General features: G+C 42.3%; 3 protein-coding genes across 6 annotated transcripts; 1 reads left to right on the forward strand and 2 right to left on the reverse strand.

The window, feature by feature from the left end:
- Positions 1-17,233: 17,233 nt before the first annotated feature.
- Positions 17,234-24,838, forward strand: LOC120036164 (gamma-aminobutyric acid type B receptor subunit 2-like). Its single transcript, XM_038982638.1, has 14 exons — positions 17,234-17,341; positions 18,023-18,211; positions 18,409-18,651; positions 18,767-18,827; positions 18,909-18,983; positions 19,090-19,234; positions 19,414-19,546; positions 19,647-19,754; positions 19,872-19,991; positions 22,901-23,011; positions 23,104-23,325; positions 23,512-23,682; positions 23,832-23,992; positions 24,464-24,838. Exons 1-14 carry the CDS (start codon positions 17,234-17,236, stop codon positions 24,630-24,632), a joined length of 2,016 nt encoding a protein of 671 aa, XP_038838566.1. The 3' UTR covers positions 24,633-24,838.
- Positions 24,839-26,446: 1,608 nt separating this feature from the next.
- LOC120036163 (transmembrane protein 116-like) lies at positions 26,447-30,949 on the reverse strand. 4 transcript variants are annotated; one of them, XM_038982636.1, is made up of 11 exons: positions 30,666-30,949; positions 30,319-30,365; positions 30,149-30,212; positions 29,808-29,936; positions 29,292-29,396; positions 29,135-29,184; positions 28,846-28,929; positions 28,009-28,150; positions 27,779-27,923; positions 27,573-27,652; positions 26,447-27,482 (listed from the first exon to the last, which is right to left on the reverse strand). In XM_038982636.1, the coding sequence occupies exons 1-11, from the start codon at positions 30,738-30,740 to the stop codon at positions 27,267-27,269; spliced, it is 1,137 nt and encodes a 378-aa protein (XP_038838564.1). In that variant the 5' UTR covers positions 30,741-30,949; the 3' UTR covers positions 26,447-27,266. The 4 variants fall into 4 exon arrangements, with proteins under 4 accessions (XP_038838564.1, XP_038838562.1, XP_038838563.1 ...); XM_038982634.1 differs by having other exon boundaries at positions 26,447-27,652; XM_038982635.1 differs by lacking the exon at positions 30,319-30,365 and having other exon boundaries at positions 26,447-27,652.
- Positions 30,950-33,304: 2,355 nt separating this feature from the next.
- LOC120036162 (ectonucleotide pyrophosphatase/phosphodiesterase family member 7-like) lies at positions 33,305-36,604 on the reverse strand. The gene is made up of 4 exons (XM_038982633.1): positions 36,367-36,604; positions 35,193-35,338; positions 33,674-34,297; positions 33,305-33,550 (listed from the first exon to the last, which is right to left on the reverse strand). Exons 1-4 carry the CDS (start codon positions 36,602-36,604, stop codon positions 33,305-33,307), a joined length of 1,254 nt encoding a protein of 417 aa, XP_038838561.1.
- Between the last annotated feature and the right edge of the window lie 35,485 nt (positions 36,605-72,089).

Below are 72,089 nucleotides of genomic sequence, written 5' to 3' on the forward strand. Positions count from 1 at the left end.
CTGAAGAACCATATATATCACAACTGTATTGTAGGCACGTAGAATCGTTTACTACACTGTAATTGTAGGCACGAAGCACCGTTTTTAACAACACTGTATTGTATGGCCACAAGCAAACCATTTAGAGTTCACTGTATTGTAGCACTGAGCAAACCATTTTACCATCGCACCAAGAAACCATTTACATACACTGTATTGTCGGAACACGCAAACCATTTTACATCACACTGTATTCTGTAGGCACCCAAAGCAACCATTTACATACAACCGTTATGAAAGCATGAGCAACCATTTTATCATCGCACGAGCAACATTTTACCACGCAACCAAGCAAACCTTACCATCACACTGTATTTTAAAGCACTGAGCAACCAATTTTACATAAACATTGGATGTAGGCACGAGCAACCATTTTGATATCACACGATGTAAGGGACCAAGCAACATTTACATTCGGCACTGACTGTAGGCACCAAAGCAACCATTTAACATCGTCACCAAGCAACCCTTTTACCACCACACTGTATTGTAGGCACCAAGCAACCATTACATCACACTGTACTGTAGCACCAAGCAAAACCATTTAATCGCACGTATGGTTAGGCAACAAAGCAACATTTGCACATCGCAATGTATTGTAGGCAACAAGCACCCATTTTAACATCCACCCTGTATGTAGGCACCAAGCAAAACCATTTTACATCGCATGTATTGTAGGCCTGAGGTAACATTCTTACATCCACTGATTGTAGGCACGAGCAACCGTTTTTACACACATGTAGTGTAGGCACAAAAGCAAACATTTTAATCGACATGTCTTGTAGGCACCAAGAACCATTTAAATCAACTGTAGTAGGCACCAAGCACAACCATTTAATCACACTTATGTAGGCACTGAGCACAATCTTACATCACACTGATTTAGGGCACTGAGAAAAATTACAATCGCACCAAAGCAAACCATTTTACACAACACATATATTGTAGGCTCAGCAAACATTTTTTACATCGACCAAGGCAAACCGTTTTACATTCACACTGTATTGTAGGCGCAACGAGCAACGTTTTACTCCACAGTATTGTCGGCACAAGCCACATTACATCACACCTGTATTTAAGGATGAGGAACCATTTACATCACATATATGTAGGGCACTGAGCAACCATTTTATACACATGTATTGTAGGCACCAATAACCATTGACCAATCACATTGATGTGGCACCAAGCACCACTCTTAATCCACAACGTATGTAGGCACCAAGAACCATATACATCGCACTGTTATTGTAGGCACCAGCAGCCATTTTACATGCCACCAAGCACCATTTTACCACCTCACTGTATTGGCTAGGCACCCAAGGCAACATTTTTACAACACACTGTCACTGTTAGGCACCAAAAGCAACCATTTAACGCACTGTATGTAGGCACCAAGCAACCATTTATCATCGCACTGTATTGTAGGACTTGAGCAAAACCGTGTACATACATGTATTGTAGGCACCGAGAACCATTTTACTATCACACGTATTGTAGGGCACCGAGCAACCGTTTTACATCACACTGTATTGTAGGCACCAAAGCCAACCGTTTTACATCACACTGTATTGTAAAGGCACCGAGCAAACGTTTAATCACCTGATTGTAGGCACCAAGCAACCATTTACATCCACACGTATTGTAGGCACCAAGCAACAATTTTACATCACACTGGTATTGTTAGGCACCAAGCAACCATTTTTACACTACACTGTTTGTACGGCAACAAGCAACCATATAGCATCGCACTCTGTTATTGTAGGCACCGAGCAACCGTTTTACATCCCACTGTCTTGTGGCACAAGCAAACCATTTACATCACATGTTTGGAGGCACTGAGCAACCATGTACATCACACTGTATGTAGCACCAAGCAACCATTTTAGATCATGTATTGTAGGCATGAGCAACCATTACATGCACAATGCAACCATTTTACATCACACTGTATTGTAAGGCACCTAATCAACATTTGACATCACATGTATTATGTAGGCACCAAGCCACCATTTTACATAACAACGTATTGTAAGCACGAGCAAACCATTTAATCGCACCGAGCAACCATTTACAAATCGCACAAAGCAAACCATTTGTACATCCTGTATTTTAGGCAAAGAGCAACCATTTACATCACATGAATTGTAGCGCACTGAGCAACATTTCATATCCCACTGTAGTTAGGGCAACAAGCAACCATTTTACACCCACTGGATGTAGCACCAAAGCACCATTTTACATCACACTTTACTGTCGGCACAAGCAACATTGTAAATCGACATTGATCTGTAGCACTGGCAACAACTTTACATCACACATGTACGTATGCACCGAGCACCGTTTACATCCACTGATTGTAGGCACTGAGCCAACCATTTAACTCACACTGATTGAGGCCTGAGCAACATTTACATCACACTGTATTTCGTAAGCACCAAGCAAACCGTTTTCATAACACTTGTAGTAGCACCAAGCAAACCATTTAACATCACACTGTATTGTAGGCACGACGCAAAAAACGTTTACATCACACTGTATGTAGGCCACCAAGCAAACCATTTACATCAACACTGTATTGTAGGCATGAGAACATTTTACATCACACTGTATGTAGGAACCGAGAAACCGTTTTAATCACATGTATTGTTAGGCAACACGAGCAACCGTTTTGACATCAACTTATTTGTAGGCACAAGAACCATTTTAGATCAACGGTCATGTAGGCATCTGAGCAAACCATTTACATCGCACAAGCAACCATTTACATCACACTGTATTGTAGGCACCAGCAACCATTTACACACCTGTATGTTAGGCACCAAGCAAAATTTTACAATCACACTGTATTGTAGAGCACTGAGCACCATTTTACATCGCAACCGAGCAAACACATTTTTTGACATAGAAAACAAGGCAAACCATTTTACATCACAACTGTATTTTCGGCCATGAGCAACCTGTACTACCAATCACATGATTGTAAGGCACTGAGCAACATCTATCACCACGGATTGTATGCACCAAGAACCAGTTAAACGCAATGTATGGTAGGCACAGCAACCATTTTACATCGCAAACAAGCAACCATTTACACCAACACTGTAGTGTTAGGCACCCAAGAAAAACCAATTACACACACTGTAGGGACAAGCAACCATTTTACATAAGCAAACTGTCTTGTAGGCACAAGCAAACCATTTACATCGCACTTGTATTGTAGGCACCAAGAAACATTTTACTCACACTGTATCGTAGGCACCAAGCAACCATTTTACATCGCACGTATGTAGGACACCGAGGCAACCATTTTTACATCACCCTGTATGGTAGGGCACCGAGCAACCGTTTACATCACACGGTATCGTAGGAACCAAGCAACCATTTACATCGCACTGTATTGTAGGCACAAGCAATCCATTTTACATCAAACTGATTGTACGGCTACAAGCAAACCCATTTTACATCACACTGTATTCTTAGGCACGAGCAACATTCTTACATCCACCACGTATGTAGGCCACAAGCAACCAGTTTAGATGCAATGATTGTAGGCACTGAGCAAACATTTACATGCCACAAGCAACCATATTGACATCTACACTGTATTGTAGGCACCAAAGCAAACCATTTTACATCACACTGTATTGTATAGCAACCAGGCAAACCATTTTACATCAACAATGATTGTAAGCACTGCGCAACCATTTACATCGCACGAGCAAAAACCATTTTACATCGGCACAAGCAACCATTTTACATACACACTGTATTTAGGGGCACTGAGAAACCACTTTTACATCACATTGTATTGTAGGCAACTGAGCACCATTATAAAACTGTATGTAGGCACACAAGACAACCCTTTTCACGCACTGGTATTGTAGGCCCAAGGCCAACCATTTTAAGCGCACCAAAGCAACCATTTTACCACCAAACTGATGTGGCACCAAAAGCAAACCATTTTACATCACACGTACTGTCAGGCACCAAGCAAACATTTTACAATCGCCACTGATTGTAGGGCACCAAGCAAACCATTTACATGCACTGTTGTAAGGCAACCAAGCAAACCATTTACATCACACTGTAGTGTATGCACCAATGAAAACCATTGTACATCGCACTGTATTGGCAACTGAGCAAAACCATTTGACATCCCACTGTATTTAGACAGAGCAGACCGTTTACATCACAGTATTGTAGCCAAGCAACATTTAACATCGGCACCTGTTTGTAGGCACCAAAGCAACCATCTTTACATCTACACTGTATGTAGGGCACAAGCAACCATGTTACATCCACCCACTGTATGTAGGCACTGAGCAAATGTTCATCAACATGTTATTGTAGGGGCCTGAGAAACATTTTCACGCACCACGCAAACATTACACCACACTATATGTAGGGCACCGGGCAAACCATTTACACGCAACAAGCAAACCGTTTTAATCACACTGTATTGTAGGCACGAGCAAACGTTTTACATACAACACTGTAGTGTAGGCACCAAGCAACCTTTACATCACACTGTATTTTTTAAGCATGAAGAACATTTACATCCACATTATATTGTATAGGCAATGAGCAACCATTGTATATACACACTGTATGGTAGGCCACCAAACTTAACCATTACATCACAACTGTTTATTGTAGCACCAAGCAACCATTTCACACACTGTATGTAGGCACCCAAGCAACCATATACAGCGCACTGTTGTAGGCACCAAGAGCAGCCATTTTACATCGCACTCCAAGCAACCATTTTACATGACCACACTGTATGTAGGCACCAAGACAACCCTTTTACATCCACTGTACTGTTAGGCACCAAGCAACCATAAAATCGCACCGTATTGAAGGCACAAGCAACCATTTTAATCGCACTTGATTGTAGGCACTGAGCAAAAAAACCGTTTGACAATCCACATGTATTGTAGGCCACCGAGCAAAACCATTTACATACCACTGTATTGGTAGCACGAGCAAACCGTTTACATCACAATGTATTGTAGGCACCAAGCAAAACCGTTTTACATCACACTGTATTGTAGGAACAGCGCAAACGTTTAACATCACACTGTATTGTAGGGGCAACCAAGCAAACCATTTTACATCACCACTGGTATTGTAGGCACCAAGAACATTTTAAATCACACTGATGTAGGCATAAGCAACCATTTACATACACGTATGTAGCACAAGCAACCATATTATACAAAGCACACTGTATTGTAGTGCCACCGAGCAACGTAGTACATCAACGTCTTGTAGGCACCAAGCAACCCATTTGAACTCACCACTGTATTGTAGGCACTGAGCAACCAGCACAGCCACATCGATGGGGCACTAAGCAAAACCATTTTAGCATATCACTGGTATGTGCACTGAGCAACCATTTTACATCGACCAAGCAAACCATTTTACATCACACTGTATTGTAGCGGCACCAAGCCAAACCATTTTACATCACAACTGTATGTAGGCCCGAAGAAAACCCATTTTACATCCACTGTATTGTAAGCATGAGCAAACATTTTACATCGAACCGTAGCACCAATTTAGACGCACAAGCAAAACCATTACATCACATGTATTTTTTAGGCAGCTGAGCAACCTTTTACATCACATGAAGTGTAGGCACTGAGGCAAACCATTTTATATACATGTATTGTAGGCACCAAGCAACCATATTACACCACACTGTATTGTAGACACACGCAACCATTTACATCACACTGCTAACTGTAGGCACCAAGCACCCATTTTGACATCGCACTGTATTGTAGGCACCAAGAACCATTTTTACATCGACACTGTATTGTAGGCACTGAGGCAAAACCGTTTACATCAAACTGGATTGTAGGACCAGAGCAAAAACCATTTATCATCAACTGTAGTGTAGGCACTACGAGACAGCACCGTTACATCACACTGCTACTGATATAGGCAACGAGCAAAACCGTTACATCGACACGATGAGGAACCAAGCAAAAAACGTTTTAACATCACATGTATTGTAGGCACCGAGGCAAACCAGTTTACATCCCACTGTATTGTAGGCACCAAGCAACCATTGACATCAATGTATTGTAGGCACTGAGCAACCCAATTGTTACACAAACTGTATTGTAGGACCGACAACCGTTACATCCCAACTGTATTGTAGGGCCACGATGCAACGTTTTACAATCACCACTGCTATTTTAGGCACCAAGCAACAATTTTAAGCATCACTTATGTAGGCACGAGGCAACATTCTTACATCGACAAAGCAACCATTTTACAATCACACCTGTATGTAGCACAAGCAACCATTTTACATCACCTGTGTAGGCACAAGAAAATTTTACATCAACTGTATTGTAAGCATGAGCAAACAATTTACATCGCACGAGCAACCATTTACAGCGCACCAAGCAACCCATGGTTAAATCACACTGTATTTTAGGGCACCAATGCAACCATTTTAACACAATTGTCTGTAGGCACCAAGCAAACTTTACATCCACACTGTAATTGTAAGCACGGGAGCAAAACTATTTTACATCGAAACCGAAGCAAACTGGTTACACTCGCACAAGCAACCATTTTTACATCACAATTTGTTATTAGGCATGAGCAACCATTACAATCACATGATTGTAGCACTGAGGCAAACCATTTTATATCACACCTGTATTGTAGGCACACAAGCAAACAAATTATACATCGCATGATTGTAGGCACCAAGGCAACTATTTAATCGCACCAAACAAGGAAACCATTTTTACACCAGCATGTATTGTAGGCACAAGCAAACCATTTTACATCACACTGTATACTGTAGGCAACCAAGCACAAACCAATTTACATCGCACTGTATTGAGGCACCAAGCAAAACCATTTACATCGCAAAAAGCAAAACCACTGTATTGAGGCACCCAAGCAACCATTTTACAGTGCACGATTTGTAGGCACAACGCAACATCATACATCGCACGGTATGTAGGCACATGAGCAACCATTTTACATCACACTGTACTGAGGCACCGCGCAACCGTTTTTACATCACATGATTGAGGCACAAGCAAACCATTTTACATCGCACGGATTGTAGGTCACCAAGAGCAACCATTACATCAACGTATGTAGGCTACCAAGAACCATTTTAATAACACGTATTGTAGGCACGGAGCAACCATTACATCACATTGTATTGTTAGCACTGAGAAAACCATATTTACTCGCACCCAAGCAAACATTTTACACCACACTATATTGTAGGCACCTCAGCAACCATTTATCATAACATCGCACCAAGGAAACCCAATATTACAACACACAACTGTATTAGTAGGCATGAGAAACCATTGACATCGCACCAAAGCAACCAGTTTTACATCACACTGTATGTAGGCAACGAGCTAACCGTTTTACATCACACTGTATTGTAGGCACCAAGCAACCATTTTACATCACACTGTATTTAAGCACTGAGGAACCATTTACATCACATTATATTGTAGGCACTGAGCAACCATTTTATATCACACTGTATTGTAGGCACCAATTAACCATTTTACATCACACTGTATTGTAGGCACCAAGCACCATTTTACATCACACTGTATTGTAGGCACCAAGCAACCATTATACATCGCACTGTATTGTAGGCACCAAGCAGCCATTTTACATCGCACCAAGCAACCATTTTACACCACACTGTATTGTAGGCACCAAGCAACCATTTTACATCGCACTGTATTGTAGGCACCAAGCAACCATTTTACATCGCACTGTATTGTAGGCACTGAGCAACCGTTTTACATCACACTGTATTGTAGGCACGAGCAACCATTTTACATCACACTGTATTGTAGGCACCGAGCAACCGTTTTACATCACACTGTATTGTAGGCCACCAAGCAACCGTTTACATCACACTGTATTGTAGGCACCGAGCAAACCGTTTTACATCACACTGTATTGTAGGCACCAAGCAACCATTTTACATCACACTGTATTGTAGGCACCAAGCAACCATTTTACATCACACTGTATTGTAGGCACCAAGCAACCATTTTACATCACACTGTATTGTAGGCACCAAGCAACCATTATACATCGCACTGTATTGTAGGCACCGAGCAACCGTTTTACATCACACTGTATTGTAGGCACCAAGCAACCATTTTACATCACACTGTATTGTAGGCACTGAGCAACCATTTTACATCACACTGTATTGTAGGCACCAAGCAACCATTTTAGATCACTGTATTGTAGGCACTGAGCAACCATTTTACATCGCCACCAAGCAACCATTTTACATCACACTGTATTGTAGGCACCAAGCAACCATTTTACATCACACTGTATTGTAGGCACCAAGCAACCATTTACATCACACTGTATTGTAAGCACTGAGCAACCATTTTACATCGCACCGAGCAACCATTTTACATCGCACCAAGCAACCATTTTACATCACACTGTATTTTAGGCACTGAGCAACCATTTTACATCACATTGAATTGTAGGCACTGAGCAACCATTTTATATCACACTGTATTGTAGGCACCAAGCAACCATTTTACACCACACTGTATTGTAGGCACCAAGCAACCATTTTACATCACACTGTACTGTAGGCACCAAGCAACCATTTTACATCGCACTGTATTGTAGGCACCAAGCAACCATTTTACATCGCACTGTATTGTAGGCACTGAGCAACCGTTTTACATCACACTGTATTGTAGGCACCGAGCAACCATTTTACATCACACTGTATTGTAGGCACCGAGCAACCGTTTTACATCACACTGTACTGTAGGCACCGAGCAACCGTTTTACATCACACTGTATTGTAGGCACCAAGCAACCGTTTTACATCACACTGTATTGTAGGCACCGAGCAACCGTTTTACATCACTGTATTGTAGGCACCAAGCAACCATTTTACATCACACTGTATTGTAGGCACCAAGCAACCATTTTACATCACACTGTATTGTAGGCACCAAGCAACCGTTTTACATCACACTGTATTGTAGGCACCAAGCAACCGTTTTACATCACACTGTATTGTAGGCACCAAGCAACCGTTTTACATCACACTGTATTGTAGGCACCAAGCAACCGTTTTACATCACACTGTATTGTAGGCACCGAGCAACCGTTTTACATCACACTGTATTGTAGGCACCAAGCAACCATTTTACATCACACTGTATTGTAGGCACCGAGCAACCATTTTACATCACACTGTATTGTAGGCACCAAGCAACCGTTTTACATCACACTGTATTGTAGGCACCAAGCAACCATTATACATCGCACTGTATTGTAGGCACCGAGCAACCGTTTTACATCACACTGTATTGTAGGCACCAAGCAACCATTTTACATCACACTGTATTGTAGGCACTGAGCAACCATTTTACATCACACTGTATTGTAGGCACCGAGCAACCGTTTTACATCACACTGTATTGTAGGCACCGAGCAACCGTTTTACATCACACTGTATTGTAGGCACCAAGCAACCATTTTACATCACACTGTATTGTAGGCACCGAGCAACCATTTTACATCGCACTGTATTGTAGGCACCGAGCAACCGTTTTACATCACACTGTATTGTAGGCACCAAGCAACCATTTTACATCACACTGTATTGTAGGCACTGAGCAACCATTTTACATCACACTGTATTGTAGGCACCGAGCAACCGTTTTACATCACACTGTATTGTAGGCACCGAGCAACCGTTTTACATCACACTGTATTGTAGGCACCAAGCAACCATTTTAGATCACTGTATTGTAGGCACTGAGCAACCATTTTACATCGCACCAAGCAACCATTTTACATCACACTGTATTGTAGGCACCAAGCAACCATTTTACATCACACTGTATTGTAGGCACCAAGCAACCATTTTACATCACACTGTATTGTAAGCACTGAGCAACCATTTTACATCGCACTGAGCAACCATTTTACATCGCACCAAGCAACCATTTTACATCACACTGTATTTTAGGCACTGAGCAACCATTTTACATCACATTGAATTGTAGGCACTGAGCAACCATTTTATATCACACTGTATTGTAGGCACCAAGCAACCATTTTACATCACACTGTATTGTAGGCACCAAGCAACCATTTTACATCACACTGTATTGTAGGCACCAAGCAACCATTTTACATCGCACTGTATTGTAGGCACCAAGCAACCATTTTACATCACACTGTATTGTAGGCACTGAGCAACCATTTTACATCGCACTGTATTGTAGGCACCAAGCAACCATTTTACATCGCACCAAGCAACCATTTTACACCACACTGTATTGTAGGCACCAAGCAACCATTTTACATCACACTGTACTGTAGGCACCAAGCAACCATTTTACATCGCACTGTATTGTAGGCACCAAGCAACCATTTTACATCGCACTGTACTGTAGGCACCAAGCAACCATTTTACATCACACTGTATTGTAGGCACCAAGCAACCATTTTACATCGCACTGTATTGTAGGCACTGAGCAACCATTTTACATCACACTGTATTGTAGGCACCGAGCAACCGTTTTACATCACACTGTATTGTAGGCACCAAGCAACCATTTTACATCGCACTGTATTGTAGGCACCAAGCAACCATTTTACATCACACTGTATTGTAGGCACCAAGCAACCATTTTACATCACACTGTATTGTAGGCACTGAGCAACCATTTTACATCACACTGTATTGTAGGCACTGAGCAACCATTTTACATCGCACCAAGCAACCATTTTACACCACACTATATTGTAGGCACTGAGCAACCATTTTACATCGCACCAAGCAACCATTTTACACCACACTGTATTGTAGGCACTGAGCAACCATTTTACATCGCACCAAGCAACCGTTTTACATCACACTGTATTGTAGGCACCGAGCAACCGTTTTACATCACACTGTATTGTAGGCACCAAGCAACCATTTTACATCACACTGTATTTTAGGCACTGAGGAACCATTTTACATCACATTGTATTGTAGGCACTGAGCAACCATTTTATATCACACTGTATTGTAGGCACCAAGCAACCATTTTACATCACACTGTATTGTAGGCACCAAGCAACCATTTTACATCACACTGTATTGTAGGCACCAAGCAACCATTATACATCGCACTGTATTGTAGGCACCAAGCAGCCATTTTACATCGCACCAAGCAACCATTTTACACCACACTGTATTGTAGGCACCAAGCAACCATTTTACATCACACTGTACTGTAGGCACCAAGCAACCATTTTACATCGCACTGTATTGTAGGCACCAAGCAACCATTTTACATCGCACTGTATTGTAGGCACTGAGCAACCGTTTTACATCACACTGTATTGTAGGCACCGAGCAACCGTTTTACATCACACTGTATTGTAGGCACCGAGCAACCGTTTTACATCACACTGTATTGTAGGCACCAAGCAACCGTTTTACATCACACTGTATTGTAGGCACCAAGCAACCGTTTTACATCACACTGTATTGTAGGCACCAAGCAACCATTTTACATCACACTGTATTGTAGGCACCGAGCAACCGTTTTACATCACACTGTATTGTAGGCACCAAGCAACCATTTTACATCACACTGTATTGTAGGCACCAAGCAACCATTTTACATCACACTGTATTGTAGGCACCAAGCAACCATTTTACATCACACTGTATTGTAGGCACCAAGCAACCATTATACATCGCACTGTATTGTAGGCACCAAGCAGCCATTTTACATCGCACCAAGCAACCATTTTACACCACACTGTATTGTAGGCACCAAGCAACCATTTTACATCACACTGTACTGTAGGCACCAAGCAACCATTTTATATCGCACTGTATTGTAGGCACCAAGCAACCATTTTACATCGCACTGTATTGTAGGCACTGAGCAACCGTTTTACATCACACTGTATTGTAGGCACCGAGCAACCGTTTTACATCACACTGTATTGTAGGCACCGAGCAACCGTTTTACATCACACTGTATTGTAGGCACCAAGCAACCGTTTTACATCACACTGTATTGTAGGCACCAAGCAACCGTTTTACATCACACTGTATTGTAGGCACCAAGCAACCATTTTACATCACACTGTATTGTAGGCACCGAGCAACCGTTTTACATCACACTGTATTGTAGGCACCAAGCAACCATTTTACATCACACTGTATTGTAGGCACTGAGCAACCATTTTACATCACACTGTATTGTAGGCACCGAGCAACCGTTTTACATCACACTGTATTGTAGGCACCGAGCAAACGTTTTACATCACACTGTATTGTAGGCACCAAGCAACCATTTTAGATCACTGTATTGTAGGAACTGAGCAACCATTTTACATCGCACCAAGCAACCATTTTACATCACACTGTATTGTAGGCACCAAGCAACCATTTTACATCACACTGTATTGTAAGCACTGAGCAACCATTTTACATCGCACCAAGCAACCATTTTACATCACACTGTATTTTAGGCACTGAGCAACCATTTTACATCACACTGTATTGTAGGCACTGAGCAACCATTTTACATCGCACCAAGCAACCATTTTACACCACACTGTATTGTAGGCACTGAGCAACCATTTTACATCGCACCAAGCAACCATTTTACACCACACTGTATTGTAGGCACTGAGCAACCATTTTACATCACATTGTATTGCAGGCACTGAGCAACCATTTTACATCGCACCAAGCAACCGTTTTACATCACACTGTATTGTAGGCACCGAGCAACCATTTTACATCACACTGTATTGTAGGCACCGAGCAACCGTTTTACATCCACTGTATTGTAGGCACCAAGCAACCATTTTACATCACACTGTATTGTAGGCACTGAGCAACCATTTTACATCACACTGTATTGTAGGCACTGAGCAACCATTTTACATCACACTGTATTGTAGGCACTGAGCAACCATTTTACATCACACTGTATTGTAGGCACTGAGCAACCATTTTACATCACACTGTATTGTAGGCACCGAGCAACCATTTTACATCACACTGTATTGTAGGCACCGAGCAACCGTTTTACATCACACTGTATTGTAGGCACCGAGCAACCATTTTACATCGCACTGTATTGTAGGCACCGAGCAACCGTTTTACATCACTGTATTGTAGGCCCCGAGCAACCGTTTTACATCACTGTATTGTAGGCACTAAGCAACCATTTTACATCACACTGTATTGTAGGCACCAAGCAACCATTTTACATCACACTGTATTGTAGGCACTGAGCAACCATTTTACATCACACTGTATTGTAGGCCCCGAGCAACCGTTTTACATCACTGTATTGTAGGCACTAAGCAACCATTTTACATCACACTGTATTGTAGGCACCAAGCAACCATTTTACATCACACTGTATTGTAGGCACCAAGCAACCATTTTACATCACACTGTATTGTAGGCACTGAGCAACCATTTTACATCGCACCAAGCAACCATTTTACATCACACTGTATTGTAGGCACCAAGCAACCATTTTACATCACACTGTATTGTAGGCACCAAGCAACCATTTTACATCACACTGTATTGTAAGCACTGAGCAACCATTTTACATCGCACCAAGCAACCATTTTACATCACACTGTATTTTAGGCACTGAGCAACCGTTTTACATCACATTGTATTGTAGGCACTGAGCAACCATTTTACATCACACTGTATTGTAGGCACCAAGCAACCATTTTACATCACACTGTATTGTAAGCACTGAGCAACCATTTTACATCGCACCAAGCAACCATTTTACATCACACTGTATTTTAGGCACTGAGCAACCATTTTACATCACATTGTATTGTAGGCACTGAGCAACCGTTTTACATCACACTGTATTGTAAGCACCAAGCAACCATTTTACATTGCACCAAGCAACTGTTTTACATCACACTGTATTGTAGGCACTGAGCAACCGTTTTACATCACACTGTATTGTAGGCACCGAGCAACCGTTTTACATCACACTGTATTGTAGGCACCGAGCAACCGTTTTACATCACACTGTATTGTAGGCACCGAGCAACCGTTTTACATCACACTGTATTGTTTATCACAATAGAGCATGTTATTTAATAGGTGACATACATGCAAATCACACAATTGCTGGTACTTCAAATAATGATATAGTGCTCTTCAAGCCTAACATTATTGCACATTCAATATTCTAGCTGTCTTTCGCTGCAACAACGCCTGTTTCAGATGATGAGAAAAAATAGGCACCAAGCAACCGTTTTACATCACACTGTATTGTAGGCACTGAGCAACCATTTTACATCACACTGTATTGTAGCCACCAAGCAACCATTTTACATCACACTGTATTGTAGGCACCAAGCAACCATTTTACATCACACTGTATTGTAGGCACCAAGCAACCATTTTACATCACACTGTATTGTAGGCACCAAGCAACCATTTTACATCACACTGTATTGTAGGCACCAAGCAACCATTTTACATCACACTGTATTGTAGGCACCAAGCAACCATTTTACATCACACTGTATTGTAGGCACCAAGCAACCATTTTACATCACACTGTATTGTAGGCACTGAGCAACCATTTTACATCGCACCAAGCAACCATTTTACATCACACTGTATTGTAGGCACCAAGCAACCGTTTTACATCACACTGTATTGTAGGCACCGAGCAACCATTTTACATCACACTGTATTGTAGGCACTGAGCAACCGTTTTACATCCACTGTATTGTAGGCACCAAGCAACCATTTTACATCACACTGTATTGTAGGCACTGAGCAACCATTTTACATCACACTGTATTGTAGGCACTGAGCAACCATTTTACATCACACTGTATTGTAGGCACTGAGCAACCATTTTACATCACACTGTATTGTAGGCACTGAGCAACCATTTTACATCACACTGTATTGTAGGCACCGAGCAACCATTTTACATCACACTGTATTGTAGGCACCGAGCAACCGTTTTACATCACACTGTATTGTAGGCACCGAGCAACCATTTTACATCACACTGTATTGTAGGCACCGAGCAACCGTTTTACATCACACTGTATTGTAGGCACCGAGCAACCATTTTACATCGCACTGTATTGTAGGCACCGAGCAACCGTTTTACATCACTGTATTGTAGGCCCCGAGCAACCGTTTTACATCACTGTATTGTAGGCACTAAGCAACCATTTTACATCACACTGTATTGTAGGCACCAAGCAACCATTTTACATCACACTGTATTGTAGGCACCAAGCAACCATTTTACATCACACTGTATTGTAGGCACTGAGCAACCATTTTACATCGCACCAAGCAACCATTTTACATCACACTGTATTGTAGGCACCAAGCAACCATTTTACATCACACTGTATTGTAGGCACCAAGCAACCATTTTACATCACACTGTATTGTAAGCACTGAGCAACCATTTTACATCGCACCAAGCAACCATTTTACATCACACTGTATTTTAGGCACTGAGCAACCGTTTTACATCACATTGTATTGTAGGCACTGAGCAACCATTTTACATCACACTGTATTGTAGGCACCAAGCAACCATTTTACATCACACTGTATTGTAAGCACTGAGCAACCATTTTACATCGCACCAAGCAACCATTTTACATCACACTGTATTTTAGGCACTGAGCAACCATTTTACATCACATTGTATTGTAGGCACTGAGCAACCGTTTTACAACGCACCAAGCAACTGTTTTACATCACACTGTATTGTAGGCACTGAGCAACCGTTTTACATCACACTGTATTGTAGGCACCGAGCAACCGTTTTACATCACACTGTATTGTAAGCACCAAGCAACCATTTTACATCGCACCAAGCAACTGTTTTACATCACACTGTATTGTAGGCACCGAGCAACCGTTTTACATCACACTGTATTGTAGGCACCGAGCAACCGTTTTACATCACACTGTATTGTAGGCACCGAGCAACCGTTTTACATCACACTGTATTGTAGGCACCAAGCAACCATTTTACATCACACTGTATTGTAGGCACCAAGCAACCATTTTACATCACACTGTATTGTAGGCACCAAGCAACCATTTTACATCACACTGTATTGTAGGCACCGAGCAACCGTTTTACATCACACTGTATTGTAGGCACCAAGCAACCATTTTACATCACACTGTATTGTAGGCACCGAGCAACCGTTTTACATCACACTGTATTGTAGGCACCAAGCAACCGTTTTACATCACACTGTATTGTTTATCACAATAGAGCATGTTATTTAATAGGTGACATACATGCAAATCACACAATTGCTGGTACTTCAAATAATGATATAGTGCTCTTCAAGCCTAACATTATTGCACATTCAATATTCCAGCTGTCTTTCGCTGCAACAACGCCTGTTTCAGATGATGAGAAAAAATAGGCACCAAGCAACCGTTTTACATCACACTGTATTGTAGGCACTGAGCAACCATTTTACATCACACTGTATTGTAGGCACCAAGCAACCATTTTACATCACACTGTATTGTAGGCACCAAGCAACCATTTTACATCACACTGTATTGTAGGCACCAAGCAACCATTTTACATCACACTGTATTGTAGGCACCAAGCAACCATTTTACATCACACTGTATTGTAGGCACCAAGCAACCATTTTACATCACACTGTATTGTAGGCACCAAGCAACCATTTTACATCACACTGTATTGTAGGCACTGAGCAACCATTTTACATCGCACCAAGCAACCATTTTACATCACACTGTATTGTAGGCACCAAGCAACCATTTTACATCACACTGTATTGTAAGCACTGAGCAACCATTTTACATCGCACCAAGCAACCATTTTACATCACACTGTATTTTAGGCACTGAGCAACCATTTTACATCACATTGTATTGTAGGCGCCAAGCATCCATTTTACATCACACTGTATTGTAGGCACCAAGCAACCATTTTACATCACACTGTATTGTAAGCAACCTGGTACTTCAAATAATGATATAGTGCTCTTCAAGCCTAACATTATTGCACATTCAATATTCCAGCTGTCTTTCGCTGCAACAACGCCTGTTTCAGGTGATGAGAAAAAATATCCCAACTTCTTCCGAATGGTCACCTCAGACAACACAGTCAATCAGGCTGTTGTGAAGATCCTACAGAACTACAGGTGGAGACGTGTAGGGATGCTGACCCAGGATGTACAGAGGATCTCAGAGGTACCACTGACCTTGGTAACGCTTTCAGTCACATGCCTGTTTGGTGTTCAATGTAGCTGTTATCGCCATTTACAAGTAGGGATACAAGGGTATCAGGCATTAGCCTATCGATTAAGACTGCTGACAACAATGCTGTCTTATTGTATGAATTCTAAAGTCTATATTGTCCTGTCCTTGAAAGATAAGGAGTGATCTGGCTAAACAACTGAGCAAGGCTGATGTTATGGTTGCTGTAACTGAAAGCCTGTCCACTGACCCATGTGTCAATGTAAAGATATTGAAGGTGAGTAATATGCCCAAATCATCTTTACTTACAAAGTTAGAATTTGGCACTGAATTGCATCATTTCAGAAAATTGCAGATGCATCCTCAACGTGTCAATCTGTAGCTTCTGCCTCTTCTTTGTTTTGTATCATGTCCCTTTCGACAGGATATGGATGTAAGGATCATTATTGGGTTGTTTGACGAGAATTCAGCCTCCAAAGTGTTTTGCTGTGTGAGTACATAACCAGAAAACCAACATTAAAATGTGATGCGATGCAACACAATGCCATCATTAATGATTAGCACTTGTTTGAGACAAAGATTAATAGCAGTTTAACAGCGCATTCATCATACAATTACTTTTGAATGATCTGTATGATAACCATTTGTCTTTGTAATTACCATATAACCTTCTAGGCTTACAGCCTGAACATGTTTGGTGGGAGGTATCAGTGGATCCTCCCTGGCGGTTACCAGGGGAGCTGGTGGGAGGAGGCCAACTCCTCCCACTGTGCTTCAAACAACCTGCTGACCGCAATGGAAGGCTACATCACTGTGGACTTCACACACCTCAGTAACAGACAGATAAAAGGCATCTCAGGAAGGGTAGGTACTGAGGTTTTCAGCAAGGGACAACATATTCTGTCGATACTGTACCATGCTCTCTCCAATGGATAACTTGTGTTTATAACAAAACATTTGGACGTAATGTTGAAAACATTAAACGGTGTATTTGCAGTGTAGCAAAAGTAATGCAAGAGCATTAAGAGAAGTTAAACAAGCACCTTTGTGTTTCTGTTTAGACCCCACAAGAGTATGACGAGACTTACAACAGAGAGCTGCTGCAGAGAGGGTTGGTTGCCAGCAAGTTCCATGGGTTTGCCTATGATGGAGTTTGGGTGATGGTGAAAGCATTGACCAGGGTCATTGAGTCTGTAAGACACAGAGAGAGATATGACATCCACCGGAACTTCACAGTCAGCTACAAGGAGATTGGACAAATGGTCCTGGATTCCATGAAGGAGATTTGCTTTGAGGGTGTAACTGTAAGTTAGCATGACTGTTGTGTTAACATTCCATTTTAGATAGATCATTGCTCCAGAAGACTAAAGATAAGATGTGCTTTACAAATCTTGTTGTCAAATTGAGTTTCTTTTTTAGGGTCAAGTTCTGTTCAGAAATGGTAAACGCATGGGAACTATTAAATTAAGCCAATTTCAAGGTAAACATTACAGATGTGTATTTCCATGAATTTAGAGAACATTCTTTGTGAAATATTTATCAACTGCTTGTGTTTCCACAGAGGACCGGGAGGTTAAGATAGGCCAGTATAATGCTGAAGAATTAGAACTCATCAACCACTTAATCAAGTTTCAAGGTAGGTGGCCACACTATTAGGACAAGGCATTAAGAAAGTTGATGACACCTCAAGCATAAAAAAAGGACATTTTCAACAACAAAAAACATTTTTGTGCCTTTCATAGGCATGGAGCCGCCTAAAGACCGGACACAGTCCCAGCGGTGGGATGTCAGTGTTCCCCTCTACATCATCTTGTTATCCACCACTGGCCTGGCCATGCTCATGGCACTCTCCTTCCTCTTCTTCCACATCAAGCATCACAACCATTGGTATGATCATTATTCCAAGCATCGTGTATTGGCTTGTAATTGAACTAGATACTTTTTGAGGTAGCTTTCATCGAAACACAAGGTTGTTCTCTTTCGTTGTTATCCAGTTTTCTTACTCACATGCTCTGCTCAGACAAGGCTGCCCGTTAAAAGATCTCAATATTTTGTTTTTCCCATAGGGTCATGAAGAAGTCCAGTCCGTCCATGAACTACCTCATTATCCTGGGTACAGTGCTGGCCTGTACCTCCGTCTTCCTCTATGGGCTGGATGGATCCCTTGTGACTGACAAAGTGTTTGTTACGCTTTGCCCTGTCAGTACACATGAGCTTAAACATCTAAACATTTTTGTGATGAGGGAACCCCTTGTTTCAAGGGATGCACATTGTTTCACTGTGTTTCCTCTTGTCACAGATTCGCACATGGATTCTTTCTGTAGGATACACCACAACTTTTGGGACATTGTTTGCAAAAACTTGGAGGGTCTGGACAATTGTCAAAAATAAGGAGATCATTGAAAAGGTCAACTCAAAGTTCAAAAGATCAAGTTAAAGAAACTCAGAAAAGTACAGGCCTCTTAATCGCCATCTCTCCTGTGTAGTATTTAATACTCATCCTCCCCCTCTGTTCTTTCTTCAGATTAATAAGGATGACCTATGGATAATTGTCGGGGGAATGCTGCTAATCGATCTGTGTCTGTTAACCTACTGGCAGATGGTGGATCCACTCAGGCGAACAGTGGAAGAGTTCAGCCTAGAGGTAACACTTTAATTACATGTTCTTATTTTAACCTTGGTCTTGCTCTATAGTCTTATCTTTTGTTGTGTAGGGGATGCGGACGTTGTTCAAGTTAGCCTTTCAATTTTAACAGCGTTTTTGATTAGCTTGTTGTTAATTTCCCCCGGTATTGTTGTGCCAGTCATGCTCCTTTTTTCTAATGTCCTCTTTGTAATGGCATGTTTATTTACTATTGTATTCTATTTCTTACTCTTTAACAGTCCTTGGTAGTCTTGAAAGGAGCAAATAAAATGTATTGTTAGATCCAGATCCTATTAGACGAACAGTGGAAGAGTTCAGCTCGGAGGGTTAATCACTCAGACAGGTCATGTATTGGCCAAGGTGGTACTTCAGTACCATCAGCACACATGCTTTTAAGTTAAAAGGTGTCTAAATGTGTATGCTGCTCATAGGAAGTATCATTACATTTAGTTAACTGGTTATCCAATCATTCTGCCCACCTCCACAACATATCCATCCATATTGGCCAACCTCTTTAGACCTGAGACACCATCATACTACACTGCAAATCTCACCACCCATCAGTTGAATCTCCTCTGTTCGAAGCTAAAGATCAACCGCAGTACACTGTGTTGGAATGCACACTATCATGGGCTTTGTTTACAGTAATGAGATTATCTGGTTTTACTGTCGATCATCCACAGATTACAGTAAATGGTGTGTAGGGTTAACCTCTGGTCTGGAGTCGACCATGTGGTAGTAGTAAATGGCTCTGGTCTGGAGTCGACCGTGTGGTGGTAGTGAATGGCTCTGGTCTGGAGTCGACCGTGTGGTGGTAGTAGTGAATGGCTCTGGTCTGGAGTCGACCGTGTGGTAGTAGTAAATGGCTCTGGTCTGGAGTCGACCGTGTGGTAGTAGTAAATGGCTCTGGTCTGGAGTCGACCGTGTGGTGGTAGTAGTGAATGGCTCTGGTCTGGAGTCGACCGTGTGGTAGTAGTAAATGGCTCTGGTCTGGAGTCGACCGTGTGGTGGTAGTAGTGAATGGCTCTGGTCTGGAGTCGACCGTGTGGTGGTAGTGAATGGCTCTGGTCTGGAGTCGACCGTGTGGTGGTAGTAGTGAATGGCTCTGGTCTGGAGTCGACCGTGTGGTAGTAGTAAATGGCTCTGGTCTGGAGTCGACCGTGTGGTAGTAGTAAATGGCTCTGGTCTGGAGTCGACCGTGTGGTTGTAGTGAATGGCTCTGGTCTGGAGTCGACCGTGTGGTTGTAGTGAATGGCTCTGGTCTGGAGTCGACCATGTGGTTGTAGTAAATGGCTCTGGTCTGGAGTCGACCGTGTGGTAGTAGTGAATGGCTCTGGTCTGGAGTCGACCGTGTGGTTGTAGTGAATGGCTCTGGTCTGGAGTCGACCGTGTGGTTGTAGTGAATGGCTCTGGTCTGGAGTCGACCGTGTGGTGGTAGTGAATGGCTCTGGTCTGGAGTCGACCGTGTGGTGGTAGTAAATGGCTCTGGTCTGGAGTCGACCGTGTGGTGGTAGTGAATGGCTCTGGTCTGGAGTCGACCGTGTGGTGGTAGTAGGGAATGGCTCTGGTCTGGAGTCGACCGTGTGGTTTCAGTGAATGGCTCTGGTCTGGAGTCGACCGTGTGGTTTCAGTGAATGGCTCTGGTCTGGAGTCGACCGTGTGGTGGTAGTAGTGAATGGCTCTGGTCTGGAGTCGACCGTGTGGTGGTAGTGAATGGCCCTGGTCTGGAGTGGACCGTGTGGTTTCAGTGAATGGCTCTGGTCTGGAGTCGACCGTGTGGTAGTAGTGAATGGCTCTGGTCTGGAGTCGACCGTGTGGTTTCAGTGAATGGCTCTGGTCTGGAGTCGACCGTGTGGTGGTAGTGAATGGCTCTGGTCTGGAGTCGACCGTGTGGTGGTAGTAGTGAATGGCTCTGGTCTGGAGTCGACCGTGTGGTGGTAGTAGTGAATGGCTCTGGTCTGGAGTCGACCGTGTGGTGGTAGTGAATGGCTCTGGTCTGGAGTCGACCGTGTGGTAGTAGTAGTGAATGGCTCTGGTCTGGAGTCGACCGTGTGGTAGTAGTAGTGAATGGCTCTGGTCTGGAGTCGACCGTGTGGTGGTAGTAGTGAATGGCTCTGGTCTGGAGTCGACCGTGTGGTAGTAGTGAATGGCTCTGGTCTGGAGTCGACCGTGTGGTGGTAGTGAATGGCTCTGGTCTGGAGTCGACCGTGTGGTTGTAGTGAATGGCTGTGGTCTGGAGTCGACCGTGTGGTGGTAGTGAATGGCTCTGGTCTGGAGTCGACCGTGTGGTAGTAGTGAATGGCTCTGGTCTGGAGTCGACCGTGTGGTAGTAGTGAATGGCTCTGGTCTGGAGTCGACCGTGTGGTAGTAGTGAATGGCTCTGGTCTGGAGTCGACCGTGTGGTGGTTGTAGTGAATGGCTCTGGTCTGGAGTCGACCGTGTGGTGGTTGTAGTGAATGGCTCTGGTCTGGAGTCGACCGTGTGGTGGTAGTGAATGGCTCTGGTCTGGAGTCGACCGTGTGGTGGTAGTAGTGAATGGCTCTGGTCTGGAGTCGACCGTGTGGTTTCAGTGAATGGCTCTGGTCTGGAGTCGACCGTGTGGTGGTAGTGAATGGCTCTGGTCTGGAGTCGACCGTGTGGTTGTAGTGAATGGCTCTGGTCTGGAGTCGACCGTGTGGTGGTAGTGAATGGCTCTGGTCTGGAGTCGACCGTGTGGTTGTAGTGAATGGCTGTGGTCTGGAGTCGACCGTGTGGTGGTAGTGAATGGCTCTGGTCTGGAGTCGACCGTGTGGTGGTAGTAGTGAATGGCTCTGGTCTGTTGTCGACCGTGTGGTAGAGTAGTAGTAAATGTGAACCTCAGAGGGAGATCAAAAATATTAAAATAGTCTTCCCTTTTTGTGGTGTTTCAGACTGATCCTGGTGGTGAAGACGTTAATACAAGGCACTTCCTGGACCACTGTGAAAGTACAAACATGACTAAATGGCTCGCCATTGTATATGGCTACAAAGGGCTTCTAATGGTGAGAGAAATTGCCAGAACCATGTTCAACACCCAGGATCCTTTTCAAACAAAGCTGATAATCTAGCTGATGGTTTTCCATATTTTCTTTAGTTTCTTGGATGTTTCCTGGCCTTGAGAACAAGGCATGCACATATCCATCTCCTCGATGACAGCAAGTACACAAGGCTGAGCATGTACCACGTGACCATCATGTCTATCATTGGAGCATCAGGGTGCTTCCTGACCCAGTATAACCCTAATGTGCAGCTCTTCATGGCTTTGGTGGTCATCTCCTGCTGTACCTGCACCCTGTGTCTGGTGTTCCTGCCCAAGGTGTCACCTGCCACATCTCTGAAACCTCCTCTTGTATACATGTTGAGCTCTCATGTTCAAATATCTCAATGTTCTCGTTTTACTTCCATTTCTCAGTGTATATTGTTTACAAATTGGTGTAGATGATGTTGGATGTAAACACTCGTCTTGAAAAATATAATTGAATGCTTCTGTCTTGTATCCTAGCTTGTAAAAATCAGAGACAATCCCAACCAAGTGGATCCAACTAGCTGGTTACAATGTGATCTTAACAAGGAGGATTCTGAGACCTCCAGTTCCTCTAGCAGTCTCAATCAGTGCAGATCTCTTGAAAGCCTGCGGACTGAAAACCAGCAGCTCCGGAGGAGAATCACAGAGGTGAGTTCTGACCCCTTGTCTTGAGTCTAAACAGTTCACAGAACTTTAACCGTTGTAGGTTGAATGCCCATCTGTTGTGGAGCTAATAATCATTAATGCCATTTCAGATGGTGGAACTTTGGGAATTAACATAGAAATGGTCTTTGCAGATTGGTGACCAGTTGGAGGATGTCGCCATGCAAGTACTAGAGGAAGAGCTGAGTCCTCCCAGTCGACAGGGCCATGAAGTGACACTGAGAGCCCAGGTGTGCTCTGAGGATGTGCCCAGGATGAACAGGGAACTCTTTGATGACATCAACTCACCTGAACAGTACAGGAAAATATATTACTCTGATACTAAAAAATACATTATGCAATACAAATATTTTCTATACTTTCTATATATACACTGAGTATACAAAACATTATGAACATGTGCTCTTTCCATGACATAGACTAACCAGGTGAATCCATGTGAAAACTATGATCCTTTATTATATTGTTAAATGGTCCACCACCCAAAGGACATCCAGCCAACTTGAAACAACTGTGGAATAGCATTGGAGTCAATATGGGCCAGCATCCCTGTGGACCGCTTTCGACACCTTGTAGTCCATGCCTCAACGAATTGAGGCTCTTCTGAGGGCAAAGGGGGGGGGGGGGGGGGGGTGCGCAACTCAATATTAGGAAGATGTATCTAATGTTTTGTACACTCAGTGTATATTTAAGTACATTTTTTATAGAAATATCTACTGTATATATTTAGAAATGAAACGTCCTACACACTTGTTTTCCTTTGCAGCGTCCAACGAAGACTTTCCGTGCAGCTGCCAATTCTTCACCACGCCTACATGCCAGCCGTTGGGGGAATGACTGCCAGCTGTTCCAGCCTTCTGAGAAGTCCCGATGTCCCCAGTGCCCAACAGAGACAGATGCCACCATCGCATCGGGTCATGGTCACCGGGCTGTGACTGTATTTCCCTCTACAGTGAGTGACAATACGCTGGAAAAATTACAATATTCATTGAACTGCCTCTGGTTCGACTGGCAGCTGGAAGTCAAATGACCTTCCTTTACCTTGACTGCCATAGCGTCATTCACATCTGAAGTCATGTTCACGTCCAGACAAGTTCCAGATACATGTGGTGCTGACAAAAGTTTTGTGTGGTAAATTACAATAGCTGCTTTCTTTATAGATTTTTAGTTGATTGATTGCAGTGCAACTCATAGAAATGGTCTCCTGATGGAAAAACAATAAAACATGTTGTCCGTTCCCCCTGTTTCCCAACATGGGAGTATCCTGTATTGCAGCAGGATACTGGCAGTGACTGTATTTGCACTCTTGGTAACTGCTCTGTGCTGTGGTATTGCTCTCTGGTACTGCTCTCTGGTACTGCCCTGTTATGTTGTCACTCTGGGAATTTCCTGGTTTGCTAAAGCCCAGGAATGAACTTTAAACTGTGTTCCAAGGCAGAAGTTAACCCTTTACGGCAGTCAAATAAATCATTGATTGTCTTTCCAAACATTGCCTCTGTCCTGGAGAAAACAACATCTTGTCTATGTCTAAGCAAAAACAAGTTTATGTCATCAGTCTTTCAAAGATGATGAATAATCGGTTTGAGAGTATAACCTTTAAATGTGCATATTTGTAAAAAAAAAATACAAAAAAATCTATATATAAGTAAAGGTGCTACAACTATTTTGCAATCCACTGTTGTGTGCCAGACAGTACTTTCTATTTGACGAGAATGTGCTGCAATAACAAAAAAGGGAGGAGTGTCTCAACTTGGGGTTTATAAAAAGGTAAATCTATCTCACTGCACAAAGTGTATTAGGTATCCACAACATCCTTGGAAAAAGGATCCTGCCATGTTCTCCATCAGAACCGCATTCATCCTGCCAGCTCTTCTGGCCCTTTTGGTTGGAAATGTGGAATCCTCTTTCAGTGGTGGTAAGTTTGAACAACTATTTTGTAGAAATATCTATAAATATAGTGATATGTTGTTCATGTGTTATTATAACATTTCTCATAGGTGGTGGAGGATCCTACAATTATGACATATCTAAAATGTCTGACCTGAGGAAGCTGTACAACTCCAAGGTGTATGAAGCGGACAGAATGAGGAGACCCCTTGAAGGCATGTCTTTTCAGGTGGGGGTTCTCAGCCACTCAGGAGTCAGGTGAGTAACATCATATTATGTATGATATGCGTATGATATTTATAAAATAAACCCACAAAAGTCAGTTGTTTGTTACTGCATATCTAGCAACATCCTGTTTATTATTTAAGAAATGGCCTAAACTATCCGCTATATCTAATCCTTCGTTGTTGATCCAGAGTGACTTTGGCTGATGGCTCCCAGTGGCTTGTCCATAAAGGGGATGGATTTGGCATCAGCACTCAGACTGTAGTGGTGGCTGCTCGCCACATGAGTCGAGACTGGAAGGCAAGTAATCAATCAGCTTTCTTTCATAAGCCATTTTTATTGAAATGACTCTGTAGTGGCAAATACATAGTCGTTCAGATTAAAACAATGTTTTTCAAAAAACTTTTTGCAGAAAGTTGAAACCAAAAACTTTAGAGGAAGTAAGACGGTCTCCGATTTCGTCAAAGCTGGAGGCACTGACTACAGCCTCATCTTTGATAACTGCCATGATGCAGCTGGTCGGATGTGGGAGTGAAACAATATTTGATTGTTTTGATGAGGCTGCAGCAGTTACTATATTGTAGCTGCACTGCCCATTTCATATTGATGGATTGAGTTGAACAGAAATAAAGGCCAATGCATTGACAGACCGGAAATTCACATTCTTTTCATTCAGTGTCATTTGCATCTCAGGGGGAAAAAAGTGTATGTTGTGGTGATGTATTTATCCCGTTGTCATGCCTGTCACATTTTATGCAAGGCAATAATTGCCCCCTTTGATAGAAAAAGTTTAGAATTGAACTCAAGGAGTGAGCATAAACTTACAGTAACATTTCTGTGACCAAGCCCATGCAGGGTGAAAACTAAACATTGCACACACTTGCGTATCTACGACCATCACACAACACCACGGGCCAAACTCGTACGTCAAGCAGCATCTCTGTGAATGGAGTGCCTTTGTTCCATCAAGATGAAAAGTGACAGGCTGCTGCGCACTGTTTTCCACACGGTTGGGCTCAATCAGGGCCCCTCTAAATCAAAGACATGCCAGTCAGTTACAAAGCCTTTCACAAATATCCTCGGCTGTCCCCAACTACTGTGGGAAATTCTAAACACTAATGTAGAGACAATGTTTGCACGACCGATGCAGTCAAAACAAGTGAGGGAGGGAGTGACTCTGATGAAAGTACAGAGCTCTCAGATCCTGTTTCAGAGCTGCTCTTCCTCTCGTTGTAAATTCCCTGGTTCTTCCTTTTTTTCTTTACAGCAGTTCAGCCTCTGTCTGGTTTGACCCTGCTGTCCCTTGTGTACAGCCTTGGGTATTCTTGCTTCATTGGTAGAACAGGTGCTTCCCAAGGTACTGTCCCCAAGATTCAAAACCAAACCGTCACTCTCCCAGTCTGGCACAAAAGGCTGTGTTTAATTTCTTTTGCCAGTTTCACAACCGCCATAGTACGTTAATGTGGTGTCGGGAGAATACCAGATCCTTCTATATCATCTGGTTTGGGGGATGGTGTTGACCATAGAGTTTTATAGCCTTTCTTCTGAGATCTCAGAAGTGGCGTCTGGGTGTCCATGTCCCTTAGAGCATCTTTGCTAGCTGACCGAAAGTGTGTCTGTGTCCAGCCGTACACCACACAGTTCAGAAGGCCTTGAGAGGATGAGGTGAAGGCCTGGGATGAGGATGAGAAAGTAGAAATTAAGCCATGGACTGAGGTTGCACACGTCTTGGATGTAGGTTTCAGAGCAGCTGGCAGTTTTACCTGTAAGATGTAGAGAATGACGCCCACAACTCCCTCCACTGATTTGGGGTTGTACAGAATCATGGCTGCCAGGAAGACTGCTGAAATGAAAAGGTAAATAAGGCAATATATCAAAAAGGAGAATGTGTTTTTCAGCTGCTAGAAATTATTTAGCAAGCCCGGGGGGGCCCTAGGATTCTGAGCTGGGTGAACAGTACTGTAGTTACCTGGGCCCCAACAGAAGAAGAAGACAGAGGGGTAGAGGAGCAGGTGTCGGTCCAGAACACGAAGCGACGCCCACTGCCTGTCGCCTAGGAAACCACTAGAACTCACATAACGTCTGTAAACAGTGCGGGCTTTTCCCATGAGCACCTGGCGTAGACAAAAGACGTGTGAAGCCAAGATACGTTTGAGTAAAATAAAAATAAGATGGTAACCATGGGATAGGCTGACTCACCACAATGCCAACAAAGGTGAGGAGGAACACTGCCAGGAAGACAGCAATACTGTACATGTGTACCAGGTGGCAAGCTGAGTCCACCACCATCTTGCTCAAGTCAGTGGACATGAAGAGTGCCTCCGTGTGCATTAGAAGGCACCTAATATGCAGGGAGAGGGACATTAGTCAAACCGTTATGCACCTCAAATCAACAAGAGATATGTATAAAAAAACAAACATTTAAAGATGACAATTAAATCATATTAATTGGCCAAACATTTAGCACGGAAGTGCCTGATATGAATTCTGATTGCCTTACTAAAACCCATTAAAGATGACAATTAAATCATATTAATTGGCCAAACATTTAGCACGGAAGTGCCTGATATGAATTCTGATTGCCTTACTAAAACCCATTAAAGATGACAATTAAATCATATTAATTGACCAAACATTTAGCACGGAAGTGCCTGATATGAATTCTGATTGCCTTACTAAAACCCATTAAAGATGACAATTAAATCATATTAATTGACCAAACATTTAGCACGGAAGTGCCTGATATGAATTCTGATTGCCTTACTAAAACCCATTAAAGATGACAATTAAATCATATTAATTGGCCAAACATTTAGCACGGAAGTGCCTGATATGAATTCTGATTGCCTTACTAAAACCCATTAAAGATGACAATTAAATCATATTAATTGGCCAAACATTTAGCACGGAAGTGCCTGATATGAATTCTGATTGCCTTACTAAAACCGCTAACCTTATTGACACACTATTATCTCTATCCCAAAGGAAACTCTCTCCATGATAATGTTCCTACTTTGATGCATGCTACAGACCTACTTGTAAGGCTGGCTGAGGTTTGTGTAACAGTGGTCCATGTTTCCTGTTACAAACACTGGCAGCATCAGCAGCACGGGGAGGACACTGGGAGGAGAAACGGGGACAGGACATTTAGCATACTCCCTCTATTGGATGCATAATGACATCTACTGAACTTTAAATAGGTCAAGCATATACTAGGCCGTCATTGTAAATAAGAATTTGTTCTTAACTGACTTGCCTAGTTAAATAAAGGTTAAATAAATAAAGGTAAATGAAATACTCTTTCTGTGAAATAGTCCATGCTTACCATGACAGGACTGCAGCAATCTTGCTGAAGCTTCTCAGTTTGGTGGCGCACTTCAACAAAACAGAGGCCAGACTTTAACCAAACAGTTGAATATGGGGAAATACAGACAACCAAATGTGTCAGACATCAAAACGATAATTTGTCAGGTAGCACCTACTTGGGCTGGGTATCCATGAAGGCTACTGTAGAATCTGTTATTTAGCCCAGAGTACAGGGTCCATACATAGTTCAATGTGTAGAAGAACGAGGTCATATACAGCATCTGTTAAAAGACAGGGGTTCTCCGTCAGTGGTCACCATGAATCAATCAACATTTACTTCTATTTTAGTGGTGAGAAGAGTGGTATGCCGTGTCAATGGAATGGTGTTCCCTTTCTGCGTATCCATGGAGATTAGATATCTAGGACCATCATTGGTTTTGTTGTAGGGTTATATATCATGTTCCCTTTTGGTACAGAATATTCCAGTGCACAAGTACAAGGGAAATGGGTCAGCCACATCCAGACTCCTTTGTCCCGATCTAACAGAATTGAAGAGGCGTCAAATTGGGCTAGATTTGCTGCTCTACTTCATTTGGGCCGGATCTAGATCGGCCTTGGTCATCTATTTCTCAGAGTGAAACATTAAGTCAATTCTTACTGTAAATGAATGGATTATATGTCTGTGTACATACCTGTTCAACGATGTGTAGGTTGTAGCAGGTCACATGGCTATCACAGTCCTGGGTGAACAGTACTGCTCCTATCAGCCAGCTGACTGCCAGCAGCAAGTCTGTCACACTCAGTAAGAACAATGGCTGGATCTGCAGAGGAGGTAGTATTGGGCATTGTTTTGGAGTCTAAAGCAGTCGTGGTATTGTAGATAGGTTAATAATATTGTTATTATTAACAAAAACAACAGATTGGATTTATATAGTGCCTTTCTACCAACTAAGGTAGGGTATAATATATGCTTAAATGCAGAAACAATATAAACCAACTGTAGAGGGGATCATCTGTCGGGTTTGTAACTAACCTCAGGTGTCCTTATAAGGTGTTGGAAAGTTGCATAAACAAGTATGGAACCTGAACCGACAATGCTGCAAACAAGAACAGAAAACCCATTGGGAAGAGCTCTTCATTTGACCTGTGTGATCACCAGATTGTACAATTACAAAGAGGTTGTAAATGCTGCGCCCTGCATACCTTAGCACTGCCATAATCATCTGGATCCATCTGACTGCAAAGTACACCTTTACATGGGAAAGGTGTTGATTATAAAGCAAAACAGTCACTATCCCTACCTGCAGAGGGCGAGGCAGATCCTATAACACTACTCTGGTCAATTGCGGAGAATAATCTCATCCACTTTCTACAGTGCGAGAGGGTGGTCCCACCCCCCAAAAGCCATGCTGCAGACGCATGTGGCAACGATGTAGCTACAACTAAGAAATACACATTGCTGTACACTGTACAGTAGTTTAAATACAGGACAACTACAAATGAATAATCACAATACTTAATACTTAACACACTACTTGTAAATGACTTACAACAGTCCAGTCCTCAGGCGTTGTTGTGTTTTGCTCCGTGTTGTTTGAGACATCTTGCAAGACGAAATTTAACATTTTTCTTTATTCTAAGACTTAACTCAATTGTAGAATATATATATGTCGTTCCCAAAACATTCAGCCATAGTTTAAAACAACAGAGACTAGTTGTGATTTAGGCTGAGTAACCTAGACACGCACGGATCCAAAACTGAAGTAGTTGTACAGCAGTTTAACGTCACGTAGAATGCAGGGCGCGCTCACTCTCCATTTGACCTAACCGGTTAATGCTTCGTCACATGACCGCAACAAGTGTAGCCACTCATCATGGCTGGTTTCATAATCTTATCATTTCCATTAGGCAATAGCTCAAAGCCTATTCACCCTTGTTGTTTTAAATTCAAGTCACCACTTAACCCTGCAATAACCTTGGCCATGACAAAAATAAACGGCATCGATGTGAAAAATATACACTGATTGTACAAAACACGAAGAACAGGTGCGCCTAGCGCAGCTACCACCATACCCCGTTCAAAGGCACTCAATATTTTGTCCTGCACATTCACCCTCTGAATGACACACACACAATCCATGTCTCCATTATCTCAAGGTTTAAAATCCTTCTTTAACCTGTCTCCTCCCCTTCATCTACACTGATTTGAAGTGGATTTAACAAGTGACATCAATAAGGGATCATAGCTTTCACCTGTATTCACCTGGTCAGACTGTAATTGAAAGAGCAGTCAGAGTGCAGTATAACTGCAGTTATACCACGGGTATGACAAAACATTTATTTTTACTGTTCTAATTCCATTGGTAACAAGTTTATAATAGCAATAAGGTACCTCAGGGGTTTGTGGTATATGGCCAATATACCATGGCTAAGAGCTGTGTCCAGGTCGTGCGTTAGAACAGCCCTTAGCCATGGTATATTGGCCATATACCACACCCCCTCGTGCCTTTTGCTTAATTAGAGTGCAGTTATTCTGCAATTACTATGTCCAAAATACCACAGTTAACTGCAGTTACTACACTTTTACTGCAGTTTCAAAACTGCAATTTGTTTTTGTAAGGGAGGCTTTCATAATATTTAGTATGAAATAAAGGGCAAACAGGGAGATTATTTACACATGTACCTTTTATATTTCCTCCATCTGTGTTTTCAGATTAGTCTGTTCTGTAACATTTCCATTTGTTGGAATATGTATATACAGTTGGGGCGGCAGGTAGCCTAGTGTTTAGAGCGTGGGGCCAATAACCGAAAGGTTGCTAGATTTAATCCCCGAGCTGACAAGGTAAAAATCTGTCTAACTGCCCCTAAACAAGGCAGTTAACCCACTGTACCTAGGCCGTCGTTGTAAATGAGAATTTGTTCTTAAAATAATTTGTTCTTAACTGACTTGCCTAGTTAAATATTGGTTAAATTTATTTAAAAAAATGATATCCCCAGCTGGCTGCAGGTGGTAATAACACCTTAGATCCAAATCCTGTTTCCTGGTAAACATTTTATTTTTAAACCTGCAATACTCATTCATCATGCACGTTTATTAAAGCATAATAACAAATAAATATATAGTCGGAACAATTATTTAAATAAAATATGACTCCAAATAAAATCTGACATTTAGAATGAAAGTATCGGTATCAGGCTACTTGAAACTCCTGAACCATCAGTGGGCAGGTGTCATTATTAAATGTAGGTTCTAGACAAAGTTATTTGAGCCAATGCTGACTGGTTTGATTATTAAACATACACTCAGTTGGCAGTTTGTTAGGTACACCACCCCGTTCCCAAAAATGGTTAGCTTCTACAGACAGTGTGTCACGTGGCTGTGGCTTGCTATACGCTGAGTGTCCAAAACATTAAGAATACCTGCTCTTTCCATGACATAGACATGCAACTCAATATTAGGAAGGTGTTCTTAATGTTTTGTACACAGTGTATGAAGCAGGCTTGAACTTTAAAATGGGCAAAACGAGTGACTTAAGCGACTTTGAGCATGGTATGTATGATCGTCGATTCCAGGCGCGCCGATTCCAGTGTCTCAGAAACGTCCGGCCTCCTGGGCTTATTATGCACGACAGTGTCTAGGATTTACCAAGAATGGTGCGACAAACAAAAAACATCCGATCAGCGGCAGTCCTATTGGCGAAAACAGATCGTTGTTGAGAGTTCGAAGGAGAACGGCAAGAATTGTGCAAGCTACAAACAGGCAAATAACGGCGCAGTAAACTGGGAACTGAGTGTATAATACAATCAGATGGATATTGTTGTGAAATCATAGTGAATGTGATCCTCCTTAAAAATATCTGTTGGAGTTTTGGTTATGATTGATTCAACTATGCAATTGTTTTCATTTAACGAACATTACGGAAAATAACCGACATCATAAATAACTACATGACAAATAAAATGTAGACAAATATCGATGCCAAAACACCAAGGGACATATGATGTCTTCTCCCACCTGTGTAGAGAAGAATGGTGCCATTAGTTATGTGATATAACCATGTGTCATGTCAGTCTTGATAATTATCTTATACAAGAAGCATCATCAGTGGAGCACACATTAAGGTTGATATCGTCCTGTATTACAATTCATTCATAGACACTGTCATGCATTTTGATACTAAAATGCTTTCTAGGAGAAGCTCACAGCCGTACCGTTCTGAACCAGCATGCCCTCAGTGACAGATAGGGAGCCATTGTTAGGGGCTGGATCTATCTGCAGCAGCTTGCACATTAGAGGGTAGATGTGGACACTGTCAAAGGGCTCGGACAGATAACTCTTCTTGAAATCTGGTCCAAAAGCACGGAAGATGGTCTTCATGTCCATTTCGTCCATGTGGAATCCATGATCTCCTTTGTTTACGTAGACGATCAACCGCTGTTGAAATTACATGCATATCATAATTGTTTTTATTTTTTTAATCTGTGATATTTTTACTTGACTATTTTTTACTTTATACATAGTATATGAAGTGTCTTTAAAGTTAATACCAGTAACTACCGAGTTTAAGTTGAAACCTAGATCAGCAATGACAATAATAGGCTGCATTCTGTCATTCTTGGACAAATGAAAGTTCTCTGGCATATCTTCCTTCTTGTAGACTGTGAGGTTTGGGGCCTTCATGAGAGCATCATAAACCTGCTGTTCCTTTCCTTTCTTCGGTGTGATCATTCCAAACCCACCGTAGTCAAGGAGCTCAAAATAAACCAAGTTGAAGAAATTCAGGTATTTAGAGAGGATTATCTCATCTACAAGAGGTCTTTTTTTAACGGTGGTCATGCCATGGTCAGAGGTGATGATGATGTTCAAGTTGTCTGTCAAACCATCTCGCTGGATGGCCTCCCTCAGGTATCCGATGGTGCGGTCAATCTGCTTTATTATGGTTTTCCTGTCAGGATGGTCTGGTCCTTTGGCATGGCCCACGTTGTCAGGCTCTCCATAGTACAGAGTCACAAAGTCAAAATCTTCTTTGGTGAACCAGCTCAAAACAGTGTCAATATTCTGATGCCATTCTGTTTCGTTATCATCTTGTTGACCTGTTTCCTCAACCACCGCCCGGTTTACACTTTGACCACTGTAGTTGGCTCCTCCTCCTGGAAAGAAAAAGGAACCTGTCTTCAGGCCCTGAAAGAGAAAAGGTATGTTTGCTTGTTACGTCCGTCGTTAAATGAAGACCAAGGTGCAGCGTGGTAGGCGTACATTTTCTTTCATATAAATGTTCCACCAAAAAAACAATAAACAACTCAACGAACGTAAAGCTAGGAGTGCAACACCTGCAACATAAAAAGACAAGATCCCACAACTGAAGGTGGGAAAAAGGGCTGCCTAAGTATGATCCCCAATCAGAGACAGCTGCCTCTGATTGGGAACCATACTCGGCCAACAAAGAAATATAAACATAGATTTCCCACCCTAGTCACACCCTGACCTACCAAATAGAGAATTAAAAGGATCTCTAAGGTCAGGACGTGACAATGCTTGTATGTATGCTTCTAATTACAGGGTGTAGTAGGGGTCTTAACTTTCATCAGAGCTACTTCATTCACGTAAAAATAATCAAGTCAAATCAAACTTTATTTGTCACATGCGCCGAATACAACAAGTGTAGACCTTACCGTGAAATGCTTACTTACAAGCTCTTAACCAACAGTGTAGTTCAAGAAGAGTTTAAGAAAATATTTACCAAATAAACTAATGTAAAAAATTCTATAAATTATAAAAACACAATAACATAACAATAACAAGCGTATATACAGGAGGTACCAGTACCGAGTCAGTGTGCAGGGGTACAGGTTAGTTGAGGTAATTTGTACATGTAGGTAGGGGTGAAGTGACTATGCATAGATAATAAACAGCGAGTAGCAGCAGTGTACAAAACAAATGGGGGGGGGGTCATTGTAATAGTCTGACAGTGGTTTCTGTAGCTGTCAGTAGGAGGACTGTAAGCTAAATCTGCATATTAGACAAATAACACTTGTGATATTTAATGTCCAGGATCAAATCATGACCAGTTGCTCACCTGGTTCTGTGCTGTAATCCACAACGGTAAGGCTCCATTGTCCCACCACTCAGACCTCTTCAAGGTAGCTTTATGGCCGACTTTCTGATGAGTTGTGGAATTAAACATCATATTATGAACAACTCCATGATCCTCTATCCATCTCCCTGTGAGAGATATGAGAAGAAAATAGAATGATATGTAAATATTTTCTAATGCCAGCAACCTTCCAGTTTGAATTGTCTTTTCATCATGACATTATGATAACAGTATCCAAAACCTCAGTGATGTGTCTTATCAAGGATATCGAAGATGGCATTTACAACTTTAATTGCTGTACTATACTTATTTTTTATCACTGTCATATAAGAGAACATTTAGAAATTGTCTGTAGATTTGTGGGGTTTTCCTGCATTAACAAATGAAAACATAAGGTGATTTCCATTTCTCAGGAATAACTCTCGGGTCAGATTAAAGTGAGGTCAATTGCCCAGAGATAAAGTAAGCAGCACGTTTGAAGAGATTTGTATTTAAATAATTAGGACCCGAAGGATATGTACAGTATGTGCACATATACAGTGTACATTTTATTTATTTAATTTTTATTTGACCTTTTGTTTAATTAGGCAAGTCAGTTAAGAACAAATTCTTATTTTCAATGACGGCCTAGGAACAGTGGGTTAACTGCCTTGTTCAGGGGCAGAACGACATAATAGATTGTCCTAAAAATCTGAAAGAACATTTCATTTACATTTTAGTCATTTAGCAGAGATAAGAGCGACTTACAGAGCAATTATGGTTAAATCAAGGGCACATCAACAGATTTTTCACCTAGTCAGCTCTTAACCACTAGGCTACCTGCCACCCAGAACACTGGCAAGTGAGGCTACTTTGTAACGTGAGTGAGATCATGGTCAGGCCTGGGATTTTCTGGGCACATGCCACAAACAAAACTGTTTTTATGAAAGAATTGAAATATTTGACCAAAGAAATCAATTGTCAATAATCCATCTACAGTAGTAGGCTACATTTGACTTCAAAACCAGTTTTGAAACAGTAACCTGGGCCCGTAGTCACATTTTACCCAAGGAAATACTTCTTATTTTGTATTAATATGCACCTGGTTGAGAACTTCAAACAAGCTGCTCAAATGCACGCAACAAGTCAATAGCATTTTGTGACTCTTCTGCCTTACCAGTTATGGTGGTAAAATGAGATGGGGACGTCATGGTGATAGCCGGAGGGGTGATGTACTTTGCCTTCACTCCATCTTCCACTAACTTGTCCATGTGAGGGGTGTCTACGTCTTGATCATAGTCCCATCGGAAACCATCAAAGGAGATCACTAGCAACTTGTTGTGTGTCCCCTTGTTCAATGGTTTGCACTCTACACTGAGAAAAACTGCCATTCCCAAGTACAAATCCAACCACATCTTGATGTCTTGGCTTGTCTGCACTAACTAATCCTGTTGAGCTTGATGGATGTCGTTTATAGTCATCATTGTGGTCAGGAAGATAACATGTGTTCTGAGTGTTATCTTCAAAGGACAAACCTTGAATGTGCCTTGCTTTAATAGACAGGAGGGGTGTTATCAATTGTTATCTGAAGATAGATTTCACCTAAGATGCCTAGAAATTAGTCTATGGACCCAAGAGTGTCGTTAACCCAAGACTAAGATCTGTCTACTCAGCTACTCAGCATATAGGTAGAGTTATCTTTAGTTGTGGGTGAAGTAATGGGTCAGGTAGGACCCTGTAATGATGCTCTAAACAGCATGCCAGAGCCCTGAGGTTAAACAAGGTATTTGACAGCCTCTACTTCTATGCCTTGTACCTGAGTAGACAGATCTTATTTTTTATTTAACCTTTGCTGTCCAAAATACTCCACCAACAGCTTCTGTCCAAGGCAATCCACCGTATCAACAAAACAATAAAACATGACCCTGAAAATGGCGTTGAAATATTAACTTTCCTAAAATCAATCTACTAAAATGTCATTGTACATGATAGTAATCTTATCTAGGTGACCTCGGACAGTGTCCCAACCCATTAGGGGTTGCAGCAGGTGACTTTGCTGATAGCTGCTTTATTGAGGAAAAGTTTTACTTTCTATGACTGTGATACTGTATGTGGTTCTCTCACCTAGCTATCTTAAAATTAATCAATTAACTGTAGTCGCTCTGGAGCCATAGGAGGACGGGCTCATTGTAACGGCTGGAATGGAGTTCATGGAACGGTATCAAACAGATCAAACATATGGAAACCACATGTTTGACACCGTTCCATTCATTTCTTTCCAGCCATTACAATGAGACGTCCTCCTATAACTCCTGATTATTTGAAGTTTAATGAGCTTTTATAACTGTAACTGATCAGAAAGCAGTCCATCTGCTATGACACATTTCTACCCCCCCCCCCAATAATGTTGATATAATATCAATAAATACTCACATTTACCCTTTCATTGTTATTGATCATTCAATAATGTCATGGAAATAGCCTACCAATGATGTCATAGCAATGTACACTAAACAAAAATATAAACGCAACATGTAAAGTGTTGGTCCCATGTTTCATGAGTTGAAATAAAACATCCCAGAAATTGTCCATACGCACAAAAAGCATATTTCTCTAATTTTGTGCACAAATATCTTTACATCCCTGTTAGTGTGCATTTCTCCTTTGCCAAGATAATCCATCCACCTGACAGTTATGGCATATCAAGAAGCAGATTAAACAGCATGATCACCTTGTGCTGGGGACAATAAAAGGCCACTCTAAATTGTGCAGTTTTGTCAAACAACACAATGCCATGTTTTTAGGGAGCGTGCAATTGGCCTTCTGACTCCAGGAATGCCCACCAGAGCTGTTGCCATAGAATTTAATGTTAATTTCTCTATTATAAACCACCTCCAACATCATTTTATAGAATTTGTCAGTAGTTTAAGAGAATTTGTCAGTAGTCCAACCTGCCTCACAACCGCAGACCAAGTGTATGGCGTTGTCTGGGCGGGCAGTTTGCTGATGTCAACATTGTGAACAGAGTGCCCCATGGTGGCGATGTGGTTATGGTATGGGCAGGCTTAAGCTACAGACAACGAGCACAATTGCATTTTATCGATGGCAATTTGATACCGTGGCGAGATCCTGAGGCCCATTGTCGTACCATTCATCCTCCACCATCAACTCATGTTTCAGCATGATAATGCACAGCCCTATGTTGCAAGGATCTTTACACAATTCCTGGAAGCTGAAAATGTCCCAGTTCTTCCATGGCCTGCATACTCACCAGACATGCCACCCATTGAGCATATTTGGGATGCTCTAGATCGACGTGTACGACAGTGTGTTCCAGTTCCCGCCAATATCCAGCAACTTTGCACAGCCATTGAAGAGGAGTGGGACAACATTCCGCAGGCCACAATCAAAAGCCTGATCAACTCTATGCCAATGAGATGTGTCCATGCATGAGGCAAATGGCGGTCACACCAGATACGGACTGGTTTTCTGATCCACACCCCTACCTTTATTTTAAGGTATCTGTGACCAACAGAAGCATGTCTCTATTCCCAGTCATGTGAAATCCATAGATTAGGGCCTAATGAATGTATTTCAATTGACTGATTTCCTTATATGAACTGTACCTCAGTAAAACCTCTGAAATGGTTGCATGTTTTATGTATAATGTTGTTCAGTATAGTAAAAACTTGTTTCGTAAGCCTATCAATACTTACACCCCTCATATCCTCTGTCTTGTCCTCAAGAGCAATTAATAACACAATTAGTCACTAAACCTAGGGCTATGTGTGAGAGGCCGATTACCATAGAGTGAACAAGATCTGACGAATGGCTTTCTGACAGATCAATACAGAGTGGTGAACTAACGTGAAAGCATCTATTTATCATTTTGAGAGTATGTGGTGGGTTCGAAGCACAAGATATTTCAAGTGTGGCAGGAGGTTTAAACGAATTTAAAACGACAGCCACCAGAGGGCAGTATTGTCAAGTTAGTGATAGCACGGTGCGCAGCAACACCTCATTGAAGAAGAGGGTGCATCTGAAGTGATGCGGGAGCCAGTGAAATAATCTGTGGGACTGTTCTCCAACCGTCTTTCATAAAGAGGAAAGGGGGAGACAGAACTACATTGAACGTCAAGAGGGCAGGTTCCTCTATCGCTGCTGATATAAACAATGGATTGAGAATGGGGTTTGGTTCTCTGTGTGGTGAAGTCATCTTTCTTAGCCGAGTTTGCTCAAATCGGAGCCTTTGAATTTGAAAAGTTTTTTTTTGTCAGCATCACTGGTTTGGGATTATTTTTGTTCATGTTTTTATAAGGTGAGTTTAGAATCAATGACAAAGTATTTGCATAAACATGCATTGAACATTGTTGATATTGAAGATTTTTTAATAATATCTGTTATAATTCACTTTGTTGATCAAAATGTTTCTGATGATGGAATTCCCCCAGTTTTACAAAGGTCTAGTTTATTATGTGTGACACCTGCCTGTAGATTCTCAAGGCTTTTTTTTCAAGGTTGAATAATTGACTGGTTGTAGGAAAGGCTACATCGATCATATCTTTTGCCAGTGTTGCAGGAAAATGTGTTGGTAACAGTACTTCAAATATGTCCAGCAACAACGAGGTCATATCTACCTGTCACCGTACCTGCTCTTGCCAATCTGCGTTATTATGCAACTGAGTTGGGCTGTGGAACCTGGAGGTGTTTTATTTCATCTGTATGAAGTTCTGAGCATCCTTCATTCACCCTGGATGGATTAACAGGGCAGGGTCGTTACGGTTTCCAGTCACCTAATATCAACAGGGATGGTTATCTGATGTAGTTTTTGCTGCAGGTCACTAGAGTACCCAGCTAGCACATAATGTTCTAAGAACCATATGTTTCTTAGTGCTTGGCGAGAGTGGGGTTGTCCTATGGTTATTTTGCATACAACCTTCCCATAACGTTTCCTACAGGTTTCCTCTATTCAAAGTCATGTTCTCAGAATGTTCAGAGAACGTTAAGAAACAACGTTCTTCTGTGGGAATTTCAGTACTTAAGCATAACGTTTTCTGCAGGTTTCCTCGTGGTTCTATTTAGTCATGTTCTCAGAGAATTAAGAAAACTTTCCATAAAAACCACAAGAAAACATGAGTATAGTTCAAAGAACATTCTAAGAATATTATTTTAAAACATATACGTTCCGTTCTCAGCATCAACAAAACTCTCTCTATCCTCTATCTGGTTAAGTGTGTTCAGGTGTGTTGGCCTCACCCACTAATTGGCCACATCGGATGTTAATGAGTGCTTGTTTCCTTTGACATAGGGTCTGTTTGAATAGACTAAAATGAACAGCTTTGTATGAGTAAAAAAACATGTCATGCTAGCTCCATCCTGATGGCACAGTCGACTCATTTCATGGATAGGGAGCAGGAGATCATAGGTTTGAATCTCACAATAATAATAAAAAGTAACCTTTATTTAACTAGGCAAGTCAGTTAAGAACAAAGTCTTATTTACAATGACAGCCTATGTAACAGTATAACTTTAAACCGTCCCCTCGCCCCGACCTCGGGCGCGAACCAGGGACCTTCTGCACACATCAACAACGGTCGCCCACGAAGCGTCGTTACCCATCGATCCACAAAAGCCGCGGCCCTTGCAGAGCAAGGGGCAACCCTACTTAATGTCTCAGAGCAAGTGACGTAACTGATTGAAATGCTACTAGCGCGCACCCGCTAACTAGCTAGCCATTTCACATCCGTTACACTCACCCCCCTTTCAACCTCCTCCTTTTCCGCAGCAACCAGTGATCCGGGTCAACAGCATCAATGTAACAGTATAACTTTACGTCGTCCCCTCGCCCCGACACGGGCGCGAACCAGGGAACCTCTGCACACATCAACAACGGTTGCCCACGAAGCATCGTTACCCATCGCTCCACAAAGGCCGCGGCCCTTGCAGAGCAAGGGGCAACCCTACTTAATGTCTCAGAGCAAGTGACGTAACTGATTGAAATGCTACTAGCGCGCACCCGCTAACTAGCTAGCCATTTCACATCCGTTACACCTACACCTGCCAAACCCAGGCGACACTGGGCCAATTGTGCACCACCCTATGGGACTCCCAATCATGGCCGGTTGTGATACAGCCTGGATTCGAACCAGGGTGTCTGCAGTGACACTTCTAGCACTGAGATGCAGTGCCTTAGACCGCTGTACCACTCGGGAGCTCAATGCCATGCCATGCCATGCCATACCACATTAAAAATACATGTTGTTTTTTTCTAAGCTAGCAGTCTTATTAAAACATGTTCTTAGAACGCTATTTAATTATCTTAAAATAAACTATAATTTCCGTTCTCAGAACGTTAATAAAACCTCCCAGGAAAACTTTCAGGGAACCATAGAAAAACGTTCTCAGAACCTCCCTACAACCTAAAAACGTACATTCCCAGAACAGGAGAAATGTTCACTTCCGTTCTCAGAGTGTTTAAATAACTTTCAGTTTTAACGGTCAGGAAACTTATGGCTTCGTTCCCAGAATCACTAATGTACATTCCCACAACTTCCAAGGAACTACATTTGCTAGCTGTGTATGCTATTACATGTTAGTCATCTAGCAGATGCTAGCTGTGTATGCTATTACATGTTAGTCATCTAGCAGATGCTAGCTGTGTATGCTATTACATGTTAGTCATCTAGCAGATGCTAGCTGTGTATGCTATTACATGTTAGTCATCTAGCAGATGCTAGCTGTGTATGCTATTACATGTTAGTCATCTAGCAGATGCTAGCTGTGTATGCTATTACATGTTAGTCATCTAGCAGATGCTAGCTGTGTATGCTATTACATGTTAGTCATCTAGCAGATGCTAGCTGTGTGTGCTATTACATGTTAGTCATCTAGCAGATGCTAGCTGTGTATGCTATTACATGTTAGTCATCTAGCAGATGCTAGCTGTGTATGCGATTACATGTTAGTCATCTAGCAGATGCTAGCTGTGTATGCTATTACATGTTAGTCATCTAGCAGATGCTAGCTGTGTATGCTATTACATGTTAGTCATCTAGCAGATGCTAGCTGTGTATGCTATTACATGTTAGTCATCTAGCAGATGCTAGCTGTGTATGCTATTACATGTTAGTCATCTAGCAGATGCTAGCTGTGTATGCTATTACATGTTAGTCATCTAGCAGATGCTAGCTGTGTATGCTATTACATGTTAGTCATCTAGCAGATGCTAGCTGTGTATGCTATTACATGTTAGTCATCTAGCAGATGCTTGCTTTGTGATTCAAACTACCAACCTTTCAGTTACTGGCCCAACACTTTTAACCACTAGCCTACCTGCCACCCTGTTGCACTGCCCTACTTTAGTCTAACATCTCTCCCAGGCTTTCAATAGAACTATTTTTCCTGATCAACACCCTGAACTTGAACCAAGAACAGTGCTTGACTTGGGCAGGAGCTCACCGAAGCTGAGTACTGGCACCTCAACATTTCTACTGCTTGATCTCCTGTTCCTCTTATAGAATTCTAGCTCAAAAGTATTTTAGGTCTCCTGCTCCTAAATATAAACATGAGTACCGGCACCTATTTCAGTCCAATTCAAGCACTGACCAATAATCGAGATTGACACAAAAATTGCTTGCTTCTGAAGGCATGTAAAATAATAACAATAATAATACTTTTTAAATAAAGACATGTAGCTGACACACATGTAGGCATTAGCAAAAAATATAGTAAATTGATCAAGAGAATTATACCTAACCAAATGATCTTGTCTGATCAAGTGCAGCTGCATGCCTACACACAAACAGTTGCTCAGAGAGAGAGCGGTTACAGGGAGTTCCCCCTAAAAGAAGCCAGCAAGGAACTGAAAGGGATGTTTCTATGAATATGCAAATACACCTGAATCTCTCTCCTGTGAGTGGCTGAAAAACATAGCTGTGTTATTGACAGCTGAGTCTAACTCATACTGCTCCTGTTGATAGCATTCACAGGAGGTTGACGGCACCTTAATTGGGGAGGACGGGCTTGTGGTAATGGCTGGAGCGTAACGAGTGGAATGGTATCAAATATATCAAACACATGGTTTCCAGGTGTTTGATGCCATTCCATTTGCTCCGTTCTGACCATTATTATGAGCCGTCCTCCCCTCAGCAGCCTCTTGTGATGCCTTTCCATTCCGTCCTACCCTGGCTTCTGTGTGTGTGTAAATGAATTAAGGCAACTCATTAATTCTCTGCCATTTTAAAAAGAATGAAGAGCTGGGGTTTACCTTGTTAGCACTGACATGTGTTGGTAAACCTGATGAGCTGACCACTGTTAAATAAATAATGACATTCATTGGAAAGGTAAATGAATGGATATCCAACTAATAACACACGCTTCCCTTTTGCTATTGAAATCCATTGTCAGTTTCTGGTCTGCCTCTGATAGCACATATGAGTAATGAGTAGTCCATGCACACAGACTGCTGTATGATTCATTGTTTTCAGGTTTAGTGTAAGAGGTGTTCTCTCACTGCCTTCTGTTTCCATGAGTAACAAAGAGGCATTCTTATCATTGAGAGAAATCAGCTTACTGAAACCAGGACGTCTTGAGGCATCACTTCAGACTGACAGTGACATGTAGACTTAAAATAAACGTGCCAAAAAGTTCATCCCCCCACAAATGTGTCCTTCGCCTTGCTGAGAATTCCATCACTACAGACAGAGAGTCCGAGATGATCCCCCCTCATGTCCCTGCATCTGGTTTTCAGTGGCTATGGTGAAATTCAGAAAGTACCCTTTCACCTGTAATTGAGCTGAGCGACTTATGCTTTTTCAAACCCTATAGCCCTGGAGCACTGCGGATTGTGCAAGCTTTGGTTTCAGTCCAGCACCGACACAACTGATTCAAAGGTTTTTATCATAAGTAGTTGAATACGGTGTGTTAGTGCTGGGCTGAAGCAAAAGCATTCCTATAGTTTGACACTGTCAGAGTGAGCAGGTGTTGTAGTGTAGCTGTAACATTCTACCAGTGGGAGTGACATGTTGAACGTAGTATCTACCCACCAGTGGGAGTGACATGTTGAACGTAGTATCTACCCACCAGTGGGAGTGACATGTTGAACGTAGTATCTACCCACCAGTGGGAGTGACATGTTGAACGTAGTATCTACCCACCAGTGGGAGTGACATGTTGAATGTAGTATCTACCCACCAGTGGAAGTGACATGTTGAACGTAGTATCTACCCACCAGTGGGAGTGACATGTTGAACGTAGTATCTACCCACCAGTGGGAGTGACATGTTGAACGTAGTATCTACCCACCAGTGGGAGTGACATGTTGAACGTAGTATCTACCCACCAGTGGGAGTGACATGTTGAACGTAGTATCTACCCACCAGTGGGAGTGACATGTTGAACGTAGTGTCTACCCACCAGTGGAAGTGACATGTTGAACGTATCTACCCACCAGTGGGAGTGACATGTTGAACGTAGTATCTACCCACCAGTGGGAGTGACATGTTGAACGTAGTATCTACCCACCAGTGGGAGTGACATGTTGAACGTAGTATCTACCCACCAGTGGGAGTGACATGTTGAACGTAGTATCTACCCACCAGTGGGAGTGACATGTTGAACGTAGTATCTACCCACCAGTGGGAGTGACATGTTGAACGTAGTATCTACCCACCAGTGGGAGTGACATGTTGAACGTAGTGTCTACCCACCAGTGGAAGTGACATGTTGAACGTAGTGTCTACCCACCAGTGGGAGTGACATGTTGAACGTAGTATCTACCCACCAGTGGGAGTGACATGTTGAACGTAGTATCTACCCACCAGTGGGAGTGACATGTTGAACGTAGTATCTACCCACCAGTGGGAGTGACATGTTGAATGTAGTATCTACCCACCAGTGGGAGTGACATGTTGAACGTAGTATCTACCCACCAGTGGAAGTGACATGTTGAACGTAGTATCTACCCACCAGTGGGAGTGACATGTTGAACGTAGTATCTACCCACCAGTGGGAGTGACATGTTGGACGTAGTATCTACCCACCAGTGGGAGTGACATGTTGAACGTAGTATCTACCCACCAGTGGGAGTGACATGTTGAACAGTGTCTACCCACCAGTGGAAGTGACATGTTGAACATAGTATCTACCCACCAGTGGGAGTGACATGTTGAACGTAGTATCTACCCGCCAGTGGAAGTGACATGTTGAACGTAGTATCTACCCACCAGTGGGAGTGACATGTTGAACGTAGTATCTACCCACCAGTGGGAGTGACATGTTGAACGTAGTATCTACCCACCAGTGGGAGTGACATGTTGAACGTAGTATCTACCCACCAGTGGGAGTGACATGTTGAACGTATCTACCCACCAGTGGGAGTGACATGTTGAACGTAGTATCTACCCACCAGTGGGAGTGACATGTTGAACGTAGTATCTACCCACCAGTGGGAGCTGCTGAGAGGAGGATGGTTTTCATGTGTTTGATACCATTGCATTCACTCCATTCCAGCCATTACACGACATTCCAGCCATTTTTATGAGCCTTCCTCCCCTTGGCAGCCTCCATTGGTACTCACCTCATTCTGACACCTCGTTGAATGACAACACACAACACACCAACACCAGGCAGGGATATTCCTCTCTCCTTTCATCTGAAACTGATCCAAGCTTTACTTCTAAAGTTGCTTCTGAACCCATTACCCTCCACAATGATTAAGAGAGACAGGCCTTTGTTAGTGGAACCAGGTTTGAATCACATGGACGGGTTCATTCATCACTCATTCAGTGAAAGGGTAATTACTAGCGTCGAAATTTTGCTTAACTGGGTTCAAAAATATGCAGTGAGCTGCAGGGATTTCCAAGGAACTCAGGATGCAGTTGTATATTTGTCTGTTCTCCTGGCATGACACGTAGAAGTGGTGGTCAGGGGTGGAAATGGAACTCAACTTTGACAGTACAGTACAACAGCAGAGGGTTTGGTAGCAAGGTGTGTCTGACGCTGTGAGAGTTTTAGAATGAAGGTTGGAAAAAAAGGGGATCCCTTCCCCTTGCTTCCATGGCAACTGTGAAATATACAGACCACATTCGAGTCAGAGCTCATTATGCAATGAATAGTTCAAGTTCATAGTAGCGTCCTGATTATCTGCAAAGAATATGCTAATTATAAGAAACGGGTACATTTCTTACGGTAGAAATATTGCCCAATCCTTAACCCTAACTTCAGTCAGGCAATGCCTCTACCCCCCATGGTGTTGACACAGGCAATAAGCAGACCCATTTAGTGTCTATTCCAATGGAGCATGGAGGTTAGTGTGAGTGGCAGCTCATACTCCCCCATAACATTCTCACACCATCAGTCCATCTCATCAACCATGAGAATAAATGATGTCATCCCCAGCCCTGAGCCTCAGGCATCATGGGTAATGAGAGAGGAAGGAGAATGCGTAACATTCAGATGATTGACGTTTGTATTTCAACCGTGTTTTGAAATGATATACTGTCATCAGATTATGTTGGGTTTGCTGTGAATAACATCTGATATCCTCCAGGATTACTGGCCTCCTGGCTCAGGAAGTGGAGCTGAACAGGAGGGAAATTATACTGTAACTGACTGGCAATAAGGTGACAATGATAATGCATTATCCAGTGCCAGGGGGAGTGATACAGGTGTAGGATCTTAATTAATTGGATCACTCTGTTGTAGGAGAACTTTCCTGCAATGCAGGAAATGTAAAACTTGTAGTTTATTCAAGGTTTAAAATGTCAGATTTGATTTGCCCAAATGAAAAACACAAAAACATTTCCATTAATTATAATCCACATAGTAATCCACATTTCCTGTTGCTGCAGGATTATTTTCCTGCTCTACATAACTGCCTCAAATGAAGATCTACATCTGTACCTGACTTAGCGTGGGTAGCCTATAGCTCAGGTGATATTCTGACGTCTGAAAGAAGGAACATGGAGCAGATAAAGTCCTTCCTCATGCTCAGATCACACTGAGCTGCTGGGGGTCAAGCAGGCAATGGAAGGATATCCTGCTGGATTCCAGCAAAACCTCTCCAATCCACTGGGATTTCCAGCTCATGTTGTGGAGATGAACCTAAAGCCTCTGTGAGACCTGACCAGGGGGAGTGCTGCTCATCACCAGGCCGAGAGTGCGATGGCAGGAGACAGGCAGAATGGGATTTACACAGTACGGCTCTGGAAATGAAACATTAGACATGACATTCATTTAGCAGACATTCATATCCAGAATGGCTAATGCCATTATGTCCGCTGGACTTCCAGAGTAGATTATCTTCCCTCGATGAAGGTCAATGTGTTCAATTGAGTTGTGCTTCTTTGTTCTTGATCTTCTGCTATTGAACACCAGGGTGCCGGCAACAGCCAGTGTTCTGTCTGTAATACGTTGCCATGGTGCCTGCATCAGCACTTTTATGAGGCCTGCTGTGACAGAGAGCAGCAGCACATCCAGTCACAGCTGTTAACAAAGCCTTTACAGGTTGCCACTGTCTGAGGTCAGGGGTCTACTGCAAGGACACATATATGTTAACACACACACCACACACACCACAGGCACACACACACACACACACACACACACACACACACACACACACACACACACACACACACACACACACACACACACACACACACACACACACACACACACACACTTCAACAGTATGCACACATATACATCCATAATCCCACATACTGTATAGACAAATACACACACCTGCGTTTACAAACATAGAAGCACATTGCTACAGGCGTGTCCTAGAATAGAGTTGGCTCCTGCAAGTAGCCTACTTGAGCAGAACAGAAATAGCATGGGCCTCAGCCAGAAAACAACGACAGTTCTTGAAAAATCGACCAGAAGTACAGGGGAGTCAGGGCGTCGGTGCCTGTCTGTTCATTATTTATTTTGGGGTCATTTAGCAGACACTCTTATCCAGAGCGAGTGCATTCATTTTAACATAGCTAGGTGAGACAACAACACATCACAATCGTATCAAGTACATTTTCTCTCAACAAAGTATTTATCAACAAAGTCAGTGCCACTGGGAAAGTATTTGTTGTTGTTGTTTATTTACTCACTGTGGTTCACTAGCTGTGCACTTGTCCTGTGTATGTGTGTGAAGGATGGTTAATATTGATATGCTGGCAGTGTGTATGCCTGGGAAAGAGTTTTTCATGGATTTACACTATGTAAACATGGCTGTTCATTTAGTTGTAATGTACGACCCTGTCAGCTGGTAATGGAGCTTCTGGTGGCTGGATGATGGATGATGGAGGACGGAGGTTTTGATGGATGAGCTTCAGTGGCGGTCAGTGACGTTTAAGATGAGGGAGGACGATTATTTTTTTTACGAGCATGGCATTTCTATTACAGCATATTGGATGACTGTCATTCAAATTCCATTCACCCAGTTCAATGTAACATCAATAGGTTTAGGCTACTACATGATACTCTAATTTTCCCTATACCCATCATGAGGTTGCTACAACCTAGCCTATGAATGAACGTTTACAACATAGGTGCACAGGTCAAAATAACAATTGGAGTAATCAAGGTGTCCGACAATGACACATTCAATACCACCTTGCACACTCTTGCCTGCATCTAGCTGATCTAGGTGTATTCAGTGGTCCAACAGTTGCAAACAAGAGTTTCTATTGGATAATTGAGGGACTGTAGCTGATGAATAGATAATCAGTTTTCAGATATTCTGATGCCCACTAACGGTGTACCTATGGTTTGTAAAAATCCCTCAGACAAGACGAGGAGATTGCCTAGAGGCTGTGGTGTCCGATAAATGTGTTCTCTCTCTCTCTCTCTCTCTCTCTCTCTCTCTCCCTCCCTCCCTCCCTCCCTCTCTCCCTCCCTCCCTCTCCCTCTCCCTCTCTCTCTCTCTCTCTCTCTCTCTCTCTCTCTCTCTCTCTCTCTCTCTCTCTCTCTCTCTCTCCCTCTCTCCCTCTCTCCCTCTCTCTACGGAGCGTTTAATTGCTCAGGGATCGGTCGGTGGGACTGTTATTCTGCGATGTCGCTAGCTATTAGCCTGTCAGGCTAAATCCAATTACTCAGAGAAGGACACTTTGATTAGAACACCACATTCTCTATCAGTTTCAATGAAAAGGGAATTGGAATCTACTGTCCTCGTCTGTTTCCCCAGGGCTACAGTGGTGGTAACCCTGTCTGTTTCCCCAGGGCTACAGTGGTGGTAACTCTGTCTGTTTCCCCAGGGCTACAGTGGTGGTAACCCTGTCTGTTTCCCCAGGGCTACAGTGGTGGTAACCCTGTCTGTTTCCCCAGGGCTACAGTGGTGGTAACCCTGTCTGCTTCCCCAGGGCTACAGTGGTGGTAACCCTGTCTGCGTCCCCAGGGCTACAGTGGTGGTAACCCTGTCTGTTTCCCCAGGGCTACAGTGGTGGTAACCCTGTCTGTTTCCCCAGGGCTACAGTGGTGGTAACCCTGTCTGTTTCCCCAGGGCTACAGTGGTGGTAACCCTGTCTGTTTCCCCAGGGCTACAGTGGTGGTAACCCTGTCTGTTTCCCCAGGGCTACAGTGGTGGTAACCCTGTCTGCTTCCCCAGGGCTACAGTGGTGGTAACCCTGTTTGTTTCCCCAGGGCTACAGTGGTGGTAACCCTGTCTGCTTCCCCAGGGCTACAGTGGTGGTAACCCTGTCTGTTTCCCCAGGGCTACAGTGGTGGTAACCCTGTCTGCTTCCCCAGGGCTACAGTGGTGGTAACCCTGTCTGTTTCCCCAGGGCTACAGTGGTGGTAACCCTGTCTGCTTCCATAGGGCTACAGTGGTGGTAACCCTGTCTGCTTCCATAGGGCTACAGTGGTGGTAACCCTGTCTGCTTCCCCAGGGCTACAGTGGTGGTAACCCTGTCTGCTTCCCCAGGGCTACAGTGGTGGTAACCCTGTCTGTTTCCCCAGGGCTACAGTGGTGGTAACCCTGTCTGTTTCCCCAGGGCTACAGTGGTGGTAACCCTGTCTTCTTCCCCAGGGCTACAGTGGTGGTAACCCTGTCTGTTTCCCCAGGGCTACAGTGGTGGTAACCCTGTCTGCTTCCCCAGGGCTACAGTGGTGGTAACCCTGTCCGCGTCCCCAGGGCTACAGTGGTGGTAACCCTGTCTGTTTCCCCAGGGCTACAGTGGTGGTAACCCTGTCTGCTTCCCCAGGGCTACAGTGGTGGTAACCCTGTCTGCTTCCATAGGGCTACAGTGGTGGTAACCCTGTCTGCTTCCCCAGGGCTACAGTGGTGGTAACCCTGTCTGCTTCCATAGGGCTACAGTGGTGGTAACCCTGTCTGTTTCCCCAGGGCTACAGTGGTGGTAACCCTGTCTTCTTCCCCAGGGCTACAGTGGTGGTAACCTTGTCTGTTTCCCCAGGGAACAGTGGTGGTAACCTTGTCTGCTTCCCCAGGGCTACAGTGGTGGAAACATTGTCTGTTTCCCCAGGGCTACAGTGGTGGTAACCCTGTCTGCTTCCCCAGGGCCACAGTGGTGGTAACCTTGTCTGCTTCCCCAGGGCTACAGTGGTGGTAACCTTGTCTGAATTAACAAGCTGCTGTTGTCTTCTGATCCATAGTATCACTTTCTTTCGATTAGTTATTTTCAAGCCAAGAGCTTGGGACTATAAGGTTCTATCTGCATATTTGTCAGATTTATGTTATTGACATAGTCTTGTTCTGTTCTATGTTCTCTACCTATACAGTACTCTAAATGACCCCAATTCATGTTGTTACGTTCAAAAGAATAGAAGATAAAAAATAGCTGACACCATTCAAACTAATGAGGGTTTGGAACTTCAATGCCAATTATCTCAGAATCATCTTTTTGCAGATAGAACCTAGTCCCACGCTCTCAAAGGGATATAAGAGATAGCCTATCACTGCACGAGCATGAGATCTGGTATTAGTCCATTTTGATTTTTGATTTTCACCTTTATTTAACCAGATAGGTCAGTTGAGAACATGTTCTCATTTACAACTGCGACCTGGCCAAGATAAAGCAAAGCAGTGCGACAAAAACAACACAGAGTTACACATGGAATAAACAAACATATAGTCAATAACACAATAGAAAAGTCTATATACAGTGTGTGCAAATGAGGTAAGATAAGGGAGGTAAGGCAATAAATAGGCCATAGTGGTGAAATAATTACAATTTAGCAATTAAACACTGGAGTGATAGATGTGCAGAAGATGAATGTCCAAATAGAGATACTGGGGTGCAAAGGAGCAAAAAAATAAATAACAGTATGGGGATGAGGTAGTTGGATGGGCTATTTACAGATGGGCTATGTACAGGTGCAGTGATCTGTGAACTGCTCTGACAGCTGGTGCTTAAAGTTAGAGAGGGAGATATGAGTCTCCAGCTTCAGTGATTTTTGCAATTCTTTCCAGTCATTGGCAGCAGAGAACTGGAAAGACGGCTAAAGGAGGAATTGGCTTTGGGGGTGACCAGTGAAATATAACTGCTGGAGCGTGTGCTACGTGTGGGTGCTGCTATGGTGATCAGTGAGCTGAGATAAGGTGGGGCTTTACCTAGCAAAGACTTATAGATGACCTGGAGCCAGTGGGTTTGGCAACGAATATGAAGCGAGGACCAGCCAACGAGAGCATACAGGTCGTAGTGGTGGGTGGTGTAAGGGGCTTTGGTGACAAAACGGATGGCACTGTGATAGGCTGCATCCAATTTGCTGAGTAGACTGTTAGAGGCTATTTTGTAAATGACATCGCCGAAGTCGAGGATCGGTAGGATAGTCAGTTTTACAAGGGTATGTTTGGCAGCATGAGTGAAGGATGCTTTGTTGCGAAATAGGAAGCCGATTCTAGATTTAATTTTGGATTGGAGATGCTTAATGTGACTCTGGAAAGAGAGTTTACAATCTAACCAGACGCCTAGGTATTTGTAGTTGTCGACATATTCTAAGTCCAGAGTAGTGATGCTGGACGGGCGGGCAGGTGCGGGCGGTGATCGGTTGAAGAGCAGGCATTTAGTTTTACTTGCATTTAAGAGCAGTTGGAGGCCATGGAAGGAGAGTTGTATGGCATTGAAGCTCGTCTGGAGGTTAGTTAACACAGTGTCCAAAGAAGGGCCAGAAGTATACAGAATGGTGTCATCTGCGTAGAGGTGGATCAGAGCATCACTAGCAGCAAGAGCAGCAAGAGCTTGATTGGGATCATCACTTCACATCTCACGGATCTCATTTACCTTGACGGTCTAATTGCAGGGTTGAGATTAATTAGGTGATTGCTGGACAGGAAAATGCTATCATATCCTGTCTGGTGTGCTCATCAAATCAGCATGGGATAATTAGCAGCAGTTTGACAGCTGTGGGGGCGGAGTGGCTTCTAAAGGAACAAAGAGCCCTCGTGATAATCAAGTTTCCTGAATGTACAGTGTTTGGGGATGTTTGTGTGTATTTGTGAATAAAGTAGAGGAAGTGTGTGTGTGTGCGCGTGCGTGCGTGCCTGCGTGTGCAGTAATCACTGTGATATGTGTGTTTGTCTCCCTCGCAGAAGACTCGCCACACACACACACCATGAGCAACATCTATGAGTCTGCGGCCAACACCCTTGGTCTGTTCAACAGCCCGTGCCTGGCCAAAGTGGAGCTGCGGGTGACCTGCAAGGGCATCTCAGACCGGGACGCCCTGTCCAAGCCAGACCCCTGCGTCCTCATCAAAATGCAGTCCCACGGACAGTGGCTGGAGGTAAGTGGCCTCTCACTCTGTTCTGACAAGTAACTAACATTGCAGTGCCAGTCTTATTATAATTTGCAATATAAGAACCATCTTCAATGTTAACAGTGGTGTAATATTTAAGGGTCAATTGGAGGATATGTCCTGTAGATGGTTCTGTTCAATCCTAAATCCCCTCAGGGCTCTCCTTGGTGAGATAGATCTCAGAAGGTGATTACAGATCACTACATGGACTTTCTGAAGAGCTGGAGATATGTGGAATCAAAGACATTGGCTTGCTAACGGACTGAGAGATTTCCTTCTCTTACTATCCCTTATGTGTTTTTACATGTTGATTTGGTTCACCTCAAGGATGTGGAATATACAGTATTACCAGCTATGAGGTTTGCCTAGTAAATGTATATGAATTTCTGAACGCTTCTCCAAATAAGCAAGAGGATTCTGTCAAAAGAGATATTAATTCACAGGAAATGCATTTGCATAATGAAGCTATTTGCTGAGTAAAGAAAAAAGGAACCCATAAACGTCTTAATCAATGTGTTTACCAAACCAAAATGAGGTACCAATCAACACTCCAAAACTGATGATTGGACATTACATCCGTGTTACATTTGTACATTTTAGTCATCAGACTCTCTTATCCAGAGCTACTTACAGTTAGTCCATTCATCTTCAGATACAGTGCCTTCAGAATGCATTCAAACCTCTTGACTTTTCCCACATTTTGTTGTGTTACAAAGTGAGATTAACATGGATTTAATTTCTGTCAACGATCTACACAAAATGCTCTGTAAATACGTCTTCACCCCCCTGAGAGCTACAGTGGAATCACCTTTGCACACTGGGATTATACAATATTTGCACATTATTCTTTAAAAAATTCTTCAAGCTCTGTCAAGTTGGTTGTTGATCATGGCTAGTCAGCCATTGTCATGTCTTGCCATAGATGTTTAAGCTGATTTAAGTCAGACCTAGGCCACAGAGGAACATTCAATGTTGTCTTGGTACGCAACTCCAGTGTATATTTGGCTTTGTGTTTTAGGTTATTGTCCTGCTGAAAGGTGAATTTGTCTCCCAGTGTCTGGTGGAAAGCAGAGTGATTCAGGTTTTCCTCTAGGATTTGTTCTGTGTTTAGCTCTATTCCGTTTCTTTTTATCCTAAAAAACTCCCTAGTCCTTGCCGATGTCAAGCATACCCACAACATGATGCAGCCACCACCATGCTTGAAAATATGAAGAGCGGTATTCAGTGATATGTTGTGTTGGATTTGCCCCAAACATAACACTTTCTTTTCAGGACATAAAGTTAATTTCTTTGCCACATTTTTTGCAGTTTTACTTTAGTGGCTTATTGGATGCATTATTGGATGCATGCAAACAGGATGCATGTTTTGTAATATTTTTATTCTGTACAGGCTTCCTTCTCTCCTCCCCGACAATTAGGTTAGTATTGTGGAGTAACTACAATGTGGTTGATCCATCCTCAGTTTTCTCCCATCACAGCCATTAAACTCTGAAGCTGTTTTTTAGTCACCATTGGCCTCATGGTGAAATCCCTGAGTGGTTTCCTTCCTCTCTGGCAACTGAGTTTGGAAGGACGCCTGTATCTTTGTAATGACTGGTTGTATTGATACACCATCAAAAGTGTAATTAATAAAGGGATATTCAGTGTCTGCTTTATGACTTTTTCCCCCATCTACCAATAGCTGCCCTTCTTTGCGAGGCATTGAAAGACCTCTCTGGTCTTTGTGATTGAATCTGTGTTTGAAATTAATAGCTTGACTGAGGGACCTTACAGCTAATTGTATGTGTGGAGTCCATGCAACTTATTATGTGACTTGTTAAGCAAATGCTTACTCTTGAAATAATTTAGGCTTGCCATAACAAAGAGTTTGATACTCATTGACTCAAGCTAGGTGAGACAACAACACATCACAATCGTGTCAAGTACATTTTCTCTGAACAAAGTATTTTAGGAAAGAGAAGTGCCCTGTTAGAGTTATTTAAGATACTCTTCAAAGAGGTAGGGTTTCAGACGTTTTCTGAAGATGGGCAGGGACTCCGCTTTCCTGACTTTAGGGGGAAGCTTGTTCTGCCTGCCAAGTGACTATGACAACAAAGCAGATGGTTGATCTCTCTATTTGTCCCTTAATCCAATTATTCCAGTTTTAATTGTGCCATTGATTTGTTCCATTGATTTGTTATTAACCGGTTGTCCATCTGGAGACACAAATTAGCATTGTACTGCAGATGTGCCACGACGGCTCCAACGCGCCCTGCTGTGTGTTGCGTCACTCAACAACATATTTACTAGTGCTGCTCTCCTGTGGACTTCATGTCTGGTTAGAGATAATACAGTGCCTTGCAAAAGTATTCATCCCCCTTGGCGTTTTTTCTATTTTGTTGCATTACAACCTGTAATTTAAATGGATTTTTATTTTTATTTAATGTAATGGACAAAAACAAAATAGTCCAAATTGGTGAAGTGAAATGAAAAAAATTACTTGTTTAAAAAAAATATATATATATTTAAACGGAAAAGTGGTGCATGTATATGTATTCACCCCTTTGCTATGAAGCCCCTAAATAAGATCTGGTGCAACCAATTACCTTTAGAAGTCACATAGTTTGTTAAATAAAGTCCACCTGTGTGCAATCTAAGTGTCACATGATCTCAGTATATATATACACCTGTTCCGAAAGGCCCCATAGTCTGCAACACCACTAAGCAAGGGGCACCACCAAGCAACGGGCACCATGAAGACCAAGGAGCTCTCCAAACAGGTCAGGGACTAAGTTGTGGAGAAGTACAGATCAGGGTTAGGTTATAAAAAAATATATGAAACTTTGAACATCCCACGGAGCACCGTTAAATCCATTATAAAAAAAATTGAAAGAATATGGCACCACAACAAACCTGCCAAGAGAGGGCCGCCCACCAAAACTTACGGACCAGGCAAGGAGGGCATTAATCAGAGAGGCAACAAAGAGACCAAAGATAACTCTGAAGGAGCTACAAAGCTCCACAGCAGAGATTGGAGTATCTGTCCATAGGACCACTTTAAGTCATACAGTCCACAGAGCTGGGCTTTACGGAAGAGTAGCCAGAAAAAAAGCCTATTACTTAAAGAACAAAATAAGGAAACACGTTTGGTGTTTGCCAAAAGGCATGTGGGAGTCTCCCCAAACATATGGAAGAAGGTACTCTGGTCAGATGAGACTAAAATTGAGTTTTTTGGCCATCAAGGAAAATGCTATGTCTGGCAGAAACCCAACACCTCTCATCACCCCGAGAACACCATCCAATGTTTTTCATCTGCAGGGACTGGGAAGCTGTTCAGAATTGAAGGAATGATGGATGGCGCTAAATACAGGGAAATTCTTGAGTGTCACGATCGTCTTGACTTTGTAGAGAGGACCAAAACGCAGCGTGTGAGAAATACATTCTTCTTTTATTTTAGAAGAGCAACGAATGAAACAAAACAACATACTGACGACCGTGAAGCTATATAAACAAAATGGTGCTGACACTGACCACTACACACTGACATAGACAATTACCCACAACCAGCTAAAGCCTATGGCTGCCTTAAATATGGCTCCCAATCAGAGACAACAATAACCAGCTGTCTCTAATTGAGAACCAATTCAGGCAACCATAGACTTTCCTAGACACCTACACTGAACACTAAACCATCTACTCTACTTAACCCCCTAAACCAAACAACACCCTAGACAATACAAAAACACATACTTCACCATGTCACACCCTGACCTAACTAAAATAATAATGAAAACAAAGATAACTAAGGCCAGGGTGTGACATAACCCCCCCCTTAAGGTGCGAACTCCGGGCGCACCAGCATAAAGTCTAGGGGAGGGTCTGGGTGGGCGTCTGACCACGGTGGTGGCTCAGGCTCTGGGCGAGGTCCCCACCCCACCATAGTCAATCCCAGCTTACGTCTCCCCCTTAGAATGACCACCCTCATTTTACACCCACTTAATTTAGATGGTAACCTTAAGATAAGGGGCAGCACCGGGACAAGGGGCAGCACCGGGATAAGGTAGCTCAGGACAGAGAGATAGCTCAGGACAGAGAGGTAGCTCAGGATAGAGGGACAACTCCGGACTGAAGGGCAGCTCCGGACAGAGAGACAGCTCTGGACTGAGGGGCAGTTCTGGATAAATGGCAGCTCTGGGCTGAGGGGCAGCTCATGACTGGCTGACGGCTCTGGACGCTCATGGCTAGCTGACGGCTCTGGACGCTCATGGCTGGCTGACGGCTCTGGACGCTCATGGCTGGCTGACGGCTCTGGACGCTCATGGCTGGCTGACGGCTCTGGACGCTCATGGCTGGCTGACGGCTCTGGACGCTCATGGCTCGCTGACGGCTCTGGACGCTCATGGCTAGCTGACGGCTCTGGACGCTCATGGCTGGCTGACGGCTCTGGACGCTCATGGCTCGCTGGCGGCTCTGGACGCTCATGGCTCGCTGGCGGCTCTGGCAGATCCTGTCTGGTTGGCGGCTCTGGCAGATCCTGTCTGGTTGGCGGCTCTGGCAGATCCTGTCTGGTTGGCGGCTCTGGCAGATCCTGTCTGGTTGGCGGCTCTGGCAGATCCTGTCTGGTTGGCGGCTCTGGCAGATCCTGTCTGGTTGGCGGCTCTGGCAGATCCTGACTGACGAATGGCTCTAGCGGCTCCTGACTGACTAACGGCTCTGACGGCTCGGGACAGACGGGCGGCTCTAATGGCTCGGGACAGACGGATGGCTCAGACGGCACTGGGCAGACGGATGGCTCAGACGGCGCTGGGGAGACGGATGGCTCAGATGGCGCTGGGGAGACGGATGGCTCAGATGGCGCTGGGGAGACGGATGGCTCAGATGGCGCTGGGGAGACGGATGGCTCAGATGGCGCTGGGGAGACGGATGGCTCAGATGGCACTGGGCAGACGGATGGCTCTGGCCGGATGAGGCGCACTGTAGGCCTGGTGCGTGGTGCCGGAACTGGAGACACCGGGCTAAGGACACGCACCTTCAGGCTAGTGCGGGGAACAACAACAGGGCACACTGAACTCTCAAAGCGTACTATAGGTCTGGTGCGTGGTACCGGCACTGGTGGTACCGGGCTGAGGGCACGCACATCAGGGCGAGTACGGGGAGAAGGAACAGTGCATACTGGACCCTGGAGACGCACATTTGGCCGTGTGCGTGGTGCCGGAACTGGTGGTACCGGGCTGGGGACACGCATCTCAGGGCTAGTGCGGGGAGGAGGAACAGGGCATACTGGACCCTGGAGACGCACATTAGGCCTAGTGCGTGGTGCCGGAACTGGTGGTACCGGGCTGGGGACACGCATCTCAGGGCTAGTGCGGGGAGGAGGAACAGGGCATACTGGACCCTGGAGACGCACATTAGGCCTAGTGCGTGGTGCCGGAACTGGTGGTACCGGGCTGGGGACACGCATCTCAGGGCTAGTGCGGGGAGGAGAAACAAGACGTACTGGACTCTGGAGACGCACAAAAGGCTTGGTGCATGGTGCCGGAACTGGAGGACTGGTACGAGGGGCTGCCACAGGAGAGTTAGTACGTGGAACTGCTACAGGAGGTGCAGGACTAGGAAGGCGTACAGGAGGCCTGGTTCGTGGGACTGTCATTCCCAGACGGTTAGCACGCACCTCAGGACGAGCATGGAGAGCTGACTCAGGTAACATCACTTCCCGCACACGCTCTGTCGGGTGGATTTTGTGCCTCACGCACCAACACAGCAGCTCCCTCATTTCACTCTCCTCCAACCTCCCCAATAACTCCTTAACAGTCTCTGTATCATTCCCATTGCTCACCTCCAATATCAGCCCGACTGGCTCAGGTTCCCTCTTAGGGTCCTCACGGGTAGCACGGGAAGTTGACGCAGATCTCCTATCTGGACTCGCCACACTCCCCATGAGCCCCTCCCCAAGAAATTTTTGGCGTTTCCTCGAGGGCTTCCTACCGCGCCTTCGTGCTCCTTTCTCCAGCTCCATAATCCTGTAACCCTCCTCGCACTGCTCCAGCGAATCCCAGGCAGGCTCCGGCACTTTCTCTGGATCGCACGCCCACCTGTCTATCTCTTCCCAGGTTGTTCTCCACTCATCCTTTTCCCGGGTCCATTCCTCCACTAAGCGCTGTTCCATCCTTTCACGCTGCTTGGTCCTGGTTTGGTGGGTAATTCTGTCACGATCGTCTTGACTTTGTAGAGAGGACCAAAACGCAGCGTGTGAGAAATACATTCTTCTTTTATTTTAGAAGAGCAACGAATGAAACAAAACAACACACTGACGACCGTGAAGCTATATAAACAAAATGGTGCTGACACTGACCACTACACACTGACATAGACAATTACCCACAACCAGCTAAAGCCTATGGCTGCCTTAAATATGGCTCCCAATCAGAGACAACAATAACCAGCTGTCTCTAATTGAGAACCAATTCAGGCAACCATAGACTTTCCTAGACACCTACACTGAACACTAAACCATCTACTCTACTTAACCCCCTAAACCAAACAACACCCTAGACAATACAAAAACACATACTTCACCATGTCACACCCTGACCTAACTAAAATAATAATGAAAACAAAGATAACTAAGGCCAGGGTGTGACATTGAGGGAAACCTGTTTCAGTCTTCCAGAGATTTGAGACTGGGACAGAGATTCACCTTCTAGCAAGACAATGACCCTAAGCATACTGCTAAAGCAACACTCAAGTGGTTTAAGGGGAAACATTTAAATATCATGGAATGGCCTAGTCAAAGCCCAGACCTCAATCCAATTGAGAATCTGTGGTATGACTTAAAGATTTCTGTACACCAGCGGAACCCATCCAACTTGAAGAAGCTGAAGCAGTTTGGCTTTGAAGAATAGGCAAAAATCTCAGTGGCTAGATGTGCCAAGCTTATAGAGACATACCCCAAGAGACTTGCAGCTGTAATTGCTGCAAAAGGTGGCTCTACAATGTATTGACTTTGGGGGGGTGAATAGTTATGCACGCTCAAGTTTTCTGTTTTTTTGTGTTATTTCTTGTTTGTTTCACAATAAAACATATTTTGCATCTTCAAAGAGGTAGGTATGTTGTGTTTATGAAATGATACAAACCTCCCAAAAAAATCTGTTTTAATTCCAGTTGTAAGGCAACAAAATAGTGAAAATGCTAAGGGGGGGTCTATACTTTCGCAAGCCACTGTATCCTTTCTGTATGAGTATGATCCACCATCAAGTCAGCATTCCTTGTTTTCCAAGCTAGGCTAGAACTAGTCTGCGTTCTGCTTCCTGGGGCTTTTCCCACACTACAGGAATGAAACTGGTGCATAATTTGTAAGTCGCTCTGGATAAGAGCGTCTGCTAAATGACTTAAATGTAAATGTAAATAATGTGCCTTGTGATAGACAATATGATGAACAAAGCTCTTCACAGAGTAACGGCCCCTTAATTCAAACCCAATGAAAAAAGATAAGAGAAAGAGTGGTTGGAGAATAATCACTGGTAGAAACTGTTGTGATAAAAAGGGAATGAAGTATGAGGGGGCTGAATGAAGGACATGATATAATGTATTAGAACTATTAGAACTGGGCATAAAGAGACCAACTGTGGCAAAGCCTTGTGCACACTATTTAGAGACACTGTCATTACTATAGTTTACTGTTAAGAGACACCATCATTAGTAAACACTATAGTTTACTGTTAAGAGACAACATTAATAAACACTATAATTTACTTTTAAGAGACAACATCATTAATAGACACTATAATTTACTGTTAAGAGACAACATCATTAATAAACACTATAATTTACTTTTAAGAGACAACATCATTAATAGACACTATAGTTTACTTTTAAGAGACAACATCATTAATAGACACTATAATTTACTTTTAAGAGACAACATCATTAATAGACACTATAGTTTACTTTTAAGAGTGTGGTGGCATATTTCTGCTTTACCAAATGAGGAGAGTTACAAACTTCACACACCAGTCAGAGTTATACTTAAACTACATCTTTAATAAAAAGAGCTTTGCAATAGCCTTTTTGACTTTCAATGATGCGCTATCTCTAATGAACCATAGAAAAGTACCAACAGAAAAGTACAAAGATCTTTTATAGCCAAGATACACCCCTCTCAACTTACATGATGAACCACAGATATTAGGAACAGTTCACAAAGGTTAAGATTTGTATGAAAGATATCTATAAAACATAGCAGACAGTTACTGCTGTGTCAACAGTTTTCATTGTAAAGACCAGTGTCTGGCCCTCTTACTCCAAAAGGGAATCGTCTCTCCCTGGTACGGCATAGAACAGAACCATTAGCTCATGTTCTCTGGAATGCTCTTTAGGTTTTATCACCCAAAGACATCATAAATCTCCTCTGTCAGTGCTATCTCATAGAGGCCCATCCTCAGTGGAACACACACACACAATAGTTAACAGAATATTCTATTCCTGTCGAATAAAACAACCATTATAATGCAATACAAGCATTATAATATATTCTTGCAATTTTCTACGACAAGAGACACCATCATTAATAGACACTATAGTTTAATGTTAAGAGACACCATCATTAATAAACACTATAGTTTACTGTTAACAGACACCATCATTAATAAACACTATAGTTTACTGTTAACAGACACCATCATTAATAAACACTATAGTTTACTGTTAAGAGACAACATCATTAATAAACACTATAGTTTACTGTTAAGAGACAACATCGTTAATAGACACTATAGTTTAATGTTAAGAGACACCATCATTAATAAACACTATAGTTTACTGTTAAGAGACAACATCATTAATAAACACTATAGTTTACTGTTAAGAGACAACATCATTAATAGACACTATAGTTTACTGTTAAGAGACACCATCATTAATAAACACTATAGTTTACTGTTAAGAGACAACATCGTTAATAGACACTATAGTTTAATGTTAAGAGACACCATCATTAATAAACACTATAGTTTACTGTTAAGAGACAACATCATTAATAAACACTATAGTTTACTGTTAAGAGACAACATCATTAATAAACACTATAGTTTACTGTTAAGAGACAACATCGTTAATAGACACTATAGTTTACTGTTAAGAGACAACATCATTAATAAACACTATTTAAGAGACAACATCATTAATAAACACTATAGTTTGCTATATAATAATAATAATAATAATAATATTAGAATCTGTAAATGTGATATTTCAGTTTTAATTGTTTTTATAAATTTTCAACAATTTCTTTCTAAAAACTTGTTTTTGCTTTGTCATTATGGGGTATTGTGTGTAGATTGATGAGGGGGGGAAAACAATTTAAATCAATTTTAGAATAAGGCTGTAATGTAACAAAATGTGTAAAAAGTGAAGGGGTCTGAATACTTTCCTAATGCACTGTGCATCTGCCATCAGCGCACATAACCATTTCTGAAAGTCTGCGTTCAGTGTAAAGGATGTCATCCATTGCATGTGAACGTTTTATGTCAGCTATGTCTTGTGTATAGCCCTTCATCTGTAGTGATAATGGCAGTTCTTTCAGTAACACAGCTAAATCTTCCCCTAGCCTTGTGTTTGTGTATTATTAGCAATGCTCTCCGTCTTGTGTTAGCTACTGAGACAGAGTATGGAGTTACAGATGTAGGATCTTCATTTGAGCCAGTTTGCTACAGCAGGAAAATAATCCTGCAGCAACAGGAAATGTGAATCATTATGTGTATTATAATTAATGGATTTTTTTTTGTAGGGGTTGATACATTTTTCGTAAGGGAAAATCAAGTCTGAAATTTCAAAGTGGAAATGACAAACTTCCTCCTCAAATACACTACAAGTTTTACATGTCCTGCATTGCATCTGTAGCCATGTTCTCTTCTGTAATTGACAGAGCAGAGGAATGCCCAAGAGGCATTTCAATTATGAAATTATGATTTAGCAGAGGAGATCAGGCACGCTAAGCACTGATTTAGCAGAGGAGATCAGGCACGCTAAGCACTGATTTAGCAGAGGAGATCAGGCACGCTAAGCACTGATTTAGCAGAGGAGATCAGGCACGCTAAGCACTGATTTAGCAGAGGAGATCAGGCACGCTAAGCACTGATTTAGCAGAGGAGATCAGGCACGCTAAGCACTGATTTAGCAGAGGAGATCAGGCACGCTAAGCACTGATTTAGCAGAGGAGATCAGGCACGCTAAGCACTGATTTAGCTGGGACTATGTTTTGGGCTTCTCTCTCTGGTTTTAGAAGTATGTACCCTATGATTTGTGTTTACAATCAGCTTTCTATCTGCTCTGCTGAGACGTTGAGGGAGTTTCTGTACGTGAACTGCCTATTAAACCTTCATTGTACCCTGTAGTGTGTGCAAACATGTTCCGAGATGCAAGGGGATTTATGTTTGATATGGTTAATTCATATGGAGGACCAAACCTGAAAAAATGTATAAATGCACATATAAATACATAAATCCACACATAGTTAAATACGTTATGAGAGAGAGACGTCATCAGAGCGTGCAACAGGACACTGTACTGTCTACACTCGGTTTGTTGTTTACATTAAAACCTTTTCATTAAAGCGATTTTAATCCGAACTAAAGTTTTGTTACTAAGGATTCCACAACGCGGTTAGCCTTTACGGCTGGGACTGCAAGTTTGTGTTCCTTTTTTTTTTTGTGCGTGGATTCTGCGAGTGCTAGCTGGCTGTACTACAGACACCTGTCGTCGTCGTGGGAAAGACTCATTGTTATCTTTTCGTAAAACAACTGGTTGCAGTATAGAGCCAATCTGGATACCAAGCACATCCTGAGGGAAATCGACGAGTACCAACAGCTTTACGCTATGGAGGAACAACACTCCTTCATGGAAAGATCTGACCACCTCACAAAATATCTTTAACCTGACAAAAAAAGAAAAATAGATTCATCTACAGACACGGATGATTTACTTACCATTGAGGTAGAGGCTAGTGCTCTGGCTGGAATCCATGCAACAATGGAAAAGTTGTGTGAGGAGGTAGCAGGGCTGAGGGGGAGTTTGAAGTTCAGCCAGAGTGAAATTCTCAAGCTCCAAAGAGAAAACAAGACACTCACAGCCAAGGTAAAAATACACGATTCCAACATGGATTGTCTACTCAGGAAAACAGGGTGATGAAGGAGTCGCTACTAGACATACAAAGTCGTAAGATGCGTGAAAATCAATGTTTTTCTGGGATTCCTCAGGACTCATCCAATAATCCAGAGGGCGCGATCAGAGAATTCATGAAATCCGCCTTGAAACTTCCTATAGAGACTGTAAACAAGGTGGCTTTCCACCGAGTACACAGACTTGGAGCTCGGAGCGACAAGACCAAGGGTTCACGACCGATCATCGCAAAATTTGAACACTACCAACAAAAGGAGCTGATCAAAAACAGAGGAAGGGAGCTTAAAGGGACCAAATTCAGTCTCAATGACCAATTTCCAAAGGAGATAAACGAACGTCGTAAGAAACTGTATCCGGTACAAAGACAACAAAGGATGGATGGTAGGCGGTGCCTTTATCATTGTGGACAAACTCTTTATAGATGGACAGCTATTCCGAGACAGCTCCATAACACCGTGGCTGTACTAAATTCTACAGGGACTTCAGGTTAGGAAAAAAAGAAGGTTATGGGAGCTGTTTAAAATATCTGAACATTATGAAGTGGATATGAACACACACGTACTCAACTACATGCTTGCTTACACATACGGACTTATACATAGACACACCTGATCTCGCTCTCTTCTCTCACTCTCTTTTCTCTTCTCTTCTCTCCCTCTCTCTGTTGTCGAGAACTGTTTTATAATTGAATGTGTTTATTGTTTGTCTATCTTTTTAATGTATTTGTCTACAAGTTTATATATGTTTACAACAAGCAAGGGGAAGATATCAGAATAGGGGCATTGGGGAATAATAACATATTGTACGGAATACATTTGTACTGTAGTGAAGCCGTCTCTAGAGTAATGCAAGGTCTCTTTCATGATCATGTGAAACGTCAATTGCTATGGAAATGCTGGGATGTGTTTTTCAATTATGTTAAAGGTAATTATGATGCAACTATGATGGTGATACGATATGGATTACAATTATGAATGTTAAGGCTATACGCACTACATGTTACACACATAGACACTCAAACATGCAAATTGGCAGAATTATTATTTATTTGGACATCACACATTATAGTCTTACTCTTATACAGACATCATACACACTCTCATTATATCATGTCCAATATCATACACATCAACCTACTCAGATTTGTTACACACATAATTTGTCTCAATTTTCTAACATCTGTGGCATTGGCTCACAGGCAAACAGGCAAGGGAATAAAAAAAAATATTGCTAGAACATATTTCTTGAATTCTAAATATCCAACATTTGAAAGCTCTAGTTTTGACCTTCATAATACCTCTGATGGCAGTAACTTTACAAGCACTAATTATGGTCAATTTAGCCTGAGAATAGTATCTAGTTATGGTAAGGGGTGAAATAAGTATAGCTAGTTATAATTGTAACGGTTTGGCAGATTATAAAAAAGGAAGATCAGTCTTTACATAGCTAAAAGAAAAGGAATATAACATATACTGTTTACAGGAAACTCACTCTACATCCTTAGATGAAGTTGCATGGAAAAAGGAATGGGGTGGTGAAATAATTTTCTGTCATGGACAAAGGAACTCAAAGGGTGTGATGATATTAATTAACAAAAATGTCGATCTGAAGGTGCAAATAATCAGGATTGATTCGCAAGGAAGGTGGATCCTTTTGAATATGAAAGTGGACGAAAAGCTCATTAATCTATATGGTCCAAATCAGGATGATCCACACTTCTTCGAAAAACATTTATACCAATTTATTAAACTTTCAAGGGAAATCCATGAACTAATAGTACAGGTAGATAGCAATAAAAACAATACTACAGAGATACAAAATAACTTAGAGGAAAAACAAAAAGAACTTGAGGAACTTATTCAAGAACGATCTAATGTAATCTATTACAAAAATAAAGCAAACTGGATGGAATATGGAGAAGAATGCACAACATTCTTCCTGAATCTCCAATACAGGAACGCTAACAAAAATTATTTGCAGAAACTCGTTACTGAAGACGGAGTCATCTATGATTCTCCGAATGATATTTTAAAAGAGGAAGCTAATTATTTTAGGCAGATGTTCTCTTTTCTGTCTCATCCTCTCCCACTGAATGAAGATTACGGTAAGGAATTCTTTCCAAATAATATAAAAAATGGAAAATTAACAAATGTACAGAAAGATCAGTGCGAAGGCCAAACTACAGAATAACTTTTTGAGGCTATTAAATCGGTAGAGGTATATCGAGTATTTTTTTATATACTAAAAGCTCCATTGTTAGATTGTTTTAACTACTGCTATAGAAATGGTAGTCTGTCAGTTACTCAGCAGGAAGGTCTGATTTCTCTATTATTAAAACAAGACCCAGATGGCAAATATAAAGACCCGGTCTATCTACAAAACTGGAGGCCCCTTACACTTCAATGTTGGGATGCAAAAATACTAGCAAAATGCATAGCACTCAGAATTAAAAGGGTTTTACCAGGTATTGTTCATCCTGATCAGACAGGTTTTTTATATGGACGATACATTGGAGATAATATACGACAACTACTAGAAATAATAGAACATCATGAAACATATAAGAAGCCTGGAATGTTATTTATAGCGGATTTTGAAAAGGCTGGATTTTATTTATAAATGCCTGGATTTTTTCAATTTCGGTAATTCTCTTATAAAATGGGTAAAAATAATGTATAGCAACCCCAGGTGTAAAATAGTAAATAACGGCTACTTCTCAGAGAGTTTTGAATTGTCAAGAGGAGTTAAACAAGGGTGTTCGCTGTCACCATATCTATTCGTTATGGCCATCGAAATGCTAGCTATTAAAATCAGATCCAATAACAACATTAGAGGATTAGAAATCCAAGGCTTAAAAACAAAGGTGTCCATGTATGCCGATGACTCAAGTTTTATGTTAAGTCCGCAAGCTAGATCCCTGCAATGTCTCATTGAAGATCTAGATAACTTTTCTGTACTCTCTGGACTAAAACCCAATTATGATAAGTGTACAATGTTACGTATTGGATCCTTAAAAAATACAACTTTTACATTACCATGCAGCTTACCTATAAAATGGGCTGATACTCGGTATTCATATCACAAAATATATAAATAAGCTCTCCACAATGAATTTCAATAGAATACTTGTAAAAATAGACAAGATCCTGCAACCATGGAGAGGTAAATACCTGTCTATTTATGGAAAAATTGCCCTGATTAACTCCTTAGTCATATCTCAGTTTACTCACTTATGGCGCTGCCTACTCCTGATGATTTGTTTTTCAAATCATATGAGCAAAAAATATTTAGATTTATCTGGGACGCTAAACCAGACAAAATAAATGAGCCTATCTATATAATGAATATGAATTGGGTGGGTTGAGATTATTAAATATAAAATCACTAAACCTCTCTCTAAAAGCTTCACTCATTCAAAAGTTTTATTTGAACCCTAAATGGTTCTCAAGTAGATTACTAAGAAAAGCTCATCCATTGTTTAAAAATGGCCTTTTTGCCTTTGTGCAAATTGCCATGTCTCATTTTCGATTAATTGAAAATGATACTTTTTGCAAAGTATCTGTCTTTTTTGCACAGCTGGCTACAATTTCACCCCCCTGAAAAGATAGAACAAATATTACAACAAATATTATGGCTGAACTCAAATGTGCTGGTTCATAAAATACCTGTATTTATGGGAAAGATGTTTGAAAAGGGTATTTTGTTCTTAAATGATATTGTAAATTGTAATGGTAGAGTTATTTCCTTCATGAAGTTATCAGAATTGTACGGGAAGGTCTGCTCAATCCAAGAGTACAACCAATTGATTACAGCATTGCCCCAAAAACGGAGGAGGCGGGTGGTAGCAGGAGGAGGTAGGGAACTGGTCTGTCTGCCCAATATAAAGGATCAAAACTGGCGGAGGAATAAAAATAGCATAAATAGGAAAGTATACCAGTTTCATTTGAGGACCAGGATGTTGACAACTGTGCCATACAGATTGCAAAATAGTTGGGAAGAGATTCTTGATGTACCGATTCCATGGTACAGGGTGTATGAGTTGATATATAAAACAACGCAAGATTCAAGACTTCATGCTTTTCAGCTAAAATTATAATATAGAATTCTTGCCACCAACAAAATGTTGAATATTTGGGGCATAAAATCATCGAAGCTCTGCAGATTTTGTTGTGAGGATACAGAATCAATAGACCATTTATTTTGGTATTTCCCTCAGGTAGCCTGTTTCTGGTCTCAGGTTCAGGTTCAGGAATGGCTAAAAATGCATAGCATTGATCTAAAATTGACCCTAGAAATAGTACTGTTAGGAGATCTGGAGAGACCGGGTCAGTCAATTACTAATATACTAATACTCTTAGTAAAAGTATTTATCTTCAACACACAATCTGTAGATTATATTCGATTAGATAGATTCAAATTGTTCGTTAATTAAACATCATAGCATAGTTGAAAGATATGTGTTGTGTAGAAACACGAAGTGGGTGGTATGTGGAATTGGAATTGGAGACAAGTGGGAGTGGAGTTGCTGTGTGAGAGAGAATGATGGTCAAAATATAAAGGGAAAAAAAGTCAAAATAAAACATAATAAAAGTACATTTGAATGACACTAAGTGGCAGTGTTTTTACAACTAATGCTGGTTTTCCTGAGGCTGATGCCGTACAGGTGTTTGTACACATGCATATACACACACTCTCATTCAAATAAAAACATACAAGAACACATACATGTAATAGTGCCAGACATGCACACTAACATATAAAGTAGGCATTGCTGTTATGATTTCAGTTCTCCTTGTTGTCCTATGTTTTAAATGTATTATTATTATTTATTTTTTTCATTGTTGTTCGCTGTTTTCTGTCTTTTCCTTTTGTATCTTTAGTTCATTCATGTGCAGTAAGATTTATGGCTCAGTGGCACCAGACACAGATCAGATCTCCACCAGTTCTGAGAGAGGGCCATAAATCACACCTGTCTTAATTAGTTGTCTCTCTCTCCAGTGAGATGTTTTTACATATACTGCTGTAAATGTATATGCTGTTATGTGAATGTCCCTGTTCCATTCTTTCCTGTGTAGATATTCTATTGCACAACATTATATATTTGTTCTTACCTTTCCGAACCACAAGTCCATCCTGTGGAAACTCAACACTTCTATGCTAGTGTGAATACTATAGTGTGTGGTGGTGATGAAGATAGTAGAAGTCCTGGACTAAGAAGCATCTGTACTGTTCTTACCGGTGAGTCAACCAATTACATCACATTAAGGACTAGCGGGTGAGGGAATTTACAGCCGACCACTCAGACAACTCCAGATAGCCGTGCTTTACAATAGGCTGTACATTACAATATGAATGTCCAATATTTTACCTTTATTTAACTAGGCAAGTCAGTTAAGAACAAATTCTTATTTTCAATGACGGCCTACCGGGGAGCAGTGGGTTAACTGCCTTGTTCAGGGGCAGAACAACAGATTTTTTTCCTTGTCAGCTCGGGGATTTGATCTTGCACCCTTTCGGTTACTGGCCCAATGCTCTTACCACTAGGCTACCTGCCGCCCCACATTCTGTAATGCTGAATGAAGCCCAGGCAAATGCAATCAATCAAAGTGCCATGGCATTGATCAACCAATGGTGTGTTAGATACCACCCACATACACTTGCTTGACACCCCCTCATTATCATATTGGATGAAGAAATACAGGAATAAATGATATAATAAATTAATAAAATGAAATAAATTATTTAAATAATGATGTATCTGTGTGCAATCATTCATCAATTTATGTATCTATTTGTGTGCATGTATTCATCTTTATGTATTTATTAATGTGTTTATCTATTTGTGTATTCATTGAATTATTTATTCATGTATTTATCTATGTATGTGTGCATTTATTTATTCATTTAATTCTAATTATGGCATCTTTAGTCCTCCGTAAATTCAATACCTACAGCTTCATTAGCCATGCACGATTATTGTCATGCTGGATCAGCAGTATCTACAGTTGAAGTCGAAAGTTTACATACACTTAGGTTGGAGTCATTAAAACTAATTTTTCAACAACTCCACAAACTTCTTGTTAACAAACTATAGTTTTGGCAAGTCGGTTAGGACATCTACTTTGTACATGACACAAGTAATTTTTCCAACAATTGTTTACAGATTATTTCACTTATAATTCACTGTATCACAATTCCAGTGGGTCAGAAGTTTACATACACTAAGTTGACTGTGCCTTTAAACAGCTTGGAAAATTCCAGAAAATTATGTCATGGCTTTAGAAGCTTCTGATAGGCTAATTGACATCATTTGAGTCCATTGGAGGTGTACCTGTGGATGTATTTCAATGCCTACCTTCAAACTCAGTGCCTCTTTGCTTGACATGGGAAAATCAAAAGAAATCAGCCAAGACTTCAGGGGGAAAAAAGTCTGGCTCATCCTTGGGAGCAATTTCCAAATGTCTGAAGGTACCACGTTCATCTGTACAAACAATAGTATGCAAGTATAAACACCATGGGACCACACAGCCGTCATACCACTCAGGAAGGAGACGCGTTCTGTCACCTAGAGATGAACATACTTTGGTGCGAAAAGTGCAAATCAATCCCAGAACAATATCAAAGGACCTTGTGAAGATGCTGGAGGAAACAGGTACAAAAGTATCTATATCCACAGTAAAATGAGTCCTATATCGACATAACCTGAAAGGCCGCTCAGCAAGGAAGAAGTCACTAATCCAAAATCGCCATAATAAAGACAGACTTCGGTTTGCAACTGCACATGGGGACAAAGATCGTATTTTTTGGAGAAATGTCCTCTGGTCTGATGAAACAAAGATAGAACTGTTTGGCCATAATGACCATCGTTACGTTTGTAAAAAGGGGGAAGCTTGCAAGCCGAAGAACACCATCCCAATTAGAAAGGAAATTTATGTGGATATGTTGACGCAACATCTCAAGACATTAGTCAGGAAGTTAAAGCTTGGTCGCAAATGAGTCTTGACCAAATGGACAGTGACCCCAAGCATACTTCCAAAGTTGTGGAAAATGGCTTAAGGACAACAAAGGTATTGGAGTGGCCATCACAAAGCCCTGACCTCATCCTATAGAACGTTTATGGGCAGAACTGAAAAAGCGTGTGCGAGCAAGTAGGCCTACAAACCTGACTCAGTTACAGCAGCTCTGTCAGGAGGAATGGGCCAAAATTCACTCAACTTATTGTGGGAAGCTTGTGGAAGGCTACCTGAAACGTTTGACCCAAGTTAAACAATTTAAAGGCAATGCTACCAAATACTAATTGAGTGTATGTAAACTTCTGACCCACTGGGAATGTGATGAAAGAAATAAAAGCTGAAATAAATCATTCTCTCTACTTTTAATCTGACATTTCACATTCTTAAAATAAAGTGGTGATCCTGACTGACCTAAGACAGGGAATTCTTACTAGGATTGAACGTCAGGAATTGTGCAAAACTGAGTTGAAATGTATTTGGCTAAGGTGTATGTAAACTTCCGACTTCAACTGTATATGCAATGCATTGTCCGAGAGGCTCTGATACCCTGTATGATAAATATTGAACTAGCTAGATGTGGTAGGCTATAGGCTCAACTAGGACCTGTGATCTTGTAGCTAGCACTTACCAACCAATCAGCAGGCAGGACCTACTCCATTACTTAGTCTGTTAATGAATAAGTTCTCTTACACAAGTCTACTTTAAATCAACATTTAATTCTCATGCAATCTGTCAGAAACGGCAGTTAGCTTTTCAAGCAGTCTGTCACATTTAAACAGACTATCCTAGAAACAAGCTCCCCAGTGTCCTGTGCCCTGGATATGACCCCAAATGCCCCTCATTTCCCCTAAATTGCCAGTGTCTGTGTCTCTGCTCGTCCATAGTGACCTAACAGTCCCAGAGCAGGTCATGCCAGCCCCAGCTACCCCTATGTGGTTGGTTTATTTCCCCTTCCTCTCCACCCTAACCAGGCCACCTCTCTCCC

The sequence above is a fragment of the Salvelinus namaycush genome, unplaced genomic scaffold, assembly GCF_016432855.1.
Source record: "Salvelinus namaycush isolate Seneca unplaced genomic scaffold, SaNama_1.0 Scaffold1224, whole genome shotgun sequence".
NCBI lineage: Eukaryota > Metazoa > Chordata > Actinopteri > Salmoniformes > Salmonidae > Salvelinus > Salvelinus namaycush.

Coding starts and splice junctions, on each gene's coding strand:
- LOC120036164 (XM_038982638.1), top strand. CDS start 17,234: ATGGTCACCTCAGACAACACAGTCAATCAGGCTGTTGTGAAGATCCTA. Junction 18,984..19,089: donor CCACTTAATCAAGTTTCAAG/GTAGGTGGCCAC, acceptor TGCCTTTCATAG/GCATGGAGCCGCCTAAAGAC. Junction 19,235..19,413: donor ATCAAGCATCACAACCATTG/GTATGATCATTA, acceptor TTTTTCCCATAG/GGTCATGAAGAAGTCCAGTC.
- LOC120036163 (XM_038982634.1), bottom strand. CDS start 30,740: ATGTTAAATTTCGTCTTGCAAGATGTCTCAAACAACACGGAGCAAAAC. Junction 29,185..29,291: donor TTCATGGATACCCAGCCCAA/GTAGGTGCTACC, acceptor GTTTTGTTGAAG/TGCGCCACCAAACTGAGAAG. Junction 27,924..28,008: donor TCACCTTTGTTGGCATTGTG/GTGAGTCAGCCT, acceptor TGTCTACGCCAG/GTGCTCATGGGAAAAGCCCG.
- LOC120036162 (XM_038982633.1), bottom strand. CDS start 36,604: ATGTGGTTGGATTTGTACTTGGGAATGGCAGTTTTTCTCAGTGTAGAG. Junction 34,298..35,192: donor GGATTACAGCACAGAACCAG/GTGAGCAACTGG, acceptor TTTCTCTTTCAG/GGCCTGAAGACAGGTTCCTT. Junction 33,551..33,673: donor TAGGTTTCAACTTAAACTCG/GTAGTTACTGGT, acceptor TAATTTCAACAG/CGGTTGATCGTCTACGTAAA.